This window comes from Chenopodium quinoa, unplaced genomic scaffold (genome assembly GCF_001683475.1).
Source record: "Chenopodium quinoa cultivar QQ74 unplaced genomic scaffold, ASM168347v1, whole genome shotgun sequence".
NCBI classification, from domain to species: domain Eukaryota; kingdom Viridiplantae; phylum Streptophyta; class Magnoliopsida; order Caryophyllales; family Amaranthaceae; genus Chenopodium; species Chenopodium quinoa.
Genome location: NW_018743518.1, coordinates 1771058 through 1843146, shown reverse-complemented (window position 1 = coordinate 1843146; position 72089 = coordinate 1771058). Strand labels below are relative to the sequence as shown.

The following is a 72089-nucleotide window of genomic DNA, read 5'->3' as shown; positions in this document are numbered from 1 at the left end:
AGAGTAGAATGTAAAAAAAAAAAAATAATAAATAAATAAATAAAAATAAAAAACACAATCATAGACAAAAAATTAGAAAGAGAAAGTGGAAAAAAGTACAAGTCAAATGAAAAATTTAAGGGTAATTTAGGAAGTGTAATGAATAAAGTTAAAAAAAATGAGGGTTTTTACATACTATCCAAAAATAAAAACAGAAACAATATTTTGGGATCTCTATAATAGAAAAACAAGAAGTATAATATGAGACGGAGAGAGTAGGTTGTTTTGATTTTAAAAAAAATGTGAAAATTGATTATATTAATTGTGTAAAAATTACATTTAGATAATGAATAAAAATATAATAATTATAGATGAAAATTAAAATAACTCAAATGAAACATCAAAGAATGTTCATTTGTGAATTTAACACTTTAAGGCCTTGTTTTTTTGAGCTTCAAAACAGATTTCAGCAAAGCAAACCGCAACAATTCAAAAGAATAGAGCCTAACTCAATTAATTAAATAAAAATGTACTACGTAGTTAAGAGCGGAAAAAGAAAGGAAGGATGGTATTCCACTAAAAAAAAAAAAAAAAAAAAAAAAAGGATAAGTTTATGCAAAATAAATTTAATCTTTTCAAATAAGGTATTATCAAATCATCATATTAAGGAGCGCTCTCGAAGTGTTAGATAACTAATATTAATATTTCACTTATCTTTCTAAAAGTTAGCATTTCACCTAAAAAATATATTAAATGTCAACATAATGTGTAAATTAGTGTAATTAATGTTTATTTTATTTTAATATTTCTACTTTTCTTCTCTTATTTAACGCCCCCTGACATATGGAGCATTCATTAGTTTTTGCCTTATAAGATACAAATAATAAATATATATATAGTAATAAATTTAGTTTATTAAAACATAAATTCAAATGAAATTCTTTCAAAAAAAAATAAATCAAATGAAATATATCAAAAACGAGGTAAATATTTTCTCAGTTATTTTGCAACCTTTCTTATTTCACATTTGTCAACATTTTATATTTAATTACTCGTATTATTTATACTTCATATTTATAAGTAGTAATAATAATAATAATATTACAAAAATTCTTATATGTGAGGGTAAATTCGTTAGTGTTGTAGAGGTTACTCGATCAGTTCTACAAGGGTTATTTCGTCAGTATAATAGGGAAACTTGATCAGTACTTTAGGGGCTACTTAGTCAATATAACATGAGTTACTCGATCAGTGTTATATGGATTACTTTGTTTTTTACAAGCGGTCACACCCCACACACAAAATACGAAGAATGTTACAAGTTATTCGTATAAATTATTCAAAAATAATCAAAGGAATACTCCGTATATGCAAATAGTGTTAAAATAGAGGAGATCATTAGTGATCCAATCCGCTAACCTGATCTAGCCTAGTACAGTTTTTGACAAACAAAAAAAAATGCATTTTTAGTTCAATTCATAACCCAAGCTTGGACCAAAATAAGCCAAAAAAAACTCGCTTTGGTCCAACAATACCAATACTATTTAATGAGTTTGGGCATAAAATTTTATGCATAGGTTCGACGAGCCCGATTTATTTATCACCCCTGCTTAAAATCGAAACGGAGACACGGAGTATAGGTAAAAGTAGAAAAAAACAAAGGAAATACACAAAAGAGAGCGAGGGAAAGGAAGGATGCGCTTGTAATGTACTCCGTAATGTGTGATGCGGAATAGCGGTCAGTTGGAATAGACGGACATTCTCCTATTGTCCACTTAAATCATGACACGTAGCCAGATTTGATTTTGGGAAAGTCTATAGTATACATGAAGTATGAACAATGCCCTTATCAAATCAATTGTCATTTACATCCCTACATTAATTGCCCGTGTTTCACTGCCATCCCCTTACACTTCTCTCTAATCACTTTCCCTTTCACTTTCTTTCATATATATGCACCCTCCATTCATTCTCTCTTTCTCTCTCTCTTTTTTTTTTTGTTTGGAAGACATTAGGAGGATTTTATTCCAAATTAAAATAAGAGCTAAAAGACTTTGCGGGAAGTTACCAAAACATATAAGTTCATCACTACTACAGTATCATATTGTGCCACAAGATAGGTTACCGTGTTTCCTCCATTCATTCTCTCTTTCATGTCACCTCTTATCTCAATACCATACCAACTTCTACGTACAAGACTACTACAATATCATATTATGATGTTCAACAATGAACTACAACTACTTAAGAATCTCCCATTAAAATTTTTAAAAAAATATATAAATCAATTATCATAAATTTTCATTATCTACACTTAATTACTAATTGTATCGTGATGACTATATATCATTATTATGTTAAGTCTAATTATATGTTAATCTTTTCCGAATTGTGGAGTGTTTTTTTTATATTGGTGTATTATGATAGAGGATAGGATATGTGATCCATTGTCCTAACTTTATCCCATAAAGATATAAATTTTTGCTAATCACGACTCTATGGCCTACTAGAGATGTTGAGTCTCATATTAGTCATACGAGAGATTAATGTTGGGGTTTTTTATAGATCGACAAATAGTTCTCCTCCGTGCATAACCTACTAGCCTCATTGAAATCATACGCAAATATAAGTGTTGCGACATTAAATTTGGTTTAGTGGAAAAACCTCAAGGTTGGGGTTTATTTAATGCCTATTAGAGACACTTTGAAGGTGAGAGATTTTTTTATCCGGCCTTTCCCTCGCTTTTAAAGTGTCTGACCCGGAAATATTGGACCAAAAAATTCTTAAAAATTGAAGTATATATCAGGATATTTCTCCTTATCTTTAAAAGAAATTGTGAATATAAATAAATATATATATATATAGGGAATGAATATATATTCGTATTATTTTCCTAATTAAGGCTATGTTTAATGATTTACCTTATTTACTTATCTGTTTTTTTTTTTTATTATTGATTTGATCAGATAATATTGGGATTTTGGGAGTAGCTTACTTGCTTACATAGCATCTAAAAGAAAAAGAAAAAGTGATAGACCTAGTGAAGTAGAAAAGGTAGCGATATTAAAAAAAGATGAAAATGCAGAAAATAATTAATGAGTAATGATAATACGAGTAATAATATATCTACTGCCACAGAATTGTCCATATCAAACCTGTCTTGGGAACCATCAGTTAATGATAAAGCTGAACTCTGATCGAATTCCCGATAATCATCACAAATCATTTATACGCCATGACGTATTAATCCATTTTGCTAGCTCGATCAACTTTAATTTCTACTTGTACTAATTAATTAATCACTACTTTCAGTTAGCTTGTAGTTACAAATAGTACACCTTATTCGTGTATAAATTTGATTTATTAACTTCACTAGATTGAGTACACCAAACTACCAAAGAAGAAAATGATCATGCATAAACTTGGTTAGTAGGATTTCATTTTAAAATCAATTGATGATCAATAGATAAATCAGGTCATCAATCTTATATTTTTACCATATTTCTTCAATGTGAATAACTAGTCCTAACTCATACGTGGGTTATTAATTACTCTCTCCATCCCTTATTGTTTGCACCATTTGATCCAAAAAACTCTCACAAAAAGTGGGTCCCTAGTGCAAATAAAAAAAGATTGAAGGAGTAAGACCCTGTTATTTTAAGCTTTTAGGCAAGTAGAGTAGAGCAGAGAATTTGTTTTCTTCTCCAATCTCTTTCTTAAAACTTTGTATCAAGAGAATATGTTGCAAGTATTTTAAAATAGAAGAGATTATTATTTAATGCATTTATAAGAAACGGGCCGGGAAAAGTAAAATCTAGAACCTCTCATAGAGTCATAAGTCGGCCCAACTATCTAGGTCAACAAGCCGACTAGCTAGATATTTTGAGAGTAATAACTAATAAGTGAGAAGGATAAGGGATTTCTCACTCTCAAATTAAAATGCCTTAGCGGGGACTAAACTCTCAATTTTCAAGGTTTAAAGGTTCATTACTACCATTAGACTAACACTTTAAACCTTGTTCTTTTAAGTTTCTGCCAGAGCAGAGCAGATTGAATCAGCAAAGCAGAGCAAATTTCAACAGAGCAGTTCTAATTTCTAAATAACAGGGTTTTACTCGTGCAGAGTCAAATTAGATAGAGTATAACTTACTCTAATCAAGAGTGTAAAAAGAAGTCATAGCTTTTATCAAAACGTACGTATAATATATAAGGTCTCACATAGAAATGGATAGAAAAGGAAGAGTGGTTTACGTTAACAAAAGGCAATAGCAGCAGCAGCTAAACGAGAAACACACTGATCGATCAGCAGCTAACCAACTGCGCTGTATGTTGCTGCTGCTGCTACACTGCTGCCTAAATTAAAGGTTCCCTAAAAAAGCTAAGCTTATTTACAAACAAAGAAAGAGGTAACTTGCATTGAAGCCTTGCTTTTGTGTGTGGATAAACACTTTTTTTGTGGGTTTTGGTGGGGGCTAATTACACTATCATTTGACCCAATCATAGCCCAACAATTGTGAGTAATAACTAGTTTTTAGGGGGTCCAATTTAATTATGTAATTATAATTTCATCAAATTTAAATAAAGCTTTATTGTGTTATTACTAAATTGTTCACCCACACGTTGCCTTATGTTTTGTCCCTTTCCATTCATTTTGCTTGGTCATACCTACCCTTTAATTTTTTAAAGTACCTTTCTTTTTTATCTTAACAACAATAGTAAAAAGATGTTTTCACATGAATTTCTATTTTGGGTATGTAAAATGATTAAATGAAGTTATAGATAAAAAAAAATGTAAATAGAATGCATTACGCATTTTAAATAATTTATAATAAACTTCGTAGATAAAAACAATTACGAGTAAAAAATGATCGAGTATTCATTAAACAAGTGTACCACACACTACATTTTTTCACATATATACTATGATTTAACTTGTAATTTTTCATATATTTTTAGATAATTAATTGAATCTCTAAATTTTTTTACTAATATAAAAAATTAAGATAATTAGCAAAATATATATCTATAAGACTACAAAATTATTGCTAAAAAGTGCATTTATAGTATGTGAATGAATCAGGAAATCTCAATTGTTAGGTTTGTTTGCTAGTTAGTTAGTCTCTTCAATGTTTAATGATGATTAGATGTATTGTCCACTACAAAACACGGAGGATGTAGTATGTACTATGTAGGTAAGGGCGGAACAAATATTTATTTAAATTAAGCTTCACCAACAATATTTATTTTCATCATACGAGTATTTCCTTTGTCCTTTTTATATATTTTTAATAATTTTTTATATACATATTCATAATTATTTTTATCAACGTCTATCTTATCCTTAAATATTATCTTAAAATGTAATTGTAGAAAAAATATAAATGAGTTTAAAATATTCTATATGAAATAAAAGATTATACTTGTACAAGATAGTCTAACACATAGCACATAAAATATAATTACTCACACTATTTAAATTTTCTTACCTTTTTCAATAATAATAAAAAATTAATTAGGAGTATCATTTTATCTTACAATAGATAAGATGAATAACAATTATAATAAATGGCAATATTTAGAAACATCCAATATATATTAAAAAAATTATTTATATATTTTAAAAATTAAATTAAATATAAAACCACTAAAAACATTAGTTTTTTCATTTATATATAATTACTCGCACTATTTAAATTTTCTTACCTTTTTCAATAATAATAAAAAATTGATTAGGACTATCATTTTATCTTACAATAGATAAGATGAATAACAATTATAATAATTGGCGATATTTAAAAAAATCCAATATATATATTTACAAAAATTATTCATAAATTTTAAAAACAAAATTAATTATAAAACCACTAGAAACATTAGTTTTTTCAGTTATTATTACAATCCACAAGAGATAGAAGTTGGATATAGATATGATCATATGATCTAGGGTTTTGGTTGGTGGACGGTGGGGAAAATCGATAATATTTATGGAAACAAAAAGAAATAATAATTGGAATAACATAGGCAAGTCGTACAAGTTAAAGCATTTGATTATGCCTATTTTATCCTAGTGCTGCTACTGCACGTGTAGTCGCCACCATCTTTTAGATTTTTTAACTTTTTTAATTACTTTGAATTATTTTAAAAAAAATAAATTAGAGTATCATTTGATTATCACATCCCAAGACAGAAGGATATATTGATATTTGGACTTCGTATTAGCCAAGTTGATCGAGTGTGGATTAATCGTGCTTTCCTCTCGTTTTATTGGCAATCATTAGAGGTGCATTTCCTCACTTTTTTTTTATCTAACCGTTTCTATTATCATCCCTTTAACTATTATCGTAATACCCATCTGTTCGAAAGTAATAGTCATATAAACTACGTATATACATATGAATGAATCAATTGTCACATATTCAATAATAGAAACTTTGTATAATAGAAAATATTAAGTAATTTCTTCTTTTTTTTCTTACCTTTCAAAAAAAAAATTAATAGAAACTTTGTATAAAATATAAAATTACATTTTTGTCTGAAATAATAATGATTATATTATCTCTATAATTAATTAACGATATAATACGTTTTCACTCGACCTTTTGTTTTGCATGTATAAATATTTAAGATAGGTCATATATGATCTTCTCCAATTAATACGTCTTGATAATAAAAGGGTAATAATATACATAGCCTTTAGGGCTATATATAAGCATTACAAACACTATTGAAAATTGTATAAAGTTAGGAATTCATGACAAAAACACGCATAGATCAGTGTATAGTGTGTTTTTTTGTCATAATTTTTTAAATTTTAATAATTTTCAAGAGTATTTTTAATGCTTATGTAAACTATTACTCCTACAATATAAGTTCCGACAAACTTATAAGTTTGCCAGATGTCAAATAACATAAGTTCCGACAAATTAAAGGTGTTAATAAAACATGCTCATACACCTACGTTGTAACGATGGCTACGAAAACAAGATTAATAAATTGGATAGGATACTTGACCATTTCGCTAATCTTGGAAACAGTCTAATAATACGTCTCTCGACCGGTAAACAAAATACATTCGCATCATACAAAGATTAAATTATTAGATTCGGTATTAGTTATAGTAGTAGTAATTAGATATAATGGAATCTTATTAAGACCTATTAAGATATAAAAATAGGTCAAAGATATGGTTTTCGATCATATAACGTACATATATGTTGTTCAATGCGCGTGTAACCTAATATAAAATTACATATATCAGCTTAACACGTAAAAGTTTATTAAATTAATGTTATGATCTTAGCAAATATACTTGATGGCAACATAGGATATAATTAGCCAGTGAGGTAGTTGCTGTCAATTAATTAATTAAAATTTGTGTTCATAATTTGCTAAAGGAGGCTGACATTACGTATGCACTCAAGGTGTTAATATCAAACAAAAAAAAAACAGGAGATTAATTAATTAATCTTATATCAGTCCAAATTGTAAATAATAAGATTAAGTTAGATTGAATTGGATTCTTATTTGTCCAAATCCAATTATTATTATAGTTTAATAAGTGTAATAAAGTTTATGTTGGACATTATTTGAGGCTGATTCAATTTTGTCTCATTATGTTTATGCAAATAGAGGGTGGTTTATATTAACATATCCAATAAGATTGTGATGGTTCAAATAGAGAGTGGACGTCTTTACTTCTTGATTTCTCTCTATTTTATGCTATATAAAAGAATAAAAAATCGAATTCTAAACTCCATAAGGATTGAAATTTGGATTATTAGGTGTTAGGACTTAGGAGCTTAGATATGAATGTAATATCCAAAAACTCGAAACTCAATAACACCTAAAGTTAAGTATATACTTCGTATATAAAACGACATCAACATTTATTCCGACACTATGAGTTGGAATGTTGAACACCTTAATAATGTAAACAAAACATCATATATCAAGATTTTTTTTGAAAAGAAACTTTGCCACATGGAAGTTTGATAAAAACTCTTCTAATAAATAAGGACGACATATTATCTAAATTTGAGATTACGAAATGAAAAATGGAGAGTTTTAATCATATCTTTAATTGATTAATTAATTAACTAGATACCACTTAGCTAGTTAATTAGATTGAAGAATAATAAATTTCAAAATATACTATGAAGTATATATCCCAAGTTCCTTGAAAATTGACCCAAAATTATTTCTTTTAGTTTGGCTTTTAATTTACATAATCTATACAAATTCTCATTTATTTTCTACCTACATGCATGTTAAAGGGAAATATTACATAACAAACTTGTAAACACAATAAAATAAAAATGTGAGACAAAACATTAGAATTAGAAATGAGAAAAGTAAATGATATTACTAATGATGTTTTCAGGATAATTTATGCTTTTTAACCTTATCAAATCAACATTTTTCACAAGTCAGTTCAATCATCAAGGTAACGTTTGAGAAAATTAACACGAGCATAAGTATAAGGAGATATTTTCTAAATACTTGGAAAAAAATTCCAAAAAAATGCAAAATGGGGACACGTGGAGGGACCGGGTGGCAAGAGAAGCAAAGAAGAAGCCAATCTTTCCTTTTTGTCCTCCTCAACCTCATTTCAATATTTCATACTCTTGACTTGATACACTATTCCTCCAAAAGAAATGGGGGCTCCACTTTTTTTGCCTTGGTCCCCAAACCTCAAAACTACACATATTTTTTCCTTTTTATTACAAGTAATTTTCATAAAATAATTCAATTCATTTCATTTTATTTCAATTTCAATTTCAATTTCAAAAAAAAAAAAAAAAGAAAAAGGAAAAAAAAGACAAAGTACACTTAAAAAATATGAAAACTCTATAAATACTTTATATAGTCATTATGATCCCTTCTCATTTTCCCATCTCTCTATTTCTCTATATATAGTGGACCGACCTCCCCTTGACCAATCACCATTTGTCCCCCTTTTTATTAAATTATAAATTACCAAAAAAATAAAATGTGTTTTGAGAAACAAACAGTAGTAGTAGAGCAAAAAATGGAGCCAACAACAACTATAGAAAAAGAAGCTTCTTCATCTTCTTCAAGATTCAAAAGTGTTTGTGTTTTCTGTGGTAGTAGCACTGGTAAGCGAGATTCTTACCGCGAAGCTGCCATTGAACTTGGCCAACAACTGGTACTTTCTTTTCATTTGATAATAATGACTGTTTAAAATTGTTAATTAGGGTGTAAATTTTATTTTATTTCCTGGGTTTTTTGAGCTGATTTTGTGTTTTGTTGTTCAAGGTTGAAAAAAGATTGAATCTTGTTTATGGTGGTGGGAGTATTGGGTTGATGGGTTTGGTTTCTCAAACTGTTCATCAAGGTGGTGGTCATGTTATTGGGTATGATTTTAACCTAGATTAAACCAAAAAAAAAAAAAATCATTTCTATAAAAAAAAAAAAAAAATTGAATTTTTGTGTAATAATTTTGTTTATTATTTGATTTTTGATGAACAGAATTATACCCAAGACTTTGATGGGGAAAGAGGTAAACTTTTTTTTGTCATTTTTCTGTTAAAATTATGTTACATGGAATTTATTTTACAAAAAATAACTTAATAATGAGGGAATGTTTGTGTATTTTTGGATAAATTCAACTATAGCTTACTGGAGAAACAGTTGGAGAATTGAGACCAGTTGCAAATATGCACCAAAGAAAAGCTGAAATGGCCCGCCACTCTGATTGTTTTATTGCTCTTCCAGGTCCCATTACTTCTCCACTCGCTAAATTTTACCAATCGAGTTAATTAATTGTCACGTTGATAGTGTAATTTGAACTCGTAATGTGTTGTCTATAATTTGAACAGGTGGGTATGGAACATTGGAAGAATTGCTTGAAGTTATAACATGGGCACAGCTTGGAATTCATGACAAACCTGTATGTAATTTCATATACACCTTACCATATAATATAAATAATAATGCATGCAATATAAGTATAGATTAATTACATTTTATACTATATGAAATTGATGATTGAAATATGATTAAAAAAAATATGTAGGTGGGATTGCTGAATGTTGATGGGTATTACAATTCATTGCTCACTTTCATTGACAAAGCAGTTGATGATGGTTTCATTCATCCTTCACAACGCCACATATTTGTTTCTGCCCCTACTGCTAAAGAACTTGTTCAGAAACTTGAGGTGGGTCCTACCCTTTTTTTTTCATCTCTTAAATCTCTGTAAAAATCTTATCTTTTTTTTTTTTTTTTTTTTTTTTTTTTTTTTTTTTTTTTTTTTGTGTGGCCTTACCTTACTAATTTTCACCATTTCAATTACACTGTTTGTTACCATGTTGCACGGCTTAAATTGATTGTGACGTTGATACTGTAATATGATTATACAGAATGAAATACAGAGTATAATGTTGAAATAAGACAACTTTACTTGGATGAAGGTACGGTAGTACGAGTAGTTTTTAGGATAAGTTGGTATATATGAACAAGTTTATGCCTTGTAAGTTATGTAGCTTGTTATTTTGAGATGAATCTTGACCCATAATATCTTTTTGGTTATAGCTATCAAATGTTCAAATTTTTTTGTGTATGTATAATATTTTACTTTTTGAGTGACTATTAACTTAGATCACCCTTTAATTAACTATGCTTGACTTTGAAAAAAGAGTTATTAAAGCTTAATAACATAATAATGAAAGAATAGTAAAATATTGTCATATCAAATACTTAAATTATAAATGGTTTTATTAAAGGGGTCATATGCCAATTAAAAGGATAAAGATATTGGGATTTCCACTATATATATATATGTACCTTGATGTGTAATATCTCCATCACCATATTTTAGTGGAAATCTTATCAGAGGCAATGAAAATACAGTAAAATGACATGATTTATTATTAATGATATTCATTAAAAAGTCATAGATAATAATGATTACACAATTAGTTGGCATTATTTCACTTTATTTATTCATTTTTTTAAAATTTTATTTAATTTTTATAAATTTAGGAATATGAGCCAGTGAATGGAGTTATAGCAAAGGCAATGTGGGAGGTAGAGCAACAACAACAACCTCAAGTGGGATTCAACACCACTCCTTTGCAAACTGAAGTGGCTATGTAAAGATCATGCATCAACAAACAATGAAAGTCCATCTTTTTTTATTTAAAAAAAAGAAAAAAGAAAATGTATTAAATTTTTTGCTGCTGATTTGGAGGGAAGAAAAATAGCTAAATGGTGGAAAGATGAAGAATCTTCCTTTTGGGGCCCTCTAACTAAAACTATATAATAGTATAAGGAAGGTAAAAAAAAAAAAAAAAAAAAAACTCAAAATCATATTAATAGTAACTGACCATATGAAAAGTTGCATCAAGTGTAAAAGGTCATGGAATGTTGCAAGTGTTTTTTTGCAAGAACTTTTGAATCTTCTTTTTGAACCCACCCCTATCTAACGTTGCTAGCTACCTCCAAAGGAAAAAAAAAAAATACTACTAATGTCATTATATATTATTGTAGGTGGTCTTGGTTGTATGTAATCATCTAACTTTTTATTATCCATGAATTGTATGTATGAAATGAATATAATGAAAGTACTATTATATTACTATCTCTGTTCTTTGAATATTTCATTTGTTGTTATTGGTTAAATGCCTTTTGCTTGAATTTTAAGTGCGTTTTTAGCCCAATAGACGTGGTATTCAACCAGTCAAATTTCACCCAATCTCCTTATTCTTATTGGAAATCGTCACAATAATCAATATATTTCGAATGATATACGTAGTAGATAAATTCGTAGTTGTGAATTGTGCATCTCCGTGTCTATACATTACAACAAATCTCGAAATTCCATTTGTAGTTGTGTATGGAGCTTCTCCATGTCTATACATTACAACCATTCTCGAAACACCAATTATGGAGGCATGTTATCACCCTACGACCCTGCCTCGTTACCATTATGCATTTTACGGTAGTATGACATAGTACCACTGAGATGATATGCATAAGCATAGCAGTGCAAAATGATTAGTAACAGCATGGGATTTGCATGCATCACTGAAGATGTAAAAAGAATAAAGCTAGGATGCATGTTATTAAAAAAGGGTAGGAGGCTTGGCTTCCTTTGCGATTATGGCAGGTATTCTTTTAGAGTTTTAGGCTACTTTTGTGTATACTTGAGTAAGAGGGTGAGATGCAATTGTACGTAGTGTTATGCTGCTTCTATTGATCAGTGAAGCGCGCTGTACACGAATTCAGGGGAGTACAATGCGCGTAGATGCTGCACAAGTATTTTTGTTTCATCTGATGTAGCTTTGAGGGCGTTTGTTGCCTGTCAATGGTCCTCCACCAATCGAACACCTGATTTTTTCTTCTTTTTTTGTGTGGAAGTGAGGCAGATGATGCAAGATAATCTTCTTATCATAAACCTGACAAATCATGGCTCTGCTAGTCAAGAAACAAATGTGTACTGTACTGGTTTTCTGTCTTTCGTTACAAGTCCATATTATCATGTTGAATGTCTTGATTAATTTGAATGTTTCGACATGTCTTCACTATTAGTAAAACAAGTACACGTCCTGACTCGAATTGATCGTTTCATGTGCAACATCCATCAAGCCATTCTCGAGGGTTAGCTTAGTGAGAAGAATTTATTTTACAAACATGCATGAAACCCTCTAGTGAATGTATTAGTTCATTTGTGGGGTGAGGAAAGAGTCTCAATATCGTCCAAGCAACTTCTACCCCTAGAATTTTGATTTCTTTTTAGATGTTGATTATTCTTGATCGATTATTGATACATTGTAACATTGTTATCAGGATTATTGTAGTGTAGTGTCTAATTACAAGTATACATACAATATTTGTATATTCCATTTATTAGCTATAAATGTTTATTTGCATGGACGGTATGGTGTAGACCAAAAGAGCTATTTTACTACCTCTTAGAACTTTCAGAATAATGGACCATTAACTATCATTATCCTAGGGAAGAATGGACCATGAACTATGGAATTATTTCTCTTCTTTTGACGCACATGTATAACGATTATTTTGGGTCGCCGGTGCTGAGAATGTTCGATCACAAATAGAGGTAATGATAATAAGTTTATGCATACGTTTAGTAGGAAGTCCAATTCCATGCCGACTATCTTCATGATGATACTTAATTTTCGATGCATGCAATAATAAAAGTTCAATTTATGTACCAATCGCCTATCACCAAATCTACCAATAAAGTGAGTGATATTAATAACTCATGAGTCATATTTATACAAACACAAACATTTTCGTCACTTTGCAACCTAGTAAATGTAGCCAATATAATGTTCAAATTTCTTTCTAATAGCTAGATTGAGTTCTCATAACAATAATTAAATTATCATAAAATAAAACCTAAACTTATGACAAGAATTAAGAAATTCGCTATTATATGAGCTAGTTTTGCCAAGATCAAGCTCGGTACATTAGATATTGTTATATATAATCTTAAACCTTTATCCTATATATTACGAGGATAAATTTCAAGTACTACACACTCAATCGTACATAAAATCTAATCCTAATCAATAGTACCATCTCAAAGAAAGGACATCTTAGTCCACTTGTCTAAACACACCAAAAAAAATCAGGAAAAACCCAGGCCAATTGATAAGAAGTAGTCCCCCCCAATATTATTCTCATTACATACACTTAAAACTGGTCACAACCCTCATTCACAAAGAACACATGAAGGACACAAGCCTAGGAGTCCCCCACCAATCAAACAAAGGCCACACCAACACCCACACCCACGCACACCCGCATTCGCACCGGGCGACACTCACCATAGTTTGGTCTATTCTCATGGGCATGTCTTCTATTTTTGGAGCTCCGGGACATGTGAAAAGATGTGGACTACTCTTTGCTGTTTTTCCAAGTACATTTCTCACTTTTCTTCACTATAACCTCTACTTTTATTTTTCATGTAATATAATTTTTTTTTTATAATAATGTTTAATTATTTCTGTCCTTGGTCTGGACCATATAATGTAAGAACCTGGACCATATATTATACATACAATCTGTTCTTTTTACCATTCTTAGCTTCTTCTATGACTGTATGAAACTAACATTTGTAGAACATTTTTATTGTTTTTTGCTATTTGGTTATATTTTGCATGTTTATTATCATGAAACTGAAACTTTAGATACTGTAAAATGATCATATATTATATCAACTTTTGTCAAGAGTAAAGAGATTTATTTGTGAGTGTCTCGTTTACCAATGTTTCAGCAAGCTTCATATAAATCTCTGAACTCTGAAATAAGTAAGTAAAATCATAAACTTTCATATATTCAGAATGTACTTGAACCTTGTTTTATGTAGTGTTACATTTAAACCATAAAACTCACTGTAGACTGTAGTGAATCATGACTTCTGCTAATAATTTTTTTAGGTTGCTAATTAATAAAATTGGTAATAATATGTAGTACAATATATACTCCCTCCGTTTTTAAATACTTGCTCCATTTCTATTTTTTGCACTATTCATTTGTCTTACTTTGACTAATGTTTGCAATTTATACATAAGAAAAAATATAGTATTGTGGGTACTTGTTGGAATCATCTCAATAAATAGATTATTAATTTTCTATTGTTAGAATTAATTATTGATAATTAAAAATATTATTGATCAAAGATTAACATTGACATATGTGTCCAAGAGAAATGGAGCAAGAATTTAAAAACGGAGAGAGTATGCACTAAATAGCTCTGTAGTACTTGTCCACTTGTGCTTTTTTTAATTGTTTGCTGAAATCATTTTGTGTATGTCTCTTATTCTTTTCAACTTATATGGGGTATCATTCTTTTTGTATCCCAATTATCTACTACCTCCGTTTTATATTCTTTTGTAACTTTAGAATATTTTATATTTCACAAATAATACCCTAAAATTGCAAAAATATAAAACGTAGGTAGTAGTTTAAAAGTTTCTTTATGGGCTTTTTTTCAAGGAGAGGGAGGGATGAAAATGTGAAAATTCGCGCATGTACACGAGTTTACCTTGTGGGTTAGAGGTAAGTGCGCCTAACAGTATTATTTGCGCATTTGATACTTTTTTTTTATTATAATGAGCAAAAAATTACTCTTGGATATACCTCCCCCTGCATGCATCCTGTTACATATAAAAATTTCTCGCAAATTTTTAATACTTGGAGAGAGTAAGAACCTATTTATGGGCGTGTTCAGCAATAGCTTTTGAAGTTGTTGTTAGTGACCAATAATAGCAGCTTTTGTCCCAAAAATGTTCCAAAATTAAAGATTATAATCCAACTTGCTGTAATAAATTAGAAAGCTCAAGGCCCCATTATTATGGTCACTAGTTGTACCCAACAAGCCTAGTACAATTAAGACTGTAAGCCCTCAAGTTTTTCTGGAGCCGCCTTTGATTTTGGTAATAGGAGCCTTGATCAGTCCACTAGTAAGAATTATGGGCTTTGATCGTACTAAAGTTTGGGGAAAGGCCCAATAAGAATCAAGTAGAATTGCCTTTTCAATTCCAACTTCCTTTTACTTTCTTCAGTACAAAGGGCTGAGATGAGTCTAATTAGCTTAGGTAGTTAAATATTTTTTAGTTATTTTATAATTAAGGTGCTTTTGTGTCTAAAATGTTGTACGAAACACAACCTCGATCTTTTTAGCATGTTAATACGAGTATATGTTTCACCACATTTTATCCCACAGTATAACCATTTTAAACTCGAACATATGAATTGAGGAATAAATAAAAACTTCTGAACCGCAAATATTAGATGGACAAAAAAATTCTTAGGAATTAATTTGCAATATTGAAAAGAGACTAAAAAAAAAGGCAAATTTGTTGAAATTCAGTTTTTGAAAACAAGTATGATTTTTTTTTTTTTTTTTTGTTACTGTTTATGTATCTAAGTCACTTGATACAAAAAAAAAAACACTAGTCTAATCAATTGGTTTTTCCTCTTGCTAGCTAAATACTTCATATATTTTGTACTTTGTTGTATTTTTACTTCTAATCAACCTTTCTACTTTACACATGACTGACAAGTGACGACTATAACATGTACGTTCCCTATAGTAACTATATCCAACGTTGGTCGTCTGTGCATCACTTTGAATTTGAGATTTGGAAAATGTTTCGGGTGAAAACAATGGGACCTCGCCGAAGGTTCGCTGAAATGGAGAAGGCTGGATTCGGTCCAAGTTATGTTAGGCCGAAGGTTTCCTGCACAGTAAACACACGTAAACTAGCCTCGGGGGTGTTGCCGAGGAAGGCCCCTCCGATGCTAAAGTCAGTACAATGTGTAAGAAGAAGACACTATGCAAGAGAGTTTGTTGCTTGAGGCTTTTATGGAATATCCCAGAATATATGAATGGACATGTGAATCTATCAATGAATCAGAATGAATCCCCTCTTGAATGTATCAATATGATGGCTTTTATACCTCATCATACATGGAGAGGTTGGGCCTTAGCCCAATTGGCTTGCTTTGTGGGCTGACCTTTGACTTTAGCACAATTGGAGAGTTGAACCTTGACCTTGGGCTTTTAATTGGATCATTTAGTGCTTAGGCCCAATTGGACTAAATTGGACCCAAACAACTTGCCCCCCAGACCCGATTTGGAAGGATGACGGGTCGGGTTTGATTTAATTCAGAAAAGGAGGGAAGTAAATGATTTAATTAACCCAAAAATTTGAATTTAAACCGTAATTAATGAGATAACAACGGTTAATGATTGTGGAAGTTGGACGGATAATGGGCAGTTTAATCACAAGATCATGTGTTTAACGGTTACTTAGTGGAGTATTTAAGAGAAATTAAAACGCAGACTCCTCGTATCCCATACCTGGAGATATAAACAGAGGCGCGTCATCTCTCCTCACTTATTCACCAACACAAACCCAGAATTCTCGAGAGAGAAACCAAGAACCCACATCAAAACTTCGCAAATTCCCCGAGCATTAAGCTTAGAAACTGAGACTTGCCACTACGAACTCGTAAATCGGCAACTTTCGCTTCAGATTAAGGTAAATTCCTTTGATTTCAGTTTATTTTTCTTCGAATTCGAACTCCTTCCCCTTTTCTTTCGACTTTTTTTCTTCGAAATAATCAATGACAAGAGGAGTTAGAGGTAGAGCCCGTGCTCCAAGAAGAGCAAGGCCGAATCCCGATCCTAGGAACAGGATTGGGACCTGGAATGGACAAAGGCCAGAGTCTGACCCTGCTGAAGGGATTAGGGCGACTCCCCTTTCCTCGGCTCCTCCTCAGAGAACGGAGGAGCCGAGCGCTTCTGGACGGGATGATGAAGTTCCCGCTGTCCTTTGGGATATCCTCCCCGGGTTTTCAGAATGGGAGAATGCCGAAGTTGCTTCGGCCATGATAAAGAACCGCCCCTACTCATGGTGGGTGGAGAATGCCGATCAATATCGATTTGCCGAGCAAATTGAGTTGCATTACGGCATTTTTGAAGCTGATGGGTATTGGTGCCGAATGCCCTCGGCATCCGATAGAATCCATCGTCCACCCCCGGGGTATGTGGGGGTGTACACAAGACAGCTTCAGTACGGGCTGAGGTTCCCTTTGGACGTATTCGTCCGAGACTTGCTGATCCATTACAACATCTCTCTATGTCAGTTAACTCCCACCAGCATCCGAAGGGTGATGACTTACTTATGGGTCTGCAAGTTCTTCAAGTACGTGCCGAACCTGCACTGCTTCAAAAAGCTCCATCGGCTAGTGCCAAATATTCAAAGTGGGCACGGAAGCCATGGTTCTGGGTGGTACCGGATTGAGTCCCGGCCCCAATACCTAACCATGTGGCCAAACGACTCTTCAGACAAGGACTGGAGAGGTCAATGGATTTTGGTTAGGGCACCCACAGATCCGGGCCACCCTTGCGTCTTCAGCGCTCCCCGGTACCTCGCTGAGCCTGATCCCGAAATGGGAAGTCTAGGTCCCCCCGCAGATAACGGGGCGGATCCGAACCTGGATCAGCAACATATCTTCGGCAAGCTGCCGAACCGGGGGGGCAGTGGCCGAATGCAGCATATCCCGGAGACTTGGCTCCCCGATACGCATTACGTTTTCCAAGAGAACATGCTAGCAGCTGTTGGCCTCAGCCGAAAGTTTAAGGATGGTAAGCTTCTTCGACTGGGGCCGAGGCTTTTTAACTATCTCTTTTTCTTCTCTCGCTTTGCTTTTTTATGCTGTGCCAACCTATCTGAGCTAACCTTTCCCCTTTCCTTTTTTCAGAGCGGGACGAGACCAACGTTGGCATTAACTACGCTCGTCTTGGTGTCAACCGAGAACGAGTTGTAACTGAACGGGCCCCGTCTATCACTGAGCCGAGGCATAGGGAAGTTCATCTAGACTCTTCCCACTTCCAAATTGAGGCTGTTGCTCTGTATCAGAGGCAGAAGCCTTGGTGGAAGAAGAGAGACCCCTGGTTTCAGCTGCTGGACGAAGAAGCTGAAGCTGCCCGCACAGCCGAAGAGGTTGCACGGGTTCTCGAAGCTTGCGAAGGAGGAGAAGGGTCCTCCAGAGCTGCTGAAGCCGAAGCTGCAACTAGAGCAGCTGAAGAAGACGAGGCTTTGCTGAAGACCTCGGTGAGCTTTCAGACTTAACTTTTTCTTTTTTCTTTTCTTTTTTTTTTTTTTTTTTTTTTTTTTACTCACATTCTTCCTCCCCCCTGTCTGTTACAGTCTGAAGAGAGTAACAGACACAGAGAAGGGAAAGCTCCTGTTCGTCCCGAAGACCAAATACAAGGAGAGTCTTCAGACTCAGATATGGACGAGCAGCCCCTTCTGAAAAGGCGCCGAAGGATGGCCATCATCGGCCCTCATGACTTTCAGCGGAGGCCGATGACCATCGGCGTTGCAATAAGGGAACCCGAGGAAGGCAATGGATCGCCGAGGGTTCCCCGGCCACCACCCCAATCACCTCAAAAGACCCCTCCGCCACCTCCTGAGATGGAGGTGGATCAGAGAACTCCCGAATCTAAGGGAGGGGTCCAAGTAGAAATTAAGGAGAGTGCTGCTGAGCACGAAAACAAGGATGCCGTGATGTCCAGTGCTGAGGGCTTCACGGCAGACATCGCAAGAGAGGTTGAGGCTTTCGTCCTCACCCTTGAAGAAGAGGAGGTCATAGTAATTGACTCCTCTGAGAAGGATGATGCTGAGCCATCCAAAGCTAATCAAGCTCCATCGTCATCCTTCCCTTCTTTCCAGACTCTGCAATCTGGAGAAATGGGTTTCTCGGCCCCCCGAATTCCAATCCCAGACCAAATCTGGGACCTCATATGGGGTCAGAACCGAGAAGGAGCTGCAGCCTACTTCGGCGATTTTGCTGGCATGTCCGAAGTAGATAGGGCAAGGATCTGGTCGCTGAAGGCCACTGCTGGGATGGGCGAATCCAGCAGATCAGTTCCTGACCCAGCCAGGTCAAATCAACTGCTGATGATGCAGGTAATTTTCCTTGTCTTCATTTCCTCTGAAATTCAGCTCTATATATTTTTTTTTTATTTATTATATTTTTTTTTTATTTATTATATTTTTTTTTGTCTTCCTGTTTTCAGTTCGTGCACAATCAGACTCTCACTGTAGAGCTGATAGATACCCTACAAGATAGGGTAGACGCTGCTGTGCACGACAAGAAGGTAGCTGAAGAGGAATTAAAGCTTGCTAAGCTGAAGCAAGCAGCAGCTGAAGAGAAGCAGCAGAAGGGTGAGGAGTATGAGAAAAGAGCTGCTGAAGCCCTCAAAACCTTCTGCGACGCTATGGAGAAGGAAGTTTTTCCTCCACTGATGGAAGGGGAAAAATTCCTCCAGGAGCATATGGGAGTGGACGTCTCCAAATTCAAGGCTGCTGTTGAGAGCCGTATTCAGGAAGGAGCTGCTGCACAAGCTGAAGTGCAGCAACGTCTAGAGGCTCTTGAAGCCAGCCGAATGGCTGCTGAAGAGCTGCTCCAGGCCAAAGATGTCCAACTCTCAGAGGCTGCTGCTGCTGCCGAAGCTCAGAGAGCTAAACTCCATGAGGCTGAGGATCAACTGATGACCCAAAAAGTTGAAGTGGCCCAAGCTCAGACAAAGGCTTCCCAAGTTCAGCAGGAACTGAATGAGCTGAAAGGTTCCTCCTCCAAGCTCGCTGATGAGCTGAAGAAATCCAAGGAAGACTTGGAGGAGACCCAGAAGAAGCTGGATGATGCTGAGGCTCTACTCAAAGTCCGTGTCTATACCCAAGAGGAATATGAGATGGGTTTCAGAAACGGGTTCCGAGTATGCCGAAGAGTCTGCCTTCATGCTGAACCGAAGCTGGACTGGTCTAAATGTGCTGAATGGGTCCAGAATCCCGAAGACCCTCATATGAAGTATGCAACTCCAGTCGAAGCTGAAATCCTTAAGGCTGAGGAAGCCGAAGAGGAAGCTGAGAGAATGGAGTTGGAAGCTGAACAGAGGGAAAGGGAGGCTCGGCAGAGTGCAAAGCCCGCTTCTTCTGCTGCTGGGGCTGAGGCCATCATGGGGCTCAACGCTGATCAGTCTGATCCTCAGGCTGAAGCATAGGAACTCGGGCAGTCGTCTTCAGAATCTTGCGGTTCATCATGTGCTTAACTTTAGACTTGCCGCTTTCTGAATTTTTTGCCTTGTTTTTTGCTTCAGCTTGCCTTGTCGTACAGCAGTTTATTTTTTTTGCTTATGTACGTATTTCGGCAGCTGTTATTTTCCGCTTGTGGGCGGCTGCCGATACAGTTTAATTGAACTTGTAGCTCAATTTCTGAGCATGAATTATATATCTGATGCTCTTTTCTTCAGTTGCTTTGTTTTTTAATGCTTTACTGTTTCTGTTTCTTCAATTCTGCCGTACATACTTGCACTGAGAGTGCTTCTTGCCCCCCAGAAATTGAAGTATGACTTCAGCGGAATAAGCAATTTCTTCACTTCTTCAAAATGGGTATCCGAAACACAGGGCCAACTGAAGGCAGTGCTTCTGGGATACAAGTCTTACTGAAGATTGACTTCATCTGAAAGTTGGATATCCGAAACACAGGGCCAACTAAAGGCAATGCTTTGGATATTAGCTTTCTGGGATACAAGGCTCAGTTAAGGCAATATCCCAAAATTGTCCATGGACTAATGTCTTTGGAGAACAAGTCTTACTGAAGTTTGACTTCAGCTGAAAGACCAGTGTTCTTTAAAAGAACGCATATCCGAAACACAGGGCCAACTTAAGGCAATGTTTCGGATAATGGCTCTCTGGGATACAAGGCTCAGTTAAGGCAATATCCCAGAATTGTCCATGGACTAATGTCTTTGGAGAACGTCTTACTGAAGTTTGACTTCAGCTGAAAGACCAGTGTTCTTTAAAAAGACGAGTTTTGTCAGCAATCTGAAACCCAGTTACCCGAAGGCGAAGGTTTCAGACGAGGCTGATATAAAAAATTTTTAACTGTTGCTGTTATCCTTGATTTTCTGTCTATCTTTGAAAAATGGATACCCGAAACACAGGGCCAACTTAAGGCAATGTTTCGGATAATGGCTCTCTGGGATACAAGGCTCAGTTAAGGCAATATCCCAGAATTGTCCATGGACAAATGTCTTTGGAGAACAAGTCTTACTGAAGTTCGACTTCAGCTGAAAGACCAGTGTTCTTTAAAAAGACGAGTTTTGTCAGCAATCTGAAACCCAGTTACCCGAAGGCGAAGGTTTCAGACGAGGCTGAATAAAAAACCCTTAAAGAGTAGATAGAACAAAGAAAATTTTGAAAGGATAAAAAGTTGCAAACATTTATATAAATGGCGGCTCCAAGGCCTTTCATTAGTTCAAAATGTACTTACAAAGATTGTTCTGCCCCGAAGGGTTTACACATGGTATTTTTTCAGTACATCAGCGTTCCAGTGATTTTTCAACTCAGTTCCATCCAACTGCCGAAGTCGGTATGTCCCTGGCTGAAGCTCATCATAAATTTCATAAGCTCCTTCCCATGCAGCTGAGAGTTTCCCATGGATTCGGCCTTTCTGAACTGCAGCAGCATTCCGAAGGACAAGGTCTCCAATTTTGAGAGGCCTTGCATGGACCCTTCGGTTATAAAATTTGCTGATTCTCTGCTTATAGGCGACCATTCTATTTCGGGCTGAGTCTCTTACTTCGTCGAGGAAATCGAGAGATTCCCTCATCAGTCGCTCATTCTCAGCCGAGAAGTGGTGCACTCGAAGGCTCTCAGAGCCAATTTCCAGTGGAAGGACGGCTTCGGCACCATACACCAGTTCAAAAGGTGAGTGGCCCGTTGCCTCTTTTTCAGTTGTCCGAAGGGACCAAAGGGTTCCAGGGAGCTCCTCTAGCCATTTGGACTTTTGATCTTCCACCCTCTTCTTGAGGGCATTTAAGATCTGTTTATTTGCAGCTTCGGCTTGTCCGTTACTTTGCGGGTGGCATACCGCTGAATATGCCAGTCTGATGCCGAACTGATCAGTATACCGCTTCAGCGGTAAGTTATCAAATTGCCTCCCATGATCGAAGACAAATACTCTCGGGATGCCAAAGCGAGTGATGATATTCTGCCAGATAAATTTTCTGACAGTTTGCTCTGTAATGTTCGAGGCTGCTTCGGCCTCGATCCATTTACTGAAGTAGTCGACACCAACTATCAGCCATTTTTTCTGGTACACAGCCTCTGGAAATGGTCCCAGTATATCCAGTCCCCATTGGGCAAACGGGAGTGGATTAAGGATCGGCTGAAGATCCCTTGCTGGCTGATGGATAACTGGAGCGTATTTTTGACATTTTTCGCATTTCCGAACCAGCTCCTTAGCATCTGCGATCATGGTGGGCCAGTAATATCCAGCCCTCAATGCCTTGTGGGCTAAGGTTCTTCCCCCAATGTGGTTCCCACAGATGCCGAGGTGAACCTCCCGTAGGATGTAATCTGCATCTGTTGGTCCCACGCATTTCAACAATGGGGCTGAGAAGGACTTTTTCAGAAGTTCCCCCCTGAAGACAATGAACCTAGAGCTGGTTCTCTTCATCTTGGAGGCCAAAGCTTTATCCTCAGGAGTTTCTCCCCGAAGCTTGAAAGCTAGGATGGGGTCCATCCAGCTAGGCTCTGGGTCAGCGCAGCACACTTCAGGTGCTTCGTCGACACTTCTCTCTTGACGCGCTTCTACATATACAGATCTGTTCAGCTCGGTAAAAGATGAACTAGCAAGTTTGGAGAGTGCATCGGCTTGAGTATTCTGACCCCTTGGGATCAGCTGAACCTCAAAAGTTTTCAGCTCTGCAATGACTGATTTGATCTTGGCAAGATAAGCTATCATGGAGGGCTCTTTGGCCTCGTAGCTGCCACTGATCTGATATGCAACTAGCTGAGAGTCTGTTTTTAAGCAGACATGATCGGCTTCCAAGGAGATGCACAATTTTAGGCCGGCGATTGCTGCCTCATACTCGGCTTCATTGTTCGAGGCCTTAAAAGAAAACTTTAGTGCATACTCAAAGGATTTGCCTTCGGGAGAAGTTATCACTACCCCTGCCCCCGAACCGTTTTCGGTAGAAGATCCATCCGTAAACACGGTCCAGACTTTCCTTTCACTGTCTAGCGCTTCTTGGTATGAGCATTCGGCCAAGAAATCCGCTAGAGCTTGAGCCTTAATGGCAGCCCTCAGACGGTAGCTGATGCTGAATTCGGTGAGCTCAAAAGCCCACTTGGCTAGCCTACCAGATTTTTCAACCTTGCCGAGAACTTTTTCCAACGGTTGATCAGTTAAGACCACTATCTGATGGCAATCAAAATAGGGCCTCAGCTTCCGAGCAGCCACTACTACCGCGAAAGCAACTTTCTCGAGTAGAGGATAGCGAGTCTCGGCATCCGTCAGTGTATGACTGACGAAATAGATCGGTTGCTGACTCTTACTCTCTTCCTTCAGCAATACTGCGCTGATGGTGGCTGGGCTAACGGCCACATATAGGTACAAAGTTTCTCCTTCAGCTGGGCTAGCCAGCGTTGGGAGTTGAGCCAGATGCTCCCGAAGCTGTTTAAAGGCGTCTTTTTGCTCTTCCTCCCAAACGAGCTCTTTTGTTTTCGGGAGTTTCAGGGCTTTGAAGAAAGGTAACCCCTTATCCGAAGCTCTGGAAATGAACCTCGAGAGGGCTGCCATTCTTCCGGTGAGCCGCTGAACATCCCGCTTCGTTTTCGGCTCAGGAAGGTCGAGCGCCGCTTTGACTTTAGAGGGATTGGCATCAATCCCCCTTTTGCTGACCATGAACCCAAGGAATTTCCCTGACTTCACGCCGAAGACACACTTCTTCGGATTCAGCTTCATTTGATGCTTTCTCAAGGTGGCGAAAGTTTCAGCCAGGTCCTTTACATGGTCCTCTAGTTTTTTGCTTTTGACGATCGAATCGTCAACATAGACTTCCATGTTTCGGCCCTTTTGATCGGCGAAAACTTGATCCACCAGCCTTTGATAGGTTGCCCCCGCATTTTTCAATCCGAAGGGCATCATTTTGTAATTGTACACCCCAGCGTTCGTGACGAATGCTGTCTTGGCTCGATCGTCGGGGTGCATAAAGATCTGATGATACCCCGAGAATGCGTCCATGAAGCTAAGCAAGGCATGGCCACTTGTCGAATCGACTAGCTGATCGATTCTCGGCAAGGGATAGAAATCCTTCGGACAAGCCTTATTTAGGTCCGTGAAGTCAACGCACATCCTCCAGGTACCATTGGGCTTCTGAACCATCACCACATTTGCCAGCCATTCTGGATATTGGCAAGGTTCAATGAATCCTGCCTCCAATAATTTTTTGACCTCGGCTGCGATGTCTCGGTTCTTATTGGCGGAGTAATTCCGCTTCTTTTGCTTAACTGGTCGACACGTCGGGTCAACATTAAGCTTATGGGAGATGAGGTCTGAACTTATCCCGGGCATATCAGCTGCCGAGAAAGCAAACACATCTCTGTTGTCCCGAAGGAGCTGAATAAGTTCACAACGGGTGTTCGGATCAAGGTCCATCCCAATTGCTACACATTTCTCACCGTCTCCTTCGGCCAACTCAACTGTTTCAGTCTGTTGGTCCATGTCCATTGCCGATGGACTGGACTCTTCAGAATCTGGCCTGCTGCCAATGTCAGCAGGTGTCCCAGTCTTTTTGTTCTTCGGCTGGCTCTCTGAGTCTTGCGGCTCAGCTGAAGAGCTATCCTTTTCCCTTTCGGGCCCTTTTTCTCTGGGCACAGATCCTTGGGCCGAAGCACTTAGGCCTTTCGACTTTTTTGTGCTTGGCTCTCTTTCTTTCTCCTCCTCATCCTTGTCGTCATCTGGGCGACTACTGGATGGCTTGAGGTAGTTGCACCTTCGGGCGTCCTTTTGGTTGCCCTGTATCCTTTCAGGGAAGCCGGCGTCTGAGACGTAAATCATCAGCTGATGATAAGTTGAGACGACCCCTTGGATCTCGTGAATTATGGGTCTCCCCAAAATCACGTTGTACACTGAAGGAGCGTCGATGACCAAAAATTCAATCATGACGTTCCGGGCTGCCTCATCGCAACCGATGGTGACAGGAAGTGTCACCTTCCCATCTGGATAAGTTGAAGCCCCATTGAACCCGGATACCGGATAGGGTACCGGCGTAAGGTGCTTGGGCTTCAGCTTAATTTGATTGTAGGCCTTTCGGAACAGAATGTTTGCTCCACTGCCACCGTCAACAAGGACCTTACTGACGTCGTGGTTGGCCACCGTGGCGATGATCACCAACGGATCCTCGTGAGGGAACGTAATCCCCCGGCAGTCGGCGGCTGTGAACGTCATGTTCGGCACCGGCGACTGGGGAGATTAAATGTCAGCGTTGTTCACCTGGTGAGTCAAAGCTCTAAGGTGGCTCTTGTGCTCCCTCCAAGAGTATATTCCTCCCGAGATAACATTGATCGGAGGGAATTTCCCCTCCGGCTTTTTACTGTTTTTCCGGGGGAAGTCAAGGTTCTGCCGAGGGTCCTTTGCTGACCTCTCGGATTCTTTTTTCTCGCGGTGATCCGCGATGTATTTTTTCAAGTATCCCTTCCGGACCATGTCCTCTATCTGGTCCTTCAGTTGGATACACTCCTCAGTGTTGTGGCCCGAAGACTCGTGGAACTCACACCACTGATTTTTATTTTTTCGTTGATACCACTCTGGGAGTGGTCTCGGCTTTCGGTAACTCTACTCCTCCTTCGTCACACTGTAAATTTTGGCGCGTGGAAGAGAGAGCGGAGTGTAGGACTCGTATCTGCCTGTGTATGAGGCAAATCTTTCCTTCTTTGGGTCGTTGGCCAAAGATTGCTCCGGGGCCTTTGACTTTCCCTTTGCCTTATGGCCTTGGCCTTCAGACAAGGGTATTTGCCTCTGTTTCCCTCCCCCGGGTTGAGGTTGGGTTTTCGCTTTGTTCCATTCTTCGGCTCGGATGAACTTATCCGAAGCACTAAGAGCTTCCTCCAAGGTCTGCGGGGTATGCATGACCATGAAGTCTAGGAACTTTCCTGGCTGAAGGCCATTCTGCATTGCGAAAACGGCTAGCCCCTGGTCCAGCTGGGAGACGCTTGATGACTCGTTACTGAAACGGGTCAAGTAGTCTCGGAGGCTTTCGGTTTCCCCTTGTTGCAGACTCATGAGCTCTGCGGTAGTCTTCTCTCGGCGGTTTTCCGTGGAAAACTTGCTCCTGAACTTGGAGGACAGATCATCCCACCCTGTTACGGAGCCTTGCCTTACTCCCTTGGAGATCCACGCTTGCGCGACCCCCTTGAGAGTGGTTGGGAAATATTTGCACCAAGTCGCCTCGGATCTGGGGCAAAGATGCATATGAGTCTCATACGAGGCCACGTGATCCTTCGGATCCGTGGTCCCGTCATATGTGATGTGCGACGGTATTTTAACCATGGGTACGCGCTCTTCCAGTATCCATTGCTCGAATGGTGAACTAGCGGGTAGCATAACGGTCTTGCCCTTGTTCCTGGCCGAAGGGACCGCGCTCCGCCCTCTTGGAGAGGTAGGAGTGGTTTTCGTCCCTGGCTGGGAAGTCTGGGCCTCGGCTGCAGGGAACGAGAGGCGACTACGCACGCTCGGTTCCTGGCCGCCGAGTCGGTCAAGGACGCTTCTGCGAACAGTCTCAGGTTCTCGGTGAGTAGATTCTGGCCGAGAAGCTGAGCTGCTGCTCTTATGCGCTTCTGGTCTTGAGGATGAAGATCCTTTTAAAAATTGAGGGTTCTTTTTCCTCTGTTTTTCATTTTTCCAAGAATCCTCCTCCCACTCTTCCAGTTCCCGGAAGGAAGGAAGCTTCCCACCATCATGGTCTAACTTCCTCCGCTGATGCCGGGTATGCGGAGGAGTTCGATCACGAGGTGGTGGCATATTTTGTGCCCTCATCGCCTCCATGAGTACTGCCAGCGCTCTTGCCACCTCTTCCGAGCTGGGCCCCGTCAAAGGGGTCCTCGGCCGAGTATGGGAATGAGGGCGCGCAGCCGATGGTTGGCTTTGGGACACTGAATATGTCCTATGATCGGACTCACCCCTGCTAGACCGAGAGTGGCTCGGCCTATAATGAGAGTCATGAATTATGGGAGATAGGGAATCCTCCTTGTATGATCCTCCCCCCGAGCCGGCACCCTTGGGAGAGTTCCGGTCCGGCGAGGGCGATGGTGTAGGGGTTTTAGGCTTTTCGCCCGCTCCTTGACGGAGGCTTTTGCTCTTGCGGTTCTTAGCCATTGCTGCTAAGATAATTGCAAGATAATCTTGGTTAGGAATTTGGCTTAAAGATTTTTGAAAGTTTTCCCCACAGACGGCGCCAAATTGTTTCGGGTGAAAACAATGGGACCTTGCCGAAGGTCCGCTGAAATGGAGAAGGCTGGATTCGGTCCAAGTTATGTTAGGCCGAAGGTTTCCTGCACAGTAAACACACGTAAACTAGCCTCGGGGGTGTTGCCGAGGAAGGCCCCTCCGATGCTAAAGTCAGTACAATGTGTAAGAAGAAGACACTATGCAAGAGAGTTTGTTGCTTGAGGCTTTTATGGAATATCCCAGAATATATGAATGGACATGTGAATCTATCAATGAATCAGAATGAATCCCCTCTTGAATGTATCAATATGATGGCTTTTATACCTCATCATACATGGAGAGGTTGGGCCTTAGCCCAATTGGCTTGCTTTGTGGGCTGACCTTTGACTTTAGCACAATTGGAGAGTTGAACCTTGACCTTGGGCTTTTAATTGGATCATTTAGTGCTTAGGCCCAATTGGACTAAATTGGACCCAAACAGAAAATATGATACAAACGGATAAAAGTCTTACAGTAAATGTTTGTAAAGTCTTAAATTATTCTTTTATAAATAGGTTTATAGACTTGGTCCAAGTAATTATATTGTCCATTGATTGTCCTAAGAAGATTCCTGGAAAATGTAACATTACTAATTACCACATTCAAATACAAATATAGGGTTTCCCTTGAATTCCAACCCTATCGTTTTTGGTACAAACATCAAGTGTCTGATATATACCATTCCCTTGATCAATTTTGTCAAGTTTCAAAGGACTATTGTAGACTGTAGGCTATATTTCTGACTTAAAAAAATAAGTGAATGAGAAGCATGACTTCAAGTCAATTCTTGAAAGAAAACGCGTGATATAATTTTGCATGCATTTAATTAGGGAAAAAAAATACAAAGCTAATCTAATCATTAATTGATTAGAAAGAAAGATTTGAAATTTATGCGCATCTAACTAAGATCATATTTTGTTAATTTGTTTACCTTTTATACATTTATTTCTCGAAGAATAAGTTCAAATAAAAATTAAAGAGTGTTTTGTTCGTAGAGTGACTTGGTTTTGATTTGGAATCAGGAATAAAATAGAGTAATATGGGGTTGAAACTTGATTCTTAATACATTATGTTTGGTTGTGAATGATTTTAGTTTTTTGATACTTGAAGGTATATGCTATGAGGCATACTCACCTTACCCTTGAATTTCTAAACCATGTACCTTTAAAATTTGAAATCTTCTTAAACAAACACTATAGGTTTTATTTATTCCAAACCTAAACCTCATACCAAAAATACAAACACTGTAGATTTTATTTATTCCAAACCTAAACCTCATACCAAAATCTCAATTAGGAACGGAGGAAGTATAATCGATGAAATTGAAAACCGGCTTCAACTACAATTTATTTATTCTTTTTAAAAGATCAACTTCAATTTCTTTTTCTCTTTTATAATTGTGAAATATGACTAATGGAGTGCTCAGATATAGTAATAAGAGGAGTTTACTCACAAATATAAGTAAGAGAGAATGAACTCTCGTTGAATTCATATGTGATTAGAAATAACAAATGATCATACCAATGCATGAGGCAATGACCTTGACTCCTTGAGGCTTGAACCTCAAGCACAAAAGTATGGTCCAATTATTATCAATTGGTTGAATGTTTCAAACCTTGCATAAATTCAACAATTAAAAATAAGTAGTGTCTAGATAATAAGAAAATTTGAAATCTTCATAAAACTTTTACTACTCAATATTTTCCCATCAATTATGGAAGAGTGAAGAATATAATTTAGTTTTAGCTCATTTTTACAAATCTTACAAAAAATCCAAAGAAACCCATAGTGTGTTTTCAATGGATGGTAGACTTAGGTCAACTTAAAGTTATTTGTTTAACATTATTTTCAAAGTCTATTTTTGGAGGTGATGATAATTATGAAGGATCCTAAAGTATCATTCTTTCTTTTAATTATTGATTCCCTCCATTAATTAATTTGCAATATTCTGCATCCACATTAGTACTGGAATTAAAAGGATTGATATTTGAATTGGTCAAGTGAATCTTCACTTTTCATTAATTTGATCAAAATTTAATCTCTGCCTTTAAGTAAAAATCTAATTTGTTTCCTATACATAAAATTCTAGAAGAAACTGTGATACAAGTATTATTGAAAACATGATCTCACTCGTTTTGTACTTGAAGATATCCTACATAGCCTGTGCATACGCTGTTATCAAGATAGATTGCTAAAGGTTCAGAATTTCACAAGGCACATGCATGACATGGCCAATAATAGTCACAATTTTCATTTCTACTTCTAGTCTTCTAGTGTGTGTAACCTAATTGTTTTCTTTCTTGATTTACGATGTTTTTCAAATGAGAAACATATAGCAAGCTAAGTCTAGTAAAATCAATGGTCATAAGTCATCTTTCTTTCTTATCAAACTAATTATACTTAAAATTGTACATTCCTTAGAATTCTAATTCTTCCTCCATTCTTCAATATCTTCATGATTTTGGAATAAGACCATCTCTCAAATACAGAGTAAATTTTCGTACTTCTACTCTATTTCTTCCAAGTGTTGATTAAGGATGCCGCACTTTCCTTGTGTATTAATTCCATTGCATAGTCCTTCTTAGGGTGAAAGAAATCCCCCTCTCGCTCCCAAAAATATAATTGTTAACTTGTAATCATAACTTACAATGTTTGTTAAATTTACACTTTAAAATATTGATAAAGTGAAACAAAGTGTAACTAATCATATCATAAACACAGTGTTTAGTGCTTAATACACGTTTAATTTTTTTAATTTTTTTTTTCTTAGAAAATTAAGGTTTAATTCTAGTAACAATATCATCAAAAATCAAATGGGAACCCATATATAAAATGGAAGACTTTAATAATAATATGATGAAATTACATTTGAAGAATATAATGAATTTGGACAGCCATCATATTCATGGTTATGCAAAATTACATTTGGCCATCTGCATTGTTGTTGTCTGTATACTATTAAAGGACTAGACGAAAGCGACGTCAAAATAAGACTTGGTAAACAATTTGACATATGAGGTAATAATCCACCATTTTAATCTAGATTTTGGACCGTTAACAATTTTTTTGTGGTTGAAGCTTGAAATTGACTTGATTACTTTGAATTGGTACTCGTAGTAGTACTAATATTACTAGAAAAGGATAAAATCGTGCACTTACATCATTACCCGGAAAATTTCAACCATTTGCAAGGGCATTTCTTTGTTGTACTTTGTAAATATAGTAAAAATGATACGATTATTAATTTAGAGTAACCGTACATACATACTTAAACTAACTTAACTGTCGGTAAAAATAATCGTCACTATGTATATTAGCCTACACTTAACCACCGAATAATTTATCAAATAATAATAATAATAAACTGAATAAAAACAACCGTACCCAATTACACATATCTTTAATATAAATGAGCTAACATAACGATTTAAGGATATATAATTATACTAAAATATATCCTTACTGGTATATTATCACAAATTCACAAGACACTTGAACAATTATCTGTATCTTACTATTTTAGTATTTACATGGACAAATCATCATCCACTTAACAAGCAATACGTGGCATCCCCATGTGCCACATGCTTCATGGTATTCTATAAACGCCCCCTCCCGACAAATATCAAATCGAATTAGAGACATATATCGGCCCTAAACACAAAATTCATATGGAGCACATATATAATACTATTCATTTTGTATTGTGTCATGTACAAGCTTAAAAACATATGCATACCTTCAGAAAATTCTAATGAATGTCGTTAAAAAATACGACGTAATTAATTTTTCTCAAAGGTGTCCTGATCAAGGTGTGCATAGAGCTTAATTAAGAAACATTATCCCTAACAGCACAAAGAAGGTATGCTCAAGTTAGAGTAAAAATTTGAAGAATCAACATTCAAACATCAAAATCTAAGCTTTGTGCTTTTCACTTAAACTTATTGGTTGTGCTGTGATAAGTTTAGACAAGTTCAACTAAAATCTATCCGAAAACATAAAAACGCTAAATAAATGTAAATAAGTGAATATGAGATGAACATAAATCACACTAAGCCGCTAAATGATCACAATTCACAAACAATTCTACATTTTGTTTGTTTATAGAATAGTCTAACCAAAAATCAAAGAGTGAGTCAAGCACCAAGACTCGTCAATTGACAATATATAGTTTGTTTGATAGCTTAAGGTTCACTAAGATTAAAGGGATTAAATTAGCTGAATTAAGAGGGGATATTATCATCTTCAGTGGGTCAGTCTACACCGTGTGGGTCCAATGGTTGCTATCAATTGACCCCACTTAAGTCCACTCTTTCCTAGACTTTTCGTTCATGCCTCTCTTAATTAAAACATTACCATCATTTCTTTTATTCTACAAAAACATTAGATTTTGTACCATTATTACTCTCTTTCCTTATAAATACTCTTATACTTTCATGCTTTTATTTCATTAACCATAGTTTTCTCGAATAACTTGTAGTACAAAAAAAGAGGGAAAGCTTAAACAATATACAAAACATCAATTGAAAAAAAAATATATACATAGAAGTCATGGATGATAAAACTTCCCCAAATTTCGAATTACCCGGTTTTCGATTCCATCCTACAGAAGAAGAACTATTGGATTTTTACCTTAAGAACATGGTTAATGGGAGAAAAATGCACCATGATATAATTGGGTTTCTTAATATTTATCGCTTTGATCCTTGGGATTTACCAGGTTTGTTACACGCACAATATTTTTTTACAATAGATTCATATATTTTCTATGAAATTATAATTAGGTTTTACGTAATATTGTAATAATATGCAACTATCATTAAATTATTAATGAGTTTGATTCATTTAGTGAAGTTTTAGTACGTATGCATAATTAAAAATGTTACATGAAAATGCAGGGTTGGCGAAAATAGCAGAAAGAGAGTGGTACTTCTTTGTTCCAAGAGACAGGAAGCATAGCAATGGTGGAAGGCCTAACAGAACCACAGAACATGGGTTTTGGAAGGCTACGGGTTCGGACCGAAAGATTGTGAGCTTATCGGAGCCTAAACGGGTTATCGGGTTAAGGAAGACTCTTGTGTTCTACCAAGGTAGAGCACCAAGAGGTACCAAGACTGATTGGATTATGAATGAATACCGCCTCCCTGATAATTATGTTTTACCTAAGGTTTGTCTATTGATGCATATCATATATTTTCATTACCATCCACTTACATACATAAACATCGAATAATATTACCTTCAATTAATATGAAAAGTCGAGGATCTTTCCTAAGCTCCACATTAAATTTCCACATGTATATTACCAAACGGTAAGCCCCACCAAGGTTCTATCAAAATAACGACTACGAAATAGTACAATATGCTAAAGACATAAAAATTAGTTTTAATCAATAAAAAACACTTCGGTTCATAACCTTTGTTATATCCTGAACTACTAGTCTCATGGTTGATAATGTTGATGCAGGACATAGTATTGTGCAAGATATACAGGAAGGCAACCTCATTAAAAGAACTAGAACAAAGAGCAGCCAAGGAAGAAGAGAAGTCAACAAATGGATTAGCATATTCTTATCCCACATCTCCTCTATCATCATCAAATGATACTCATCACTCTTTTTTCGGTGCTGCAAAAGCTAATGCTAATGCTAATGTCAATGGTAGCGGACAATTGTTGCAAGGCTTTTTTGCACCAATGTCTACAAACCATATGATTACAACTTTGAAGAAGGAAGATCAAACTACTTTTGTAGAGAACAATTGCAAAGTAGCTGCTGCTGCTGTTACTCCTACTCCTAACACTATACAACTACCCTTTGGAAAGGAGAACTTAGAACTACAAGTTCCGAAGTCGGGTATGGATTGGGGCCAAGACCCATTTTGCTCACTATCATGCAGCCCATGGCTTGAGAATTTGTTGAACTTCTCTAGCCCAAGTCTAATTTCCCAAATTTTATGATCAACTCTACTTAACTAGTTGTGCTAGATGTGATTAATTTGGTTTAATTAATTGAGCTTTAATCTTGTTTTGCTATCCTCCCTTCAAAGTAAATGAGAGTTATAGAGGGATGAGATGGTTGTTTGTTGCTAGAAATCAGCACATTAATATATAAAGTGGAGTATATATATAAAGTAGAGTATTATATATGAGTTTTACTAATATGTTATGCATAGTGTATTCATATACTACCTCCGTTTTTTATTATCTGCAACAACCGTACCGGTTGTGAAGGTCGAGGTAAAAGTTCCTAAGCATGATTATTCAAATACAAGGGCATGTACTTAACCACTAATCCAATTAATAAAACAAAACAAAAATTTATCAAACCACTAAAACCCAGCAACCACCACCACCACCACCACCACGAACCTAGTCACCACCACCACCACGAACCCAGACCCACGCCACCCCACAAACCCAACCCACGCCACCCCTACAAAACAACCCGCGCCATCCAGCCACCACCACGAACCAGACCCACGCTACCCCACGATACCAAACCCACACAGCCACCACCACCACCACGAACCCACTCACCACCACCACCACGAATCCAGACCCACGCCACCCCACGAACCCAACCCACGCCACCCCTACAAAACAACCCGCGCCATACAACCACCACCACGAACCAGACCCACACTACCCCACGACACCAAACCCACACAGCCACCACCACGAACCAGACCCACGCCACCCCACGAAACCATTACCTTCTCTATCATCAATTAAAGCTTTATTTGGTCAAATTTAACCATTAAAATTCTAGATCTAAAATTTTCATGGTTAAATTTGACCATAAAACCTTCAAATTTGAGCTTTAGTGACAAGAATGAAACAAAAGGAGAAGGAAGAGAGAGAAAGCGGAGACGGCGACGACGACAAGCATGACACTTATAGGGCGACTTTCGGCGAAGGTGGTGGTTGAATTTGAGGGGAGATGAACAAAGAGAGGGGGAATTTATGGGTAGATGTAGATAGAGTGGAGATCGGTATGGTGGTAGTAGTGGTGGTGGTGGACTGGTGGTGGTGGTGTTTGCCATTGAAGGTGATGGTTGAAGGAGATGGTGAGAAATAAGTGAAAATGAAATTGGGGTTTTGGGGTTATTAATCATAGATAGATTGTAGGTTAGAATATAATCAGTTTTTTTTAAGGGTAATATGGTAATTTTACACTTACTAAACTTACTAAAAAAGGAAAAAAAAAACTTGTTGCAAATAATATGAAACACCTATTTTTGGTAATTGTTGCAGATAATAAAAAACGGAGGAAGTAGTAGAATCGTTGAACATAAATAAGTTACTATATATCATCCCGATTTTTCTTAAATATTAATGTCTTCTTCTCTTATACTTTGGATTATTCTCCGTACATATAATCTATGTTACATGGATTTTTCATTTCACCTCAAATACCCATGTCGGACCCTCGACATTCGGATATGGGTATGATATTTGGACATTTTACTTTTGGTCCAAAACCATGGATTTTTTTTCACAAAATAGCCGAGTCGGACGCTTGGACACATACCCGTGTCAAACATGGGTACCTGAATCCATTTAACATAGCATATAATGGACTGAGAACTAAAGAGGTTAGTAAATCTATTTGCGCTTTTTATTCATAACTTAAGACAAGCATTCATCACTTGCTAAATAAAGGATATAATTAAGAAACAAATTCTCTATAAGCCGGAGAAATTTGATAAGAACCTCTCCTAACCCCAACTAGGACGGGAATTTGTTTAATTTTTAAAGGTGTAGGGATAGTATGGATAGACCTTAGTCCATAATGGATAGACACATAATACATCTTTGGATGTTCAGAAAATTTTCTTTGAATGTGTTCATATTACAAGTACATCCTTTTATTAGTTTGGTTAGTCCTATTATAGTATCTTATTATAGTATTATACTTCCTCCGTTCTAGTAATATTGCAACAGCTGGACTTTTGCACTATTCATCACGCTTGTTTGACTACATGTTATGATTTATACGTAAAGTAAAATATAGTCATGTGGGGTCTTGTTATATTCGTCTCGTAAAATACTTTCACAATATCAACTTTTTATAATTTTTACTCTTATATAATTATAGATATTTATCATATAAAATATGCTTTGAGATGCGTAATTTCATCCTTGTTGTAATATTTGTGGAATAGAGAAAGTATATCCTTTTGTCAGTTTGTTTATAGTCCTCTTTGGTAATAATCTCTCACTTATAGGATTAAGACTTTAATTAATTGAATGGATGAAAACATAGTTTTTAGTCACATTTAGGTCTATCTACTAGGTATAGAATAGCTTATGATACATTTGTTATTTTTCATATTCAAAAAAAAGAAAAAAAAAATTGGGTCAAGTCATTTTCAGTTTGTATCAATTTTGCCAAATCTAGTTTAGGCACAGGAAATATGTCAATGGAAAGATTCGTACCTCGGTACCTGCATAGACACAGCCCACATGATTTTGTCCAGTGCCCAATAATCACTACAGAATGTCTTACCACTTTTGCTCGTACAAAGCAAAGCTAATGACAGCATAACTATGAACAAGTATCCATGAGCACTTATAGTAGATCACAATAATGAAAATAATATTCATATAAAAGCATTTATATTATAAAAATCTTTAGACTAGCAGCATAATTCTGCTTTCAGAATGTAGATAATCCACAGTATCTAGATCCTACTGAAAAAATTCACGCACTCAAAATTAAAAGAAAAAAAGGCGTGGACGGCAGGATTCGAACCTGCGCGGGCAAAGCCCACATGATTTCTAGTCATGCCCGATAACCACTCCGGCACGTCCACACTTATTGTTAAATACAGCAGGTTTTATTAACCAGTACCTGAAATAATCATAATACAGTCAACATATTATTGACAAATTTTGCATAATTGTAATAATATTGAGAATGTTGATTATTTGCTTCTCAGTAAAAAGTTACATCCTACTGATGCATGAATCTGATGCAAATCAAAGAAAAAATAAACATTAACAGCAGAATGACACTTTTCAATACGCAGCTATGAATTTGGGTTAGAATCCCTGTTACCAATCTGTTGGATCATTTACCATTTATTAACAGTATGCATCTTTTGTTGCATTACTCTAGCCTAGTTTACTCGAACTTTTCATTTCATCTTGATTTCCCTTCACGGGTACGAACACTTGACGCTTGAATTTGAGCCAAAAATCATGGAATTTCTGCACATAAAAGAAGAGTCCAAGACCGAGCAACATAAGTCAAGCCAGACAGCTCCAAATTATCTGAATATTTGTACTATGAAAATATTACCAAATGCCAAGCAACAGCATCATGCCCCTAGAACGTAACTAATATTGATTTTAATGAAAACTTATTGCAAAATACATGAAAATAATATTTGGGAATTAAACGTTAACAGCAGGAAATGAACCTCCATCAACTGAGCCCACAAGTTTTCTAGTCATGCCCTAATACTGGTCTGGCATGTTCACAATCTCCATATTATACTAAACAATGTACATTATTCAAGTAGAAAACACGTGTGTGTGCATGCTAAAATATGCATCCAAGTCATTTTCTATCAGCACTGGATCACAAGCTAACAGGTCAGTCAAAAAACAATCCAAGAGAGACAGTGATAGATTTAATGGCTTAAACTTGCAATGGGATGAACACTTTTTATCTCATACTTTTTATAAAGTGTGTTAATAGTACATATGTTCCATTATGACTAGTATGAGATCCAAATCAGCCAATATGCATCTTCTACCCCCACTAGAAAACATACAAGCCATGATCTTCAAGTGTATTACAAGTCTGAGGAGCAGGAGAAGTCTGTAAAATAGAGAAACACAAACTTCAAATCAGTAAGATAGAAGTGGGAGGAATCTAACTTATACAATGTGCTTCATCTGTCTCCCACTTCCATACCACCCCGAACAACCACCCCAGCCATACAACACAAGTATCAGCCTATCACTAAACTGCTTCAACAATTTTCATTCATATTTGAGACCGAATGAAAAGAAAGTACATTAAAATTTGAGTCAGCTATCACAAATCATTCAGTAATCAAATGGCTGTGTCAAACTAAGAAGCGTGAACGGCACAATTCGAACCTGCGCTGGCAGAGCCCACAAGATTTCAAGTCATCCCCGATAACCACTCCAGCATGTCCACTTCGTATTGGAAAGTTCCCGTAATTCTAGCAACACAAAGGCGATCAATCATAAGTATGAGCCACCACCATGACTTCAACTGATGACCTGAAACTCTGAATTATTATAAAACAAAAAATCAATAGCAGGATACAGTTTATTTTATCACATATTGCTTGGAAAAGTATAGCAGGATTCAAGAAGCTAAGTTGAGTAAAAGTTACCTTTCACCCAAAGTATAGCTCCTCTATTATCATCCTGACAAACATCACACACTTCAGTAAAATTGAATTAATCAAGCAGCAAAAACGTGGACGGCAGGATTCGAACCTGCGCGGGCAAAGCCCACATGATTTCTAGTCATGCCCGATAACCACTCCGGCACGTCCACTTCCTGTTACATAGTTTGCAGAACCAACACTTGACATGATCAGAACATGACTAATAGATAATTAATAAGCCAAAATGAGGATTATAATAATCACATAAATGTAACTACATTACTATACACGTTCCACCTTGAATAATAAACAAAATAAGGAAGAGTTATCATGATGTTGCCATTAAATTATAAAAACATACTTTTCCAGCAGAAACAGGGCAAGTGAGTATAACATGTAGACATAATTACGTTCACTCTCTTGAACTCCATTTCTTATACACCCAGAAAGAGTGTCAACTTTTCATCCTACACTCCTACCACCAGTGCAGTCTACAATGATTGTTCACTCATCTTAGACAGACCTTTCAACAAAAAGTATGGCAATAATGTTCATGAAGGGTAGTTTCCTTGTGTCACCACATCTTCAATAGACTTCAGCCAAACTCAGTCAACTTTTGCAATCTACTATTATGAAGATATAATTAAAAAACACTCTGCTCCCAATCAATGCACTTTTGGCTAACAACAAAAGTGAATATTCAAAGTTTCAAACAGTAGGACAACAATTTCAGAAGCTTGATTCTTCCCTTAAAACTGGGTGGTAAATTGTTCAGGGTAACTCAATCATTTTCATTTTAAATCAGCATTGGTCTATTCTCGAGGTAAGCTCTTTTCTCATTGGTGAAGCATGAACAAATTGTTCTACAACCATTATAAACCGAACAATAATTATTTGTCATATTTCTTACCTAATATTATGAGAACAATCCAGCTAATATAATTTTATAAAGGGTCATTGAGTATAACTGTGTCACATGCTTAATGTCGAGGGATTGTGTCAATGTGACAAGTACTTTCTGATGAAGGGGAATACAACTTACAGAAAAGCAACTTTAGTCTTTTCATGATTAGGTTCACCACATAAAAGCACTTAGGAACAATTTTGTACCTTCCAAGAGCCATAAAGTATAATACACATGAAATTAGATACACTAGATAATCTAATAAGACAACAAACGGTGATCATGTTAAAAATGCATAAATGTGTATTGCATAAAATGAAGTATTTAAAAGTGTTTCACAAAGACATCTTGTGAAACCCCAAAAGGTGCATTCCTTTAAAAATAAAAATAAAAATGGATACAATAGTCAAATATTAGGCTGAAAGCCTCAAACTACCGAAAAATCTGACTTCGGATACGAAAAAAGATCAAAAGAAGTGTACTAAAACTAATTTAGAATGCTAATAAAATCCAGAACAAGTCTTTCTCTCATTAGTCATTACATTAACACAACAAGAAATCCAAAGCCTTGGATGGATAAAGATGGGGTCGACTACATGAGCCAACAATCTACTTAATCTCTATGGCCATCCAAAACATCATCTTTCTTCAATCATTGCTATCTAATGACTTGCAAACCTATTTTCTTCTCCTCCAATTAAAAGTTTTAAACAAGATTTGAACCCCTACATTCCAACTCTTCACAACTGTCCCTAATAAATTGCCCCAGTTTCCTTTTTTGATTTATCCCTCTGAATTTGTCCGAATCAAAACAATAATTCAATACAAACCCAGTTATATTAGTGTGCAAAACTACCTACAAATTCAATACAACTCTTTAAAAAGTGAAAGCTGAGTTCTAGGGCAAACACGAAAGGGGGAGTATTAAATTAGAGTGCTAATAAAATAATTAGTCTCAATTCCACTCATGGTACATATAATTCAGCAGTTAACTAACAAATTGGGGATGATCACTTCCTAATAAAATAATAACAGTACTAAAAAAAAATCAACCAATAAACAAGACAACTCTTTTCCAATTTCCCAAAAAAATGGTATTTTTTGGTGTAAAAGTTAATGAATTTAAGCAAAATGAAATTGGGTTTGATAGAAAATTTAGGGTAAAATCCACCATACAATATCATCATCATAATCTAAAACGTGAAAATAAGAACAATTGTTGGTATTGGTACCTTGTAAAGAAGAGAGTGATAATTAAGGGTTTGCATTTATCGGAAAGTGACGCTTCAGAGAATTGTAAATGGCGGCGATAACATTTTGTCGGAGAAAAGGGTCGAAACACACGTTTCCGGCGATCTCTCTGTCTTCTCACCGTCTCTCATTGACGGTTTTGTACCCCGTCTATTGCAATGAAAATTACCATAAGGTAAATTTTTTTATACAGTGTACCTAAATGCGTTCACTTTACCTAAATTAAACTTAGGGGGTTACTAAATGCCATAATAGAATTACTTATATCGCGGTATTAAATGACCTCTCTATCCTTATAAATTTAATATTTGGCCTCACCCAATTTTCTCACCACCCATGCCCCCTCCACCACCATAAACCCTAAATACCATAGGCACACAAGTGCGAATCCGACCTTCGACCTACACCACCAATTTCGCCGGAACGAAATCAGCCACCCAAGCAAAGCCACCGGAATTAGCCACCTATCGCACTATACACGACCGCCTATAATATGCAACTATATCATGGTATGACTGCGTGTAATACGCGACTATACCATGGTATAGTCGCATATTACATGCGGTCATACCATGGTTCAGTTGCGTATTACATGCGACTGGATACATCGGAATTGAAAAAAAAAAGGATCGACATATACCTGACTCGACGGCGTCGAAGGTTCGTCGTCTCCACCAAGTGGCTCAGATATGAATGTGGACCGTCGTCGGCTCATTTTAGTGGTCGGAAAGTACGATGTTGGTGGTCAACCGTCGTGGAATCTACAATGTTGGTGGTCAAGGTAGACCCGTCATGGTGGATGGTCAAGGTTAGTGGCGGTATGGGTGGTGGAGCTGATGGTTAAGGTGGAGCCATGGCTTGGAGGGTCAAGGTTAGTGTAGTGGGTCAAGTTGACAATAATGTTAAGGTGGTGGGTCAAAGGTAGTGGTGGTTGGATGAGTATGTCATTCTCAAAATTAAAAGGGGCATGGAGGTCATTTAATACCGTATCTTGAGTGATTGTGGCAAATAACAATTCACTAAACTTATCCTACTCCGTATCTGAATTTATTTGAACGTGTAGAAATTGTTTTACTACGTAATTGTAATTTAAACTTGATTATCGCAACTTATTTAATTTATTTTTCGAAATAAGTGAAAATAAGGTGAATAAAATAAACCTCTTACCCTCGATTAGTCGACTATCATAAACTAGGGTGTTGGTAGTAAGATTAAAATGAGATCAATGTTGACTCATCAAAGGGGTTAATGCATTGATGAGGCTATAAGGTGTTAGAAAGATTCATAAATATTTCCAAGTAATTTTTTTTGGGTGAATTATGGTATTAGAGCTAGCGTGACGGAAAGCTTACGAGTTTAAATCTTGTCCACCCACCATTTCAGAATATTTAGGCTCATCATTCCACTTCAAATACCCATGTCAAATCCTTAACACTTGACATGAATAAGATACTCGGAACTTCATTTAAACCAAATTTATAGAAAATTTTCACAAAATAGCCAGGTTGGAGAAGTAACCAAATCAGTTTTGTGATACACGAGTACTTGAGTTTGAGCAAGATAATAGATTAACAACTGTGTGCTAAATGATTATGTGCAACATTGATCTTGGGGTCCAAAGTTGTAACATTTTGCTCATCATGCATGACTCGATCTGCTTATTAGCAGGTGGGAAGTGCTGCTTCTGTTGGTGAATTATTAACAACTTGAATCAATAGATACGACGACAACAAAATGTAGAATTAAGGAAAATTGTATACATAAATATTGCATTTTCATTCACAGTTTGAAGCTAGCTATAATTTGTACATGAGTAATTTGTATTCTAATTACTGAGGATGTTAAGAAGAGTTGCTCTAGTCCTAACAAGATGCCTAAACAAGCATTCTAATGCTTCATCAAAATCTTGAATTTCGGACTCCAATTTTATCATCTGGCTTTTCATATTCTCTACTTGTGACATATTAATGCCAGTTTTCTTCCTCTGGATTAGTAAATCCAATGTATCATCAACAATGTCGAATTCGCTGACTGCTGCTGCTGCTTCCTTGTTTCCACTCTGGTTGATTAGTTTGGAAACTGTAGACCAACTGCTTTTCTGAGACTGCAACTTTGCACCAGCAATGTATGACAGAAAGGACTTGAAAGTATCAATAGTTATTGCTTCTGTGTCTTTCAGCATGGTTACTATGGCATTTGTCTCGCCATTTTTGTGAGCTTCCTTGATGTCTCTTAAGCACTTTTTAATGGTCTTCTTGGCTTTCTTTCTTGTGTTTAGATATTCTATTACTTCATTGGCAATGCTAAATTCGCCACTGCTCCTTCTTCGCAGCACTGATTGTATTTCCTGTAATTGCTCTTTCGACTGTTGTAAGACATCCCTGGATGTGCCACAAATCTCTAAGAGCCTCAAAGATCCATTTAAGACCTCTTCAATAGATTTTGTATGTTTATATTTGGATAGAAGTAGTTGATTAGAAGGCAGTTGAAGCAACTCATCAGCATTGTCGTACAAGTACTTAAGACTGTTAAGTCTGTGGCTTACTGAAGATGATGAAGTCGAGGCAGCTTGAGAAGACCTCAATGTATACAACTGTTGTTCAAATTGATTGGTTTTTGAGTGAGATCTTGATGGAAAACTTATAGAACGGGTTTGGAAAAAGGACTTGGAAACCGAAGAAGAAGCCATTTCAAATTGTTTTTTGGACCTTTTGGGGGGAACAAAGGCTAAGAACTCGATTGCAAGCTAAGTTTGGTTTGGTGTCTTTTCTCCCACTCCTGTCTTTATATATCTAAGCAAGAGGAGACAAGAGGAATCTCATAGTAATTGAGAGGTACCGCGATTTCTTTTTTCTATTAAGCGCTTTCTTGCATGGTTCCATGCCGTGTTTTCAGATTGTCTTCTCCTATCAAACTTGGCAACTCAGTAGGATGAATGGTCATATTCTTGAATAAAAACTCAAGGTTATGTATGTTGGATGTCCGGCATGATCCAATTTCAGCGCTGCACACGAGTGGAAATATATCACCAATACTTCTTAATTGTTTTGTTGAACTGCGCGCTTGTTCCTACCAGCTTCACATCATATTATAATATAACAATCTGATCCCTATTGGAAAGAAACATGTAGTTTCATAATCTGACCAACTGTCAAATTTAATAAGCATTCTAGACTGTGTTTTAATATTTGTTTAAAAGCTTGATAGATTACAAGCATCCTTTCCTCTTGTTATATTTACTTAATTATTCAAGTTTTTAGTTCATCAACGTGTGGTAATGCTGCATTAGAGAAAAGAAAGGCCAAGATAGTACTCGAACATGTACATACAATATGATTATCCGTATTTACTCTGTTTCCTATAACTCCTAGATAGACATGTCACTATACTATGGTCTGTAATAGTGGAATTAGTAAGCAAGAAAAATATGTCACTATGGTGCATGTATATCTATGTAAGGAGCCAAAGGAGCGTGTACACTAAACTATAGTGGCGGCAAATAACTCCTACCTTGTACACAGACTCGGACTGGTGTCTTGGGGCTGCTACGTTGTATGCAGCAAAGAATTGAATCACTAGCAGTGCCTCTAAATATCGACATGTGCTCCCCTATTTTGGCATACAAGACTTTTGCCGCCACTAAACAAGATCAAGGCAGCTTTAGATATTGTGAGCCTCTCTGATAATGCTCATAGAATGAATCAGCAATATAATGAGATCTGGGGATTCAGTTATTGCAGAAGATATAGCTCTCGAGTTTTTAAGGGAGAATGAATACCTTTACTAAAGAACCTGAATCCAACCAAAGGGTTTTTTCCTGTTTTTCCTCAGCTCTTGCTAGCTAACATGTCAGCTTCCAATCTGTTTCCTTTTATTTAACTCATAATTATGTGCTGAACTTGTTGCGGAAATTTAAGCTTAAAAAATTCCTGAAGATGAGGCTACACACTGATGGCTCTGACAACATGTCTTCAGGGGGAAAACTCATTGATGTTTCTTTCTTGGCAATTTGATTTTTTAATAAAACGCACGAACGGTTTTGAATTAGTGATTGATTATACTATTATGAAATGATCGAATGACTAGCATTTTCAAGTCCTGTAAGGTCATCTCTGTGCACATGTTATTTACTATGAATAATTTGACAGCATAATCCTGTGATGCAGGCAGATGCTTCTGTTTGTTGGTTGAATAAGTCCATGACATACTGATATGTATAGACCTGGCAAAAGCAACAACATCCGAATCTCCTAACTCAAACCTAAATTATTACATCCAAAACCGCATGACCTGATTTGGATTAAGCCAAAAAAATATGAGGGATTTTTCATAACAAGGTAATTATCATGATAGTGTTGAAACTGAGTAAAAAAACAGCCATTGATACAATCATACAATTAATTACAATACATAACTTCAAAAAGAAAAAACTCAAAAAGTAATTACAATATACATCTTGACGGACCAAAAACACGAAAATGAGAAGAACATTGAGACTAACTTACTAATCTATACATATATGACATTTCTTCTAGAGGTGATCATGGACCAAATCAGGTCACGATAAAAAAAGAAGCCCATTTAGGCTTGACCTATTTGGCCAAGCACTACTTTGGGTTCAAAAGTCAAAAAGACATCAATACTGTAAAAATCGGGTTTGATTGGATCGTGCCTCAGGCAAAAATAGTCTGAAATATCATTTCAGGCCAAAAAATGTTCCCAAAACTGGGAAAAATTACCCGAGGCGTGATTTTCAAACCGGAAAAAGGCTGCCCAAACCCGGACAAAATCGAGGCTGGCCAGGCAGGGTACTGATTTCTATTCAGAGATTTTACTGTAAACTTCTCTGGTTTTTCGTTTTTTTTGGGGTGGTTTTTGATGATTTTCCAGCTTTCAATAGTAGCTGAGATTTAGGAGGGTTGCCCTGGTCTTCACCAGACACCTGAACAAGCCTTCTAACACTTCATCCAAATCCTGAATTGTTGAGTCTAACTTGACAAACTTTCCTCTCAAATTCTCAGCTTGCACTACATTGAGACAGCTCCTCTTCTTCTGAGCATTGATCAAAGAACTCAAAGTCGAATCGATATCTTCAAATTCATTTTTTGACACCTCTTCTTCCTTGTTAAATGACTCATTTTGGTACCTAATCAGCTTGCACATAACAACAGACAAACTAGCACGTCTCTTATGAGATAGCGCCTTTGACCCTGAAATTGCTTCTAGTAAAGACTCGAAAATCTCAGCTGTTGCTCCCTCAACTTCTCTCAAAACATCTACCATTGCAACATTCTTATGATCTTTTTGAAAGGTAGTTTTTTTCTTCATCATACCCTTAACTTCCTTTGAGCATCTCTTTATCATCATCTTAGTCTTCTTCCTCATATTCACATACCTAACCATTTCCTCGCCGATGCTTAACTCTGCATTGGATCTTCTTCTAAGAGAAGATTGTATTTCTTGCATATGCTCCTTCACTTGTGACAATGCATCCTTTGCAATGCCACACACATCCAAGAGCCTTAATGATCCATCGAGCAACTCATCGATGCATCCAGCATTCGAGTATTGCTTAAGTTTTTGTTGGTTTTGTGGGAGGAGAATCAAATCACCCAAACAATCATACACATCTTTAAGGATGTTAAGTTTGTGGCCTAGTGAAGATAATTGAGACACCGAGGTAGAAACCACCTCGAAAGACCTTAGACTAGCTAGATGTTCGTCGATTTGGGGGACTAGTGGGTGAGGTCTCGATGGCAAACTAATCGAACGAATAGGCTGATTTGAGGGAGAGTTAGCCATCTTTTTACAATGAACTCTTTCAAGTTTCGAACATATATATATGGGGTGATTATCATGGAAGTTTTTTGGCTTGTAAAATGTGTAGATTAGATGAAGTAAACAAGACAAAAAGAATCCCTTCTTTTTGTAATACTCTGATTTAGGTAACATGATTTTAATGCTAACATCAGCTTATTTCATGGCATGTCTTTCTCCTAGACTCTTAGCTTTACTTGGTTACCAAGGTCCAAATTAGCTGTCAAGCTTTGCTGCAGCGACAATTTTGTCTCCCAATTCATGTTAAAGTTACAGCAACTCCTATGTTTTACCCCGTATTCTCAAATCAATCACTTCTCAAAAGGCACGGTGAAATTAATCTGTACCTGATTACCTTTCCCAAAACAAAAGTTTAATTTTTATTTTTCCATTATAAACTAGTAGTTGACAAAAATGACAATAAACACGAATCCAAATGACGTGTTTGTCTCCTCTACTTCTAAAACCGACTTATCAAGGTTTCCGCACATATAATTATCTAATTTATGGTACATATGTATACAGCTATGTCGGCTACTCCACCCCAGGTCGATGGATTACTCATTCAGAAGGGTGTGTCTTCATCAGAATCATCACATGATTTTGCTGAGCTTTATTATATCATGATCCATAAAATGTGCAAGTGCACGAGTGGGGAACATATGTTCATGTAACTGTGATTTTCTCTAACTTTTATGTAATTTCTGGTTGATTTTACGAGGAAAACATTATTAGCTTATTTCTGAAGCTACTACAGGCTGACTAGGAGTAATATTTGGCAAAATGGCAACACATACCATCAGATATGGTAGCACCACAATACCACATGCTTTTTTCCTGAAGTTCAAGGGACAAATACTGCTCATAGCAAATAGAAAACATAAGCAATTTATCTATTGCATAAGTGTTACATAAGTCATACTAATAAGGTTTGGGTCGCTAAATTGAGGTTGTGGATAGATAACATGTTCTCATGTGGGTAAGAGAATGAAGTTTATAGGCAGTGCTCTAAACTGAGATAAAGTTATTGAGAGAAATTCAAACTCGACACCACATGAGCATAAGATGTGTTTTAATACCCATTTTATAATATGCTCTCTTTTTTTCTTTGTCATATTATTAGTATAGCCGAAATCCAACATAACCGAAATCTATGCTTGTAGTAAAACTATTGCCTTTTAAATTACACTCGATATATTGTTTACTAGTTTTGGTAAAATGGCTATAATTAGTTACAGAGTAACTTTGACTCAAAGCTATATGTGTTATTAGTATAGCAAAATTAATGTTTGGTATTTATTTTCTTTTTTGTATGTTCCTTCAACTGGATCAAGCCATATGTCCAAAAAAAATAAAAAAATGATAATAATAATAATAAAATAATAAATAAAAACAAAACAAATGGATCAAGCAAAAACTATCAGCAAGTCTATGTTTTCTCCTCATATCCCCTTTCATAATACAGTCTTGTGGTAAATTGGCCATATATTTTACTATTTTATTCATGGCACTGAAAACTTTGAATTGGCCAGGGACCCACCCAGTTTAGCCCATATCGAATTATCAATTGCTTCATGGGACATCATCAAATCGACAAATCCAACCCAGCCCAGCCCAACCCAATGGCCACCTCTTATTCTTAACTTGGTGAAACCATAGACGGGAAATTCAACAATGGTAACACCTTAAGGTCTTTAACAGGACTCAGGAAGTTGATTAGAAGCTAAAAGTTGATAATGATAGACATGGAAAGCAATTTTCGCACACCAACAAGGCGACAAGTTTTTCCGGTTTATAAATTGACAATAATTCTCTTTATGTTCAAACAAGTTGCCTGTACAAAATATATGTAAAGAAGAAATGCTAATTTCATTCCTCTATTCAAGACTTGCTATAATAGTTGTCACATTTGGCACGTCAAATTGATCAAAATGAACGGTGAAAAAATAATTTGCAACTTTGTTTGCAAATTGCATTTTCATTTTTACTTTTCCCCCTCTTTTTCTCAATCTCTTACAGCCCCCCAATAACTTACAATGACCACACAATCATACAATCGAAAGTATAACATGATGCAATTTTTGCATCAATAAGAATCTTCTGTTTCCATCTCAGATTCTACAGACACTCGGGTTCAGAGAAAAGTCAATCTACCCTTTTTTGGATGATCAACCTCTTCCACCTTTCTGCCTCTTTTCTTCAAGTCCAGATGCTTCGCTCAGCATGTCAAGAGCATCCTTCTGCATGTCTAGTTTAGCAAGGGCAACTGACTGCATATAGAAGGCTGTTGGCCAATCAGGGTGCACACACTGCGCTTGCATTGCATCTCTTAGGGCTGCATCTGCTTGGTCATTCATGAGGTAGCACAAGCTTCTCCTTGCATACACAGTTGGCGAAACCATAGTCCCCACATCGATAAACTGTCCCAAAGGAGACCCCGAACAGAAGGGGAAAAAAAGGATAGATTCATCAAAACCCCAAAATTTACTAGCTTTCGCCAATGAAAGGATGAATTCAATGTGAAGGCCAATTACTGACTTTCAGTCCAACAGGAAACAGTCATAGTTTCCTTTATCTCTCCCCTTCTGAGTTTTTTTTATTTATTTTTTTAACAGACAGTTGCAACCAAAATAAGTATTCTTGAAAGTCTTAAATTTAGGACAGTATGTCGAAGAGATAATTTACACTAACATAAACTTTAAGATGAGATGCGTTTCAGGAAAGATAATTACTTAGTTCGTCCTACGTTTAGGTCAATAATCCAGAAAACTTCATGGTTTAAAGAGCATGAAGATACCTGAGAGTAACAGTCAATGGCTGTTTTGAAGTCTTTTTCCTTAAAAGCATGATCTCCACGCTTTCTCGCTTCCAACATATCTCTCATTTGCTGTGTCCATTCTTGAAAAGACAGCTGAACCAAAAGAAAATTAGGTAAAGGGGAAAAAAACACACACACACACAATTTAAATATTAATATATATAGTTCAAGTACCTCATTCGTTCCCTCATCATCTCTGTAGTGTGTCATAAACAATATTTGATGGATTGCTGTGAGATCCTTCCGAGAGCATGCTTCACCCATCGCCGAAAGAGGCCGCTGTGGGGTAGAGGGTGCTTCTTCTTGCTGTGATATCCCAAGCATGACATGTGATGCAACCTGAATGTCAAGTATTACATTTACTAATGGCAGAAGCTCAAGATGAAGTATATGAAAAATGTACATTCTAATATGGCAGAGAAAGAGAGAAATCAAGTAGCCCCAATTTTTTTTACCAATGATGATAATGCTGCAAAAGAAATATACAGGACAAGCTCCAGTAAAAGAGAGATGTAGGTCCTTACTTCTGGATTTGTATTCAATGGGGCAAGTGTTGAAACAAGATCCTTGGTGTTTGGTCTCTCCCGAGGTTCATATTGCAAACATTTAGATGCCAAATCAACAACTACAGTGGCTTCTTCAGTGGAAAATTTTCCCTCCAAATGGGAATCCATCAATAGGATTATATTTTTGCCACGTATCATGTCGAGGGCCTAAATGAAATAGGCACATGAAGAAAGAACAACCACTTCAACCAAAAAAGAGTATGGAAAAATATATAACAAATGTATATACAGCCAGAAAAACAATAGTGTTGTTAAGCCAGATCACTTCATATCCAGAAGTAAATCCAGCTTTTATACACTAATATAGAAGTCCACAACTCCCCACGTCTATAATCAACTATCTTATTGATATATATTAATGCAGGCAATATCTATGAAATAAGCTGCAATTCCAGAATAAGAACTCATAAAAAAATGATTAAAAGCAGCATGCTTCCTAGAGTGATCAAAACTTCACCCATACTGAATCCATTTGTATATTATTGGATGTTGGCCGTGATTGCAAAACTCTTCATGTTAAGACAAGTTTCAAAAATATATGTTACATAAAGTTTGGGGGGGGGGGGGGGACAATAAAGGCACACGAGGTGATTATTTTCTGAGGGAGAATGCACTCTTGCAAAAGCTTGATGCAACAGCAAGTTTTGGTATTACACTATTGATAAATAAATTATGTTTAAGCCATTACCAATGGGATAAAAACTTGATCAATCATCTAGCAGTCATGTAAAATCAAGTGACCAAATTTACTTACATGACTTGGAGGTATGTGCTTTCCACTCAACAAGTCCAAAAGAATTGTACCAAAGCTGTAAATAACACTTTCAGGAGTAACTTTTCCTGAAATACAAAAAAAGGAAGTCAGAGGTAATGCATGCTAGAATGTCAGCCCAAAACTTACCACTTTGTTTTTTGAGGGGATGAGGGGAGAGGGTGTGAGATTGGCAGTTTTGCTCAATACAGCTTGATGAAGTTTGAAGACTAATCATTTTGTAATAGTACTAATGTACAATGCAAGCACATTACTGCATTTTATATTTCGGCTCTAGTGCACAAAGTTCTTGCTACTTAGGCATGCCAGCATTTCAACTAACCATGAGTAATGATGTCACAATTGGCACACAAAGCTGTAAATGGACCAAGGTAAGAAGACATGTACAAGTTTTATGTAGGGCTTAAGCCCAAATCCACAACAAAGGTATGATCTAGAAGCAGAAGGTTGCATGCTGAGGCGTGTAGCCCAGCATGATCACTCAAAAGCAGCAGCAATTTCTTTGGTTGAGGCAGAAAGTAGCAGGCCAAGCCTGACGACAGGACCCTGCCCTGCAAATTTGTGGTGTGTAGTGTTTTAAGTGTATCATCACTTCAGGAAGCCTACTTATGATGTTGAATTCATCTCAATTTTCAAGTATATTAAGGATAAATTATAATACACTGTCCTAATTATACCAGTGGTATGGTAGGATGTATTACCAAAGTGCTCTGAGCCTTCTAATCAAATGAGATATGTGATCTCTAGATATAGGTTCTGGGGGAAGGTTTATTTACAGGGGTGGTGTGACTGAGTATCCTCATCAATTAATCAGCTAGTTTTTGGTCCCCTGGATTGTTAAATGGACATTATAATGCATGAAATTGATGAATGTCTCTTTTTCAATTATTTTCTTCCTTATGTGGTTATTATTATATTTTATTATGAATAGGAGAACATATAAGATTACATAGCTCAACAGTTAGGTTATTTATGTTAAAATCTGAGGGGAAGGTGGGGGTTAAAGAGGCATGTCTGCATGTGGCAGGTGGACTGACTTGAGAACACTTCTAATATATTAAGGGGGTGTTTGGTGTGAATATTGGAAATAGAGTGGAACGGAAACAAATAAGAGGGAGGAAAGGAATCATTTAACTCTTGCCTTTTCATTTGTTTGGTTTAACCATGGAAAGGAATCACTTAAACTTAACTCCCTTTCTTTTTGTTTGAGAAGGGTAAGGATAATTGTTACCAGTGGCGGATCTTGGGCCAAAAAGTTAAGGGGGCCAAGGTTTGATCCCTCAACCTTTTGCACAAAGATACAATAGTTAACCACTATGCCACAACATTTTATTTGTAGTTATTAGACATCATATTACTCATAATCAACAACTCAAATATGCTTAAGGGGGGCCGGGCCCTTACCCGCCCTAACCAAGATCCGCCCCTGATTGTTACCTTAGATTTTAGAGAGGTAACCAATAGGTGGAAACCATTACCCCTAGGTAATGTTAATTGTTACCCAAACCTTCTAACCAAACACTTGGTAACGGTAATGGTTTGATTGAATCCGTTTCCAACCCAAAAAACATGCTGTAAATAGATAAAGAGTACTTCAATTTCCCCCAAAATATTGTGTATTACTCCTACGGAGTATAATTTGCTATACTATTTTCTTGTATTGTAATGAAAATTCATGATATTTTCCATATTAAAAAATAAAGCTATAAAGAAGCATTGCACAAAGCCACAAACTGCCTATGGATTCATGGCAGCTCCCAGCCATAATTTGATCTAGCCAGCTTAAACGGGGTGAAGTCTTGAGACTATCTTTTCTAAAATAGCTTATCCAAGATTGGACATCTGTCGATATGAGATACAAATGCCTAAAAGCTGTCTTCAGCTAACATATCTAAATCATTCTATAGCCTAGCAGAACTAGGAAAAGATTCATGTATCCCCATGCCTTAACCTTATTGACCCTTAACCCTTTCCAAGCTGATTAACAATTATGAGCTTTTCACCACTTCTACTCATGTCAAATAGTCATAACTATAGATGCATTTACAAACTCTGTTCACCAGAGAAAGAGACATCCAAAGCAGCCACAGGACAAGTCCAGATGTAAAAATGTTCATACCCCCAGTTATATTCTAATAACACATATCAGTTTCTTCTGTAGATGAAATGAACAACTTGACATTATAAGCATAAGATATACGAAGTATACCATGTACTATAACTACAAGACAGTAATAAATATACAAGGAAGTGTCAGGACTACTCAAACAACTTTGTGATGGTTGAGAATTTTTTTTTATGGAATAAGTAGTCTAAGCAGAACTGAGAAGTGATTTACCATTTCTAAGATACTCTGGAGGAGTGTAGGCAAGATTGGTGCTGTAACTTTTTCCATCCCTACTGTTTTTCATCAATCCAAAACATGAAAGTCTAGGATCACCATTCTACAACAGCCACCATAAAATCACAAAATCAAGTAGATGTGTGGAACTTAGAAAATGACCAACATATTTGCATAAAAAAGGAAGAGAAATCAAAGTTTTTTGGATTTCAATGATCCTACCTCATCAAAGAGAACCCTATAAGCATTTAGATCATGGTACAATGGACGGCCTTCAGAACTGCAGTAATCTAAGGCTTCAGCAACATTGAGAGCTACTCTCAGTCGCATTGCCCACTCAATTGTCTGGTTTTCCCCTGCGGAACAAAAAAAAAGGCATAAGATAAAACTAACAGAAATGTAAGCAAAGTTGATCATCAATTACGAATTATAAACGCAACAAACTAATAACGCAGCAAGAACAGGAACCTATACCTAAATGACAGTAAAAACCAACCTTTTTAGTCATACTTAACATTTGACACTCGAGAAGTTATAAATGATAATATGGTGTTTACACGAGCTTGAAAAATTCAAAGAAAAGCAATACCACGTTCAGCTCAATTTCCTCACTAGCAAGGCAATGTCTTACTCTAATCTTTGTAAGTAATCTAACACCAGTCAGGCAGTCACCGCTCACCAGCAATCACATTTATCAGTTGCCACATCAGAAATGAGATACCAATTTTACTTATTTCTCTAATTCAAGTCAAGAGGAGATTAATCATTAATAATTATGGCCCTTATCCATGCTTTACTTTGCAGCAGATAGTACAATCAATGTCCAATTATCCATAATATGATACATTTACTCTCACAATTCAAGAAAACATGATTGAGCAATATGAACTCCATCAGCAGACCAATCTGCTAACAACCCAAATCTTACTTATAGACCACAGACCAAAGTCATAAAGTTCAAATGAGCATTTGCTAATAAATATACGGCTCAAACCTTCTACACTCCGGACAACCAGAAACCCGATGTACAATCAATGCAGTATGGAAGCACAGCAATCAAGATATAATGTAGTTAGTAGTCTTAGTACACCCTCTAAAAAGTGGAGAACACTCAATAAATACTATGAGTGAGTGACAAACAAAGATGAAACAAACCATAGCATCATTTAATGAATTAACACCTATCACATGGAGTCAAGATAAAGCATAAATCCCATTCCTTACAACAATGCTTTGGACCACCAAGGGGCATCTGCCTTACCACAATAGAAACAAACATGGGCAAAAAAACATGTTTGCCCATAAAAATCAGGTACAACATTTAAGTCATTCAAAGACCAATATTCTCTTCTGCATAAGACTTATCCCACATAAAAAGATTTGCAAATCTAAATAGCATGATCAAATAGTTATCTATCTCCACATCAAAGTAGAGAACAGAAACCCTACACCGACATCCGGGGCCGGAAATCGGTTGGAAGGATAAGTTAGAAGCAACAAGCAGGAATGGGAGAACAAATTACAGTGGAACAAATGCTTGGCAAGAGTATCATTAGGCATGAACTCAGCAACCAGCAACCTCTCATCACCATCACAGCAATATCCAATCAAATTTGCAAGCCTTTGGTGTCTTAATTTACCAACTCCCCAAGCCTCCTCCTACAATTATAACAATCACAAAATAAACAATATATCAAACACTAGGCCACCAAAAAAAAAGACAAAAATACCTAAAAGCCTTAAAAAATGCCCAGATAAAACTTTTTCCCAAAAATGTATCACAATTTTATGCTAAATAAAAAGCATAAAAGCAAGCAAAAAGGAAACAAAAGAAAATGCATTGATCCCTTAAAAACAACATAACTTACAAAAACTCAACTTCATTTTGCCAAAAACACAAAAGAAACAATGTATCACCAATTTTAACAGCAAAATTACCAAACACCCTGAAATCATTTTGCCCAAATAAACAATGTATCAACAATTTAATCAACAAATTCATGAATAAAAACAAACCCAGATAAGATTATGCCCAAATAAACCCAATAAAACAATGTATCCCAAAAAAGATATAAACTTTATGCAAAACCCATATTTATAATCAAAATAAAAACGGACCGCAAATTGTTTAGGATCAGGCCAAGCTAATTTGGTAAACTTCTTAACAGCAATCCAGTGTTGATTCTTGAGACGGCCTTTATAAACAAGATTAGGCGCTTTTTCACCACTTTCTGACACTATATTTTCTGTACTAAAATTATTTGTTGCTGTTTTTAAGTCAGCAAACGAGAACTCAGCAAAGGCAGGAACTCCACTACCACCTCCTCCACCAACAACAACCCCACCTCCGCCCCCGGCGCCGCCGTCAACTCCACCGACGTCAGCCGTAGACGGCGTTTGCTGGTGGTGAAAAGGCGGGTTAGAATTTCTGTTAAAGGGGTGTTTAACTTCAGAGGATTGACAGCACCCCATGAAGAAATTAATTAATGGGTGTTGCTAAATTTTCTTCCTTTATTAAAAAAATTGGAAATTTTTATATTTTTTGAGGTGATTGTCAGAGGAAAAGCATTTGAGTAGGCTGGCAGCTTTGAGCAAGCTCAATCAGTGAGAGAAAAAGAGGAGAGAGAAAGTAAAATTATGGAGTTTGTCTTTCCAATTCAGCCCAACCGTGTGCATATTCACAAAGGCACGAGAGAGGGAGGAGAGAGAAAGAGAAAAGTGAGGAAAAATGTGAATGGAAAGTGGGAAAATAGGAATTGGTTGTAAGATTCTTGTTTTATAAGTCTAGTGGGTGTTTAATTAATTTTTGTTGTAAGATCTTTTATACAAGTATTTTGTGGAATAATTGGTGTATTTGATTTGATTACAAGTGTAAAGAGTTGATATTATAAAGTTTGTTATGTTGTTTGTACTTGAGTACTTGAAATATATTGGCAAGTTCATTTTACTCACTATGGTTGTTGGCCAGGGTGTGTATTGGTTGGTGCATCAATCTTTGGTCCTCGGTGTAATATGCCGAGTCTTATGACTTGGCTCTGTGAGTTTGCAAGCGCGTATAAAATTACAGCATTATATAATTTATATGGTTATATTCATGTTTAGAGGTGCCTACTACTTATCGAATATATATTTAACTTGTGTTACTTCAGATTAGATCACTATAATTTTATTAGAATAAAGATTTTAGTATGGGTTTTTGACTTTTTATGGCCAAGAAATTTTTTGATATATTTTCAATTTTTCAGTGCTGTGGGTTGGGTTTTGTAACCAATTATATATAAATTTCCTAGGGATCAATGTTAAAAACTCTATACAATTACTTATGATCCACATAGAATAATCTTGTCAAGTAAAATCATTAAAGCATATGGAGTAGTTTTTTTTGTTTTTTTTAAATACTTTTATGAAAATTAGATAGTTGATTGATCGGGAGGAAATTAGCTTTGTAAATAAGCTGACCATCATTCATGATCATTGGCAAGGCTTTCCTAGTCAAGGATCAAGGTATTAAGAAATCCATTAGAAAACCTTGTTGGTAGGAATGGAATTATGGAAATACATAGTATTATATTTGTCAAATTAGTTGACTACTTGACTTGCCAACTTGCCGTGTATAACAAGAACGGTAGTAAGAGACAAAAGGTTATTTTTTCGAATAGGAAGAGACAAAGTAGAATTTGCTCCCAGATTATCTCTAAAAAATTACTTCGTATAAACTAATTAAGCAAGTATATGTACCAAGCAAAGTTTGGCAGAAAAGTAAGGATTGAGTTTTTCAACCTTGAGGTTGGGAGTTGGGAGTTCATTTTTTATTAAGGACACTTTGATAATAGTTATTTGTTATTTCCCTTACCCTTTCTCCGTACTCTTAAAGTGTTTAGCCTACAACTCGATCGGATTGACCTGTGAGAGGTTACAATCCGATAGGACAACTCATCTTACCTACCTTAAAAACAAAATCAGCAATTACACATATGTATGAAATACGAAGTGTATAGGATTAGATCCTTTCATATATGAATAAACGTATGTTACTAATACAATTTATAAGAAGTACGAAGTATAAATTAAATGAATTTATTTACAAAGTATACTGTTATTAGTAAAAAAAAAAAAAAAAAATAAAGGGCAAAATAAAGGAAACAACGTGATACTCCGTAGATAGGTGATTTCAACAAGAGTCTTTGGGGTTTCCTATAAAAGTACAACACTTGTTTAAAAGATGTGATGAGTTTACCTTTGCCGTAGGTCAAGGTTGTTGCCATTTATTCGTATTGTGTCTTCATCCTTGATGCACTATGTTTTCATGCTCACTCATTCAGTTTTTACTTTTCTTCATCTTATATATTCATTTGTCATATCATTATTATTATTTTATTGATATTCTTCACTTTGTAATTTCCTAGTCGAATGTGTTCTTGGAAATAAATCCGAGTTTCATCAAACGCAATACATTTCAAAATTATGCTAATCTAAATTTAGAATTGAAAAAATAAAATAAAAAATAAAAAAAGAATTATAAGAAACTGAAGTTTCTAGTTTACATTGGGTTCAAGATAATAAAATCATACAGTGTTTGGCTAACACAAAAAAGTATGATATTGTAATTAAAAGAAGAGACTACTCCGTATTATTATTTCCTTTCCATCAATAAACTAAAACTGGTGTTTAAAGTTTATTTCTTCTTCAAAAAGTTTATAGTAAACATAGCTTTTTAGCCATATGAGTCATGAGTATAGAATATTTGAGGGTGAAGAACAAATTAAAGAGTTGGTCCGTACAATAAAAATGTTGTATTCGAAGGTATCACAACATATGAATACGTGTCACAATTTATACAACCATGAAAATAGTGGTACCTTGATCAATATACAAGTCCCTCCTTTTTTTTTTCTTTTTTTTTTTTTTTTTTTTGTGCAAACGAGGGGCTAAGCCCCTGAAAATATATACAAGTCCCTCCTTAAAAGTGGGTGATCCAAAGCAATTAAGTCAAATGATTTTATAATTAAAGATTATTTATTAATTTAATGAATTAATATAATGAGGTTACCTTTAATAATATTGCTGCGCATAATTAAATCTAGTACTTCGTATTAGCAAATGAAAGTGGACAGCTAATATAGTTTTTACCTGTTAATTATCTTCCGTGATCATCATTGGATTCTCTAGTTTTTGTAGCTATAGCTAAGCTAAGCTAGCTAGGGTACACTTGTACATTATTACACTCAAAATAAAGAGCAAGAACATATTCTCCAATCTCCATTATGGATTTTTTATTGGCTTAAATTATAAATTCACTATTAACCTATATATCTTGATTATTATGATGTTGTATTTCCTATTCGCGTAAATAGTGTCTTTTAATCGTTAGGACCATTTAATCACTATAAATAATTTTAAATTCGGCCAATAGTTATAATGTAAAAATAGTAATTTTATTTATTGTCATTTTTATAAAGCATGACTTACTAAACTTATTATAAGGGTTTTTATTAAAAGCATCCGATATTTTTTCCTTCCCCTATACATACAATATGAATATATGATTGCCTTTTTGAAGAAGATTTAGCTAGAATAATCCCCCTTTAATAGACTAATAGTTAGACAAGAAGTTTTTTTTTGGTTCATATAAGCCATTTAGGGCGGGGATGAGAATCAATCCCAAAATCACCTGAAATCGGAAGAAAAGCTTTTACCGACTGAGCTATCCTCACTCTTAGTTAGACAAGAAGTTAATTTGAGTAGAACAAAAGGCAAAAGTGACAATAATCAATGATGGTAAAAAAGAGAAAGTAAAGCATGACAAGTAATTTTTATTGAAATATCCTTTTATGTCAAACGAGTGTAACTTGAGATTGATTGAGTTAAAAAGATTTGGAGTACCCTTTTTAAGAGAGTATTCATACAGCATTATCTCAAATGGCTAAATTCAAACATTATGGAGTAATTGACAAATGTTAGTAGGTTAGTGAATGATTGTTGCCTTGAAAGCGAAGCATGTCATTCGTTGGATATGATACGGTTTTTGCCATATCAACATTGTGTTGGGATTCTGTAGTTCGATAATTAAGATTCATTAAAATTAACATTACCAAGCTAAGTGGCGAGAGCGCTTATGATACTACTCACATTTATTCATGGTAAGTCGAGATAGGTGGTGTTGTTACAATTTGTTAACATACATGAATAATTGAGCATGTGTTACATTATAACTCATAAGTCATTTTCGATTACTTACGCTGTGATATTAATGTCAACAAAATACTTGTATATGTCCGATGCTTAAACTCATCCCTAATTTAGATGTGCTTTTTAATTGACAAAAATTAGTAAGAAGTTGTCGATTTGAGAATAGGTTAGTCTTCCAACACAACAACAAAGCAAAAATTGACATCCTCGATTATATGAGATGGCTAATGGACCACCATTTTGTACTTTTTGTACAATATTGTTTAAGAATTTTTGCTTTGGACCATCTTAATAGTGAATTACTCCAAATTCTATCTTTTTTTCTAATGAAAGATGTAATAATTAAGATTTAAGACGATGGATTTTTGTTTGTCAACCCACTTTTTTCTTTCAACTAGGCTAATTATTTCTTTGGTAGGAACATGAGATGTTATATTTCTATACACCACACCTTAATGGGTACTAAAGATTCAATAATCACCCATTTATTTAATTTTTTCAATGGGATAATGATAATCGTTGCCTGGTGATGGGATGGATGCCGTAACGTTTTTGACTTCATTTTGCATATATGCTTTCAAAGATACTTAGTACTCCTAGTACATACTTTCTCTGTTTTTATACTCCGTAATTACATAACTATATACTTCCTTCAGGGTTTTCTTTAATTTGTTAAAATTTTTGGCACTATCATCATTTTATTCATTCAATATACAAATAACACTATCATGTGGAATATTACTAAATTAGTCTCGATGCATTTTTTTTTTTGTTTGACGGGCTCAATACATATTTCAAAATATCAATTTTCAATCAATAATTTTAATAATAGATAACCGCAGATTTCAATGTCTAAATTTATGCATTGAGATAGCAAAAACCAAAAGAAGTATTGCTACGTTATATAATGATGGAGAAAGTATGTGTTATACTTCCTCCGTTTCTTTTTAGTTGACACGTTTCTTTAGGCACGTTTGCCAATGCACAACTTTAACCATTAATATCTTTAATTACCGATAAACAAAAGTTATAAAAGGTTGATATTTTGAAAATATATATCGTGACGAATCTAACAAAATCTCACATGATTATATTTTTCATTATGTATAAAGCACAAAACACGGCCAAAGGGGAGTGAGTGAATAGTGCTAAAGTCAAAATGTGTCAACTAAAAAAACGGAGATAGTACTTCGTAAGTGATTGCAATTTTCATAGGTTAATACTTACGAGGGATGGTAAAAATCAATGCCTTGTGCAACTAAGGTGGGTATTAGGATTTTTTTTTTTTTTTTGGGGGGGGGGGGAGGCATAAGAACTAATTATTTAGACACTGATATCAGATTTTGAATAACACCCTTTAAAACTTTAACTAACTAAACTAGTTAATCATCCACTTAGTATTAGGATATCGAACTGTCCTAGATGGTGCTTGGATTTGAAATCTTGAATAGGACTGTGTTAGGCTCATTATTGAGCACAAAAAGATACCTTTTTTATTGGGTTTTTTTTTCATACAATGTGCACCATCTTGAAACATTGGGCCGAAGTATGAAACCATGGAAAGGATTTGCGTATTTCGGCTTTATTTCGGCTTTCTTGCGTCTTCCATTTGTCTTTGAGTGAGAAATAACCTCTTGATTATGAAAGTTCAGTCGTTTAGCTCTTTATTCTATGGACAATTTGTCATCTAATCTTATCATTATCACATCATTCACATGTCTATATAATCTAATTTTCTTTATGTTATTTAAATATTAGATTAATTATTACCATTTGTCTTATTGAAATATGGATCAAAAATATGAAACATACAATGACATTGTTTCATACAAAAACATATGATGATAATTTTTAGAAGATAGAAAGATATTAAGCTGCTATAACAAATGAAAAAGTAGGAGAGACACAAATTTATTAGTCATGTTGTGTATTTAGACCACTAACAAACTTTAATCCTGGTAAAAAAAACATAATCACCTTAACATATATTCCGTACATAATATTTCCTTGCAATTTTCAAAGATAGGTATTCTTTCTCGGACACATCAATATATTATTCTCAAATGCTTTCAAAATGAGCAACATTAGTTGTTAGTCAATCGTGAGTTCAGAAATAGACTACTTCCTCCGTTTCATAATAATCGTAACGCTTTAATTGGCACACATGTCGATGCACAACTTTGACCATTAATATTTGTAATTATATATTATTAAGAAGTATAAAAGCATGGTCTAATGAAAATATACATAAAAACTAATCCAAGATTATATTACATGGCAATATATACTTTTAATAAATTGATAAAATAAAAAATAGCCAAAGTAAACATATAAATAATGTAAAAATTAAAATGTTGCAATTATTACGAAATAGAGGGAGTAAAAGCTAATATTGGTCAAAACATATCATTACACAAAATGTTAATCACATGATATACCAAAAGTTCTACTCAAGTAAAGAAGGGAGTTTTCATAAGAAATTTTTTTTTTTTTTTGACTCATTGTTAGGGCGCTTGGCTTGGCATGTGGGAATGAGAATTTGGGGAATTATGGATGTGAATTTGTTGTTGGAAAATTAATGAAAAGGGTGAAACGGGATAATACATTGACCAAAATCATCACTTAATAATGATTGGTATGCCGTATGCGTGAGTGTATGTCTAGTTGACTGCCATAACATGCACAAAGACACCAGTTTCTCCCATTTTTTTTGAAGTCTTTAAAGAGTTCCAATTTCTTGCAGGTTGTCCAAATGCTGGTAAAACTAGAATGGCTACAAAAAATGAACACAAGCTGCATAATAATAATCAATTCAAGGGAACCAAAACCGCTTTATTATGAATAACAACAACAAATTTCAATCACTAGTTCCAGAAGAACTTCCTATCGGTGTATGTAATAAATAGGCCTCAATGTCAGTCTCCAAGATTCTGTACAACTAAATAACTCTTACACCTGATCCCTAAGATTTTCTATACACGGTACATCTCTAAATTCTGGGCACTTACAAAGACAAGACTTGCGTCCCCCCAACCCAGAAAGTCCTAAACTATAGCTCCTATCATTACAAAATTCAAATAATTACGATTTACCTGCTTAGGCAATGGCTATCCAACTCCTCACCAAAGCCAAAGCTCTTGCTTTAATTTCAGGGTGTTGCTGCACAAGACACCGAGGAACAGCATACTGCAGATTCAACAAGCAAGTATTGAGAATTTTAGATCAACGCGATTCTACTGCAATGTCAACTATGAAACATTTCCATGTTCTCGTAACACCTCTCCAGTGCGTTGAAGGAGCTCCTCGTAAACTTTCACGGAATCTGTTGTAAACCTATCCAAGGCTTCAAATACATGTCGTAGACCAGCCTGTAAACTAGTCTTGCTGCTGGTATCACTCTGATAAACAACATTGCCAGATAAGGAGAGACCATCAGAGTCCCCAGAAGCTAGAACCATCTTCTTTTGCATTTTTATATCTTCTTTCTCCAAGTTCTTAACTTTCCTCTCCATATCTCTATTTGCTGTCATTCTCTGCCGTAGTTCACCTTTGTCCCGTTCTCTGAAGTGTAAAACTATCATGGCAAACACACGCATTGAATCAATCAAATTTTTCTCAGATGTCTCTGATATTCTTTCCAATGATTGATCCCACTGGTTGCATATAACAAAGATTGGAGGTGCCCCTGCCCTTCCAGGTGAGAAAGGAGCTATTCCATCAGCTGTTTCTTCGGGTTCATTCAAAATACATTTTAGAAGCCAAAGATTTAAGGCTCTGACATAACCCTTTTGCGCACCAATCCATTCAGTGAACCGGTATGTCCAATTTAGAAGGTCATGTTCAAGCTGCAAGGAAGCTTCCAGATGCGTGTCGGTGGGATTGCTAGGAAATGCAATTGCATCTAGACCCCTTGCCCCGTCAATCACCTCGCACTGACTATGATGGCATTCAAGCATGGCTTTCCACATTCTACTCAGGCTGAAGAAAGAATAAGAAAAAAGTCAAAGTTAGCCAGCAGGCCACAGTATTTCATAGGAAAGCAAAATATGAAGAATTACAAACTTTGCAGCAATTGATCGATACATGATAATGTTGAAAGTTTCTAAATTGAGAAAGGATTAAGCACATGATCAAGCAACCCAAATCACAGAAAAGACCTACCAACCCACAAATAGACTCAAGAATAGCTGCTACACAATGTGTCAATAAGCTTTCAGAAGAGAAGCTTCAACCCTCAACTAGGCACCAAGTACCAATATTTCAGTTAAATAATCCCTCAAATACAGATTTCATTACTAACTTAAAAGGATTACTTTAAAAAAAAAAAAAAATTCCAAGTATGAATTCTTCAAGGCTGAACTTGCTCAAAATATTACCTTAGCTTCAAGTCTCTGATACTATTTTCAACGACAACCCATCTCTACCCATGACACTATGTACAAACTACAAATGTCTAAGCCTGCATTCTAAATGTACAACAAGAGAAAATCATACCGACGCCAGTCATCATTAAATTTATGCTAGAAATGATTCTATGTCCATATTGTAGTCATATGTTCCCTTGCGGCAGCACTGGTGTTGAACTGAAGCAAGAGGTAACTCAGGTCATTCATTTACAGATCTCTCATAAAATTAGTGACAAGGAAAAATTCCAGAATGCCACGGCAACATATTGTTACGGCCAATGTGGATTGATGCTAATGAGCTAATCCATGAGAACGAGACTAAAATGGGACATGAGTGCATTTATCCTCAGAGCTATCTCTTACTGTACAACAGTACCTATGTTATGATTTTTATCTACATCCTCGAGAAAGCAACTAAAATACAGGGCCAACACGCTACCAGCACAAAATTTAATTATTTGTACCAGGTGCAATACTTTAACCTAGAGACTAGCTCAAGTATCAATCCAATAATCAGCATATCAAATTATAGGAGTGGAACACACAGTGAGAAAGTATGAGAACAAAATTAACAAAATTAAGCAGTGGATGGAAGAACTTATTGCATGTACCAATTCTCCATCCTCTCATGAAGAGATTTTTGACAAGAGAGAGGAGTATCGGTGCAAGAACATGCAATATTTTTTTGTGGTCTCGTCTGAAAGTAGAATATTAATAATGGCTTTCTTCCATTTTTTTCAATGATGCCTTCTCATAATAGTCTTAAAGCTGCAGTGAACTATCTTAATCGGTGTATAAACATAGACAATCAAACAAACAACAGAAAGAAAAACTTGATAAAAATCACTTACCCTAGAATTAACTCATTCAACTGAGGCCACAACTCTTCATCTCTGAGCTTATTTATTTTTACTGAGATCCTGTCAACGATTTGAATTGCAATTCTTATCTTTGTGGACAGACTCCTCACCACGCTTCTTGTTGATTCTATCTTGGTGGGTTCAGCACCTTTTTCGACCAAATGGTTTAATTTTGCCAATTTTCTATCATGTGAAACCCTCATTTTTTCTTCAGCCTGTACAGAGAACGCATGACTACATGAAGAATTGACCTTTGGGTACAGAGATGAACCAAACTATTCATCATCAATGAAAAAATACAACAGCAGATTCGGCAATCTGAAAGAATTACTAAAATTGAAAGGCAGCGTAAATCACACCCCCCACCCCCCCCCAACCCTCCCACAGTCCCACCCCCACCAAAACACCTAACCAATATATGAATCCAGATTGAAACATAAAAGCATAGAACATACAACTGAAAAATCTCCACTCAAAAAATTGCTTGACTCATAATGATAGGTCAGAGACCAAGAGATTCTACTCTAGCAACAACTATGTATAGTATCAGATATAAGTATTCAAACAGAATTACAAACACTAAACGCGTAGTTAAAATTTTGAAGCTCATGTACCACATAAGACCAGATAGATTTATCAGTCCGGAGAGCAATAGAGTCAGAAATACATTAAAGACCACAAAAAAGAGGTACAACAGCAAAGAAAGCAGATGTAATAAAATAGAACTTTTTCGGCAGCTTAATTGACTTCATCATGCATCAGCATTATTAGGAAATAAATTTGCACACAACAATTCGTCATGCATTGAATCAGGAAAAAAAATATGTGCTGCCAAAATTAAATTTTGTGCATTTCTTGACCAAGTATACTATAGTATAGGAAGGGACAGTCATAAAAAAAAAAAAAAAAAAAAAAAAAAAAACATTAATTTAGTAAGTGTGGAAGTCTACTTTGCAAACCAAACTCAGTACAAAATCACAATTGCTTGCCCAAATCAAACTCTCAACCCACCCATATTATCCAACTACATTTTCTTCACAATCTAACCATTTCATGATACCTAATTAACAACCACGTGGCAAAATTAGAATTGTAGCTACAGTCACAACACAAAGACATCCTTTACCATTACCCAAACAACCTTTTGCATTACAATTTACAATCAAATCTATCTAACAATCAAATTTAACAATTTTTTTTATAGAAAAGCCCCAAATTGGAAATAACAGATCCTGATTCTCGAAGAACCGTTAAGCATAACAACAAATAAAACACAACAGATCAACAGTACAGTACAATTTCCCATCAAAATCTTGAATGATTGTATTAATAAGCATAAACCAGGTCAAATATTAACTATTTGGTGAAAATGAAAGTGTATATACCTTGACTTCGTCAAAGAGTTTCTTCTCCCAAAGATACAATTTTTGCAAGGTAGCTGAAAGATTAGCTGATCGTAATTGCACAGCTTCATCAAGGTCTAGAGAAGCCTCGTCTTTCGATGAAGAGGGTAATGATGGAGTAATCACATTCAGCATCTTTGTAGAAACTGTTTCACAAACCACAAATGCCAATTAAAATGAATTAATAATCTTATATCCCCTGGTAAAAACCAAACAATTTAAGCAATTAAGAAACAATAATAACTCACAAATATAACAACTTGATGTAAAATGCAATCTCCTAACCTTGGTAAGCTGCATTCTTTCTTTGATACCGGAGTTTACCAACCTCCAGCACCTTAGCAATCTCACCCCCAGAAGTGGCAGCCCTCTCAAATTGCACCTGAATTTCCCTCACAACTTCAAAAACATTCTTAAATCCTGGCCTTCCACCGCCTTTACCTTGCTGTTCTGACTTCCCCTCCTCACCAACCACCTTCTTTTCCACCATATGAACCTCATACTCCACCGGGGTACTCTCAGGCGACGACGCGCTAGGCCTTGCTCTATACAAACCACCATCACCCTCACTCACCCCAACAACCTCCTCAACCTCAGCTCGTTTCGAATCACCCTTCCCCTCACCCACCCCACCACCACCACTCACACTACCACTACCCCCAGCATTATTACTATCATCAACAAATTTCTGATGCCCATGAACTTCCTTCACAACCTCATGCTGATTATCCTCATCCTCCAAATCAGGAATACCCTCTTCTTCCCTCACCTCCCTAGAATCCCTACTAGGGGTATAAGATGTATAATGATTATCAATACTCTCAAACAAATTCATAAAATCCCAAGCCGACGTCGCAGGCGGCGGTGGCGGAGGTGGTGGTGGAGCCTGCTTTGTTTGCCCCATCGGCGGCGGCGGCCCACCATTCCAACCACCATATCCACCACCACCTCTTGGTGGTTGTGGTGGGGCCTGATTCCCAAAATAACCACCATAATCCATATACCCATTACTATTACTATTAATATTACCATTACTATTATTATAATTATTATTAATACTATTATTATAATTATTACCATAACCACCTCCACCACCAAAATAATCATAATAATTACTTGAAGAAGAAGAAGACGGATCACCATACTGTACTGTCTCAGTCTGATAACTTACCGGCCTCTGTTCATACGATACAGACGGCGTTACATGCTTCTTCATATAATTCATCTGCATATTATACCCATTTCCTCCATTTGTATACATATACGGATTAAACCCACTTCCCGGAATATACCCACCAGCTCCCGGAATATACCCTCCACCTCCCGGAATATACCCTCCGCCGCCGCCGGCATCAGCTTCCGGAGTTCCGTCAATCAAAATAGAATTTCGAGGAGGGGAATCATGGAGATGGTGGTGAAGAGAACCAGACCCAGAATCATCGTCGTCGTCATCATCGGAATCAGTGTGAAAATGAAGGTGGGACCCAGAATTAGAGTGAGAGAGATGACCGGAATCAATAGCAGGAGCAGCAGACGTTGGGGGTAAATCGTCGGCGGCGAGTTTCCGTTGAGGAGGGAGGTCAAGGACCGGCGACGGCGGAGGAATTCCGGCGGAAGAATCGAAAAAGCGGTGAAGAGAATCGCCGACAGATTGAAGGGAGTGGATGTACGCCACGTGTGATTCAGCAAATGCGTACCGTTGATGTAACGCCTGAGAAAGGAAGTCTACTCTTTCCCGGCAAAGTATTACCGCCGGGAGGTCGTCGAGCTTGGAGCTCGCACACCCCATTAAAGTATTTTTTTTTCAATTTTAATTTTATTTGGGATTAAATTAGTAATAAAAAAAATTGGAAAATGGGGGAAAATGAAGATTTGGGGGGAGTTAAAAAAGGGAGATCTGAGGAGAGAGAAACATAATTAGGGTTTTCAGAGAAACAATGAGGAGAGAGAAAGAAGAAAGAAGAAGGAGGAGAGAGAAAATGAAAAGAAAGAGAGAATCTTTGACAGCAGAGACAGTGTCGTCGGGATATAGCAGAAGGCTGCTACACAGAGTAGAGCATTATCGTCGATGAAAATTGGGGGATTTGGTAATAACAATATCCTTTTTTTATTATTATTATTATTATTATTTATAAATATACGTAATTTTTTTTTATTTTTTAGAGTACTTTTTTTAATAAAGAATGAGTGATAAGAAAATAATGTACTTTATTTATTTTTTGGTTTAAATGTTTAATATCGAGTGAATTATTTGGGGTGGGGGGAAGTGGGGAGGAGAAGAGTTTGGGAGTGTCATTTTCTCTAACTTTTATTTTAACAGTTTCAACTTCAAGTGGGGTAGGTCAATAAGGTCATTAGGTGTATTCTTCTATTGGTTACTAAATAAATTTTGCTGATTTCATGCATTTTTCGTTCTTTGAGTTTTATACTAGTTAGAGGTTAGAATTCGGATTCGGCTACATGACTAACATGTTAGGTAGATGATTAATGTTGGTAAGAAGTTAAAATGCAGTTTAAAAAAGAAAGAAGAAATTAAAAAAAGAGTTGAAAAAAACGAAATGCATATTGGATACACTTTCTTTTTCATTTGCGTTTCAATTCATTAGTTTATGTTCTTTCTATTTTTTTTAATTACAATGGTTTAATTGTTTTTCTACTATTTTGATTTGTAATTTTAACTGATGAAAAACAAATAATTTAATCATGTAATATGTTGTTGAATTATATACTCTGTAGTATGGAGTATAATGTAGTCCTTGTTGATAGGTTGGGAGCGCCATGAGCGGGAGCTGATTCATTGCTTTAAGCCATTGACGTTGGTTGCCGCCATTTCTTATTTCGGTTAATATTAGTGAATTGGTCAATATTTGTCATCGGTCGTCTTGTTTCCCGCTAAACACAAACATTGGTCTTTTACTTTCCTTTTACTGCAATTTCCCCTTAACTTTATGTTGCACAAATTACGATTAACCCCCCTCCCTCATTCCAACGCCTTAGAGTTTTAGCCCAAGCTAGAAAATTACTCCGCTCTTAAATTTGCCAAGTACAGTACTCCGTTTTTTTTTTCTTTTTTTTTTTTGGTAATTGAAAAGGTAGACAAATATTCATTACCTTGTAAAACATTATAAGGCCCCGTTCTTTTGAGATGCTGTGATATGTTCAGTTCTGCTAAAATCTGCATTGTTAAGTATTAATAATCTGTTTTACTCTGCTGACACCTGACTCTACTGACACAGCTCTGCTGAAATCTATTTTGCTCAGAAGCTCAAATAAACAGGGTCTTAGTCTTTCTCATTGTGGAAAATCCTAAGAATTTTGAAAAAAAAAAAACTTAGAGTTATTACAACTACCAAATACTAAATGAATTACATTAACAATTTAGTTTAATGTGTGTTGGATAATCCAATTGTGAAATTGAGTGAAAAAAGAACGAGTGCCTTCGATAATGTGTTGGATCTGCTAATGACTATACTATACCCAAATGTCTTTTATTGAGTTGATTATTAATTGGCTATCACCCTCAATTTCAATGTTTTAGAAGCATATGTATATTTCGTATATAACTTTGTAATTTTGAGCTATTCACTTATTAGTTATCATGTAATCATATTTTTACTTTAACTATCCTATATCCTCCGTTTTTTTTATAGTTGCAACACTTTTTTAAAATGAAAATGTCACAATATTTGCAACACACCATAAAAGAAAGGTTTTTAGGTTGAAAATTGTACTCATACTATATATTACCTTTGTTTAAAGCTCATGACCCACTTGATTATATTCCTAACAACCTCTTAACCCTATTTTAAGTGTATTATATCATGTGAGGTCCGCTCTTTTTTATATATTGTGATAAGTGTGCGTTGCAACTAAAAAGAAAAGGAGGAAGTATAATTTATTATGTATTTATCAATAAAATAAGAAATTAAAATGTTTACGTTGGTTATATATAATTATATTTTGTCCCATTATATATTTTCGATTCATTAAACTATTGGTATTCATCGATAAATTAAAGATAATAATGATAATGTATATACAACTATAAATAAACACGAGTCATAATGGATATTATAGCAACTAATAATGTACTTGTATGCAATGGATACCATATACAGATATACTGCATCATACACTAGATTGGCATATTCACCTGTACCTCAGTATTATTGCAAAAAGAAAATTAAAAAAAAAAAAAAAAAAAAAAAAAAGGAATATGCTTGAATATGTTAGATTTGAGTTAAAGCTTGACACTAATTCTTATAACAAATGAAGGCTAAAATCAAGAAATACAGGTCAGAAATATCCGTTAAAAAACCAATTCCCAAGTCCTCTGTAATCTGCACGAAACAACCAATGAATTTCCAAAGTGAGTTATTTCCATGAAATTGAGTTATTACCAATTATCATACTTGTAAAGTTGTAATACCTAGAAATAACACTTGAATTGATTTTCTAGTTACTAAAAAAAAAAAAAGTCGTTATCTTTCGTAATTTCCCAAGCATTTACATTGCCCTTGCTTTCCATTGACTTATGTACTCCCCTTCTCCTAATTCGTTTAATAGTGTAGTATACTCTGATCTAGTCAACTCAGTAACTACCCAACTTCGGAGTAGCAACAAGTTTGGGCAGGGGGGAACGAGGGCTCAAAATGACTATAATACGATTGTTGATGATATTGCACGGGACAATTATACATGTACATAAGCTGCCCGTTTGTTAGGTGTTACTAAGTTACGTAATGAAAGATAAATGTATAGATAGTCAAGGATTGTCAATATAAGTAAGGCGTTATTAGCTAAATAATTTATATTCGTCAAAATATCCTTAATAATGCTTATTCATGGTTTTTCTTATAGTCGTATACACGAAGTATATTTGTCTAGTTAATTGTAGCTATTTTTCACCCAACGTTACAATTCTTGCAAGATTGCTTCTAAGAAGTTACAGGTTATGCATACTGGTGTCTCAATTTACATTCTTTGTGTATGCATCGTCAAGCACTCCAATGTTTTCTTTCAATCATACAAAAATATTTTTCAGAGCAATTCTGTCATGCATGCTCTGTCCTTGAGTCATTAATATTGACACAAAGTTGTTACTCAACTTTAATTCTACATTTTCATTTTACCTTTTTTTTTCAAAATTGAGCACATTTTTTTAAGGTCAATAATACAATTACACTTTTTATTTCAAATAACTTTTATTAAGAAATGATACCTTTATCTTTTTTTCATCCTCGTATGTAATTTTTTAACTTATCACATTTGATTATAAAAACTTTCTCAAAATAAGAAAATGGACTTTTATTACGAAGATAAGAAAAATAAAAGACATTAGGAGACCTTCCTCACGAGATTAAAAAGCATATATATCATATAAGGGGAGGGGGAAACTTTAACTAAGTAGAGAAATAATACAAACACAACATACGGAGTACTCCGTATTTGACAAATACTCCTATAATGATGCAAGGAGTATATATTATGTCAAATCCTAATAATAGGACTGCCACTTGATCCATCAAGAAGTTTAATTTGAAATCGGAATATTTGGAGAAAACAAACAAGAGTCTTAATCAAAGAATTTGACTAACATTCTAGATATAATTGTAGTTAATCTTCTCGATTATTCCACACCCCTATTCCACAACATACCGGCGTCTTAGCCTCTTAGGCTTATTTATCTCCTCGACCTTCTCATCTTATGTAGTTACGTTGTCTATTTTGACTACTCAAAATAAAAGTCTCAAATTCTCCATAGCACATATTTTAAAAAGGAAATTGATTTGGCCTATCAAATCCGCCAAAAGTTGAAAATTTAAATTGGTGTGACATACTACGTATGATGAGTGTGACAAATATATAAAGACTTTGTGTGAAAGTATATGCGGCTACTATTTTTAAACTCAAAAAATATATAAAGTGTATATATAGTGTGTTATAATACATATTGAATTATTAATTAATTAAATACCCTTAAGTAAGACAAAACAAATATTATGGCGGAATGCTAAATGCAAATAATTAGCAGTGATAGGTGTAGACAGAATTTAATTTCACGGATTGTGAAAAATGTACTTAAATTTTACCAGAGCTGGCTATTCTGTAATATCTACATCGTAAAACGTTTTGAAAAAAAGGGTTGCTTTTAATTTAATTAAATTAACCTAGCTACTATTCAATGAGTTAGCTTAAGAGTAGCTTGTCATTGTTGTCTATATATGTCATCAAATTGAAGCTTCTACCTGAATCCATCCTGATGAAGTTACATGTCCTAATTGGCTTAATTAGACAAGATTACTGTAACTAAAAAGCAATGAAGTGAGCTATTAAATCGTCCAACTATCCAAGTATAGCACAATTCTTATCGCTATTTATAGTAAGTGTCAATTTCAATTATGACTTTTTATAAATTTAAAAAATCTCTGCACACTATGGCCCTCAATACACTTATCTTTGCCCTAGTGCCTCATATTTTATAAACTCGTAATAAACATTATTGAAAATGACATTTAGCTTGGACTCATGCGTATAGTATTGGAATTTACACAAGTGCTTCAATTATT

The 72089-nt window shown here is 35.8% G+C and overlaps 6 protein-coding genes, 1 long non-coding RNA gene and 2 other non-coding genes across 9 annotated transcripts; 2 read left to right on the top strand and 7 right to left on the bottom strand.

The window, feature by feature from the left end:
* Positions 1-8776: 8776 nt before the first annotated feature.
* LOC110740114 (cytokinin riboside 5'-monophosphate phosphoribohydrolase LOG5-like) lies at positions 8777-11581 on the top strand. The gene is made up of 7 exons (XM_021920613.1): positions 8777-9145; positions 9256-9353; positions 9469-9499; positions 9615-9714; positions 9819-9889; positions 10016-10159; positions 10984-11581. Exons 1-7 carry the CDS (start codon positions 8969-8971, stop codon positions 11095-11097), a joined length of 735 nt encoding a protein of 244 aa, XP_021776305.1. The 5' UTR covers positions 8777-8968; the 3' UTR covers positions 11098-11581.
* Positions 11582-32200: 20619 nt separating this feature from the next.
* LOC110740113 (NAC domain-containing protein 35-like) lies at positions 32201-33979 on the top strand. Its single transcript, XM_021920612.1, has 3 exons — positions 32201-32539; positions 32718-32986; positions 33287-33979. Exons 1-3 carry the CDS (start codon positions 32371-32373, stop codon positions 33776-33778), a joined length of 930 nt encoding a protein of 309 aa, XP_021776304.1. The 5' UTR covers positions 32201-32370; the 3' UTR covers positions 33779-33979.
* A 2575-nt stretch (positions 33980-36554) lies between these two features.
* TRNAS-AGA lies at positions 36555-36636 on the bottom strand. The gene has a single exon. It is a non-coding gene; the product is annotated as a tRNA-Ser (tRNA).
* An 890-nt stretch (positions 36637-37526) lies between these two features.
* On the bottom strand, positions 37527-40524 carry LOC110739947. Its single transcript, XR_002514960.1, has 4 exons — positions 40330-40524; positions 38303-38366; positions 38197-38230; positions 37527-38088 (listed from the first exon to the last, which is right to left on the bottom strand). It is a non-coding gene; the product is annotated as an uncharacterized LOC110739947 (long non-coding RNA).
* On the bottom strand, positions 38282-38363 carry TRNAS-AGA. The gene has a single exon. It is a non-coding gene; the product is annotated as a tRNA-Ser (tRNA).
* Positions 40525-42173: 1649 nt separating the features above from the next.
* Positions 42174-43037, bottom strand: LOC110740156. The gene has a single exon (XM_021920647.1). The coding sequence runs from the start codon at positions 43035-43037 to the stop codon at positions 42174-42176; it is 864 nt and encodes a 287-aa protein (XP_021776339.1).
* Positions 43038-44578: 1541 nt separating this feature from the next.
* Positions 44579-46306, bottom strand: LOC110739946. Its single transcript, XM_021920422.1, has one exon. The coding sequence runs from the start codon at positions 46298-46300 to the stop codon at positions 45242-45244; it is 1059 nt and encodes a 352-aa protein (XP_021776114.1). The 5' UTR covers positions 46301-46306; the 3' UTR covers positions 44579-45241.
* Positions 46307-47964: 1658 nt separating this feature from the next.
* LOC110740112 (probable serine/threonine-protein kinase At4g35230) lies at positions 47965-55461 on the bottom strand. The gene is made up of 9 exons (XM_021920611.1): positions 54781-55461; positions 54186-54321; positions 52885-53018; positions 52660-52765; positions 50304-50389; positions 49508-49696; positions 49158-49322; positions 48963-49076; positions 47965-48585 (listed from the first exon to the last, which is right to left on the bottom strand). Exons 1-9 carry the CDS (start codon positions 55132-55134, stop codon positions 48334-48336), a joined length of 1536 nt encoding a protein of 511 aa, XP_021776303.1. The 5' UTR covers positions 55135-55461; the 3' UTR covers positions 47965-48333.
* Positions 55462-61331: 5870 nt separating this feature from the next.
* Positions 61332-67754, bottom strand: LOC110740111. The gene is made up of 4 exons (XM_021920610.1): positions 65806-67754; positions 65503-65666; positions 64109-64332; positions 61332-62829 (listed from the first exon to the last, which is right to left on the bottom strand). The coding sequence occupies exons 1-4, from the start codon at positions 67307-67309 to the stop codon at positions 62100-62102; spliced, it is 2622 nt and encodes an 873-aa protein (XP_021776302.1). The 5' UTR covers positions 67310-67754; the 3' UTR covers positions 61332-62099.
* Positions 67755-72089: the final 4335 nt, after the last annotated feature.

Excerpts from the sequence above, each read along its gene's own strand:
- LOC110740114 (XM_021920613.1), top strand. The coding sequence starts at position 8,969 with ATGTGTTTTGAGAAACAAACAGTAGTAGTAGAGCAAAAAATGGAGCCA. Across the intron at positions 9,354-9,468 it reads GGTGGTGGTCATGTTATTGG|AATTATACCCAAGACTTTGA; the intron begins GTATGATTTTAA and ends TTTGATGAACAG. Across the intron at positions 9,715-9,818 it reads TTGTTTTATTGCTCTTCCAG|GTGGGTATGGAACATTGGAA; the intron begins GTCCCATTACTT and ends TAATTTGAACAG.
- LOC110740113 (XM_021920612.1), top strand. The coding sequence starts at position 32,371 with ATGGATGATAAAACTTCCCCAAATTTCGAATTACCCGGTTTTCGATTC. Across the intron at positions 32,540-32,717 it reads TGATCCTTGGGATTTACCAG|GGTTGGCGAAAATAGCAGAA; the intron begins GTTTGTTACACG and ends ATGAAAATGCAG. Across the intron at positions 32,987-33,286 it reads ATAATTATGTTTTACCTAAG|GACATAGTATTGTGCAAGAT; the intron begins GTTTGTCTATTG and ends ATGTTGATGCAG.
- LOC110740156 (XM_021920647.1), bottom strand. The coding sequence starts at position 43,037 with ATGGCTTCTTCTTCGGTTTCCAAGTCCTTTTTCCAAACCCGTTCTATA.
- LOC110739946 (XM_021920422.1), bottom strand. The coding sequence starts at position 46,300 with ATGTTACCTAAATCAGAGTATTACAAAAAGAAGGGATTCTTTTTGTCT.
- LOC110740112 (XM_021920611.1), bottom strand. The coding sequence starts at position 55,134 with ATGGGGTGCTGTCAATCCTCTGAAGTTAAACACCCCTTTAACAGAAAT. Across the intron at positions 50,390-52,659 it reads TCCAGAGTATCTTAGAAATG|GAAAAGTTACTCCTGAAAGT; the intron begins GTAAATCACTTC and ends TTTGTATTTCAG. Across the intron at positions 49,077-49,157 it reads ATGATGAGGGAACGAATGAG|CTGTCTTTTCAAGAATGGAC; the intron begins GTACTTGAACTA and ends CTTTTGGTTCAG.
- LOC110740111 (XM_021920610.1), bottom strand. The coding sequence starts at position 67,309 with ATGGGGTGTGCGAGCTCCAAGCTCGACGACCTCCCGGCGGTAATACTT. Across the intron at positions 64,333-65,502 it reads AACTCTTTGACGAAGTCAAG|GCTGAAGAAAAAATGAGGGT; the intron begins GTATATACACTT and ends TTCTCTGTACAG. Across the intron at positions 62,830-64,108 it reads TTGAATGAGTTAATTCTAGG|CCTGAGTAGAATGTGGAAAG; the intron begins GTAAGTGATTTT and ends TTCTTTCTTCAG.